This window comes from Staurois parvus, unplaced genomic scaffold (assembly GCF_062004578.1).
Source record: "Staurois parvus isolate SC_StPar_1 unplaced genomic scaffold, SC_StPar_1.0 ptg001146l, whole genome shotgun sequence".
NCBI classification, from domain to species: Eukaryota; Metazoa; Chordata; class Amphibia; order Anura; family Ranidae; genus Staurois; species Staurois parvus.
The window spans coordinates 2,562,454-2,623,401 of NW_028318942.1; the positions used below are offsets into that span (position 1 = coordinate 2,562,454).

At 43.3% G+C, this 60,948-nt stretch overlaps 1 protein-coding gene across 2 annotated transcripts; it reads right to left on the minus strand.

Moving 5' to 3' along the window:
• Nucleotides 1-22,557: 22,557 nt before the first annotated feature.
• Nucleotides 22,558-46,228, minus strand: LOC149439240 (embryonic protein UVS.2-like). Of its 2 annotated transcripts, XM_089659303.1 has the most exons (13): nucleotides 46,103-46,228; nucleotides 43,685-43,712; nucleotides 35,624-35,689; nucleotides 34,075-34,209; nucleotides 33,871-33,988; nucleotides 33,036-33,211; nucleotides 32,874-32,955; nucleotides 32,648-32,775; nucleotides 30,302-30,417; nucleotides 29,034-29,259; nucleotides 28,452-28,570; nucleotides 27,233-27,443; nucleotides 22,558-22,985 (listed from the first exon to the last, which is right to left on the minus strand). In XM_089659303.1, exons 1-13 carry the CDS (start codon nucleotides 46,181-46,183, stop codon nucleotides 22,978-22,980), a joined length of 1,494 nt encoding a protein of 497 aa, XP_089515429.1. In that variant the 5' UTR covers nucleotides 46,184-46,228; the 3' UTR covers nucleotides 22,558-22,977. The 2 variants fall into 2 exon arrangements, with proteins under 2 accessions (XP_089515429.1, XP_089515430.1); XM_089659304.1 differs by lacking the exon at nucleotides 22,558-22,985 and having other exon boundaries at nucleotides 27,225-27,443.
• Between the last annotated feature and the right edge of the window lie 14,720 nt (nucleotides 46,229-60,948).

The window sequence follows — 60,948 nt, forward strand, 5'->3', positions numbered from 1 at the left end:
TCCCATAGCTGCTGCCAGGCCCCTAATCTGCCATGGGCCCCTATATACCGCCTCCTCATGCTGCTGCCAGGTCCACAGTGTCTCATGCCATGTGCCACTTTCAGGTCTCCTCACACTGCTGGTGTGTAGAATTTTTTGACATAGGGTGCTGGCAGATTATGGGCCTCCTATAGCTGCTGCCAGGCCCCTAATCTGCCATGGGCCCCTATATACCGCCTCCTCATGCTGCTGCCAGGTCCAAAGTCTCTCATGGTTCCCTTTACGGCCTCCCATTGCTGCTGTCTCCATCGCCACACTCTGCCATGTGCCACTTTCAGGTCTCCTCACACACTGCTGGTGTGTAGAATTTTTTGACATAGGGTGCTGGCAGATTACGGGCCTCCCATTGCTGCTGCCAGGCCCCTAATCTGCCATGGGCCCCTATACCGCCTCCTCATGCTGCTCTCAAGTCCAGAGTCTCTCATGGGTCCCTGTACGGCCTCCCATTGCTGCTGTCTCCATCGCCACACTCTGCCATGTGCCACTTTCAGGTCTCCTCACACACTGCTGGTGTGTAGAATTTTTTGACATAGGGTGCTGGCAGATTACGGGCCTCCCATAGCTGCTGCCAGGCCCCTAATCTGCCATGGGCCCCTATATACCGCCTCCTCATGCTGCTGCCAGGTCCACAGTGTCTCATGCCATGTGCCACTTTCAGGTCTCCTCACACTGCTGGTGTGTTGAATTTTTTGACATAGGGTGCTGGCAGATTATGGGCCTCCTATAGCTGCTGCCAGGCCCCTAATCTGCCATAGGCCCCTATATACCACCTCCTCATGCTGCTGCCAGGTCCAGAGTCTCTCATGGTTCCCTGTACGGCCTCCCATTGCTGCTGTCTCCATCGCCACACTCTGCCATGTGCCACTTTCAGGTCTCCTCACACTGCTGGTGTGTAGAATTTTTTGGCATAGGGTGCTGGCAGATTACGGGCCTCCTATAGCTGCTGCCAGGCCCCTAATCTGCCATAGGCCCCTATATACCGCCTCCTCATGCTGCTGCCAGGTCCAGAGTCTCTCATGGGTCCCTGTACGGCCTCCCATTGCTGCTGTCTCCATCGCCACACTCTGCCATGTGCCACTTTCAGGTCTCCTCACACACTGCTGGTGTGTAGAATTTTTTGACATAGGGTGCTGGCAGATTACGGGCCTCCCATTGCTGCTGCCAGGCCCCTAATCTGCCATGGGCCCCTATACCGCCTCCTCATGCTGCTCTCAAGTCCAGAGTCTCTCATGGGTCCCTGTACGGCCTCCCATTGCTGCTGTCTCCATCGCCACACTCTGCCATGTGCCACTTTCAGGTCTCCTCACACACTGCTGGTGTGTAGAATTTTTTGACATAGGGTGCTGGCAGATTACGGGCCTCCCATAGCTGCTGCCAGGCCCCTAATCTGCCATGGGCCCCTATATACCGCCTCCTCATGCTGCTGCCAGGTCCACAGTGTCTCATGCCATGTGCCACTTTCAGGTCTCCTCACACTGCTGGTGTGTTGAATTTTTTGACATAGGGTGCTGGCAGATTATGGGCCTCCTATAGCTGCTGCCAGGCCCCTAATCTGCCATAGGCCCCTATATACCACCTCCTCATGCTGCTGCCAGGTCCAGAGTCTCTCATGGTTCCCTGTACGGCCTCCCATTGCTGCTGTCTCCATCGCCACACTCTGCCATGTGCCACTTTCAGGTCTCCTCACACTGCTGGTGTGTAGAATTTTTTGACATAGGGTGCTGGCAGATTACGGGCCTCCTATAGCTGCTGCCAGGCCCCTAATCTGCCATAGGCCCCTATATACCGCCTCCTCATGCTGCTGCCAGGTCCAGAGTCTCTCATGGGTCCCTGTACGGCCTCCCATTGCTGCTGTCTCCATCGCCACACTCTGCCATGTGCCACTTTCAGGTCTCCTCACACACTGCTGGTGTGTAGAATTTTTTGACATAGGGTGCTGGCAGATTACGGGCCTCCCATTGCTGCTGCCAGGCCCCTAATCTGCCATGGGCCCCTATACCGCCTCTTCATGCTGCTGCCAAGTCCAGAGTCTCTCATGGGTCCCTGTACGGCCTCCCATTGCTGCTGTCTCCATCGCCACACTCTGCCATGTGCCACTTTCAGGTCTCCTCACACTGCTGGTGTGTAGAATTTTTTGACATAGGGTGCTGGCAGATTACGGGCCTCCTATAGCTGCTGCCAGGCCCCTAATCTGCCATAGGCCCCTATATACCGCCTCCTCATGCTGCTGCCAGGTCCAGAGTCTCTCATGGGTCCCTGTACGGCCTCCCATTGCTGCTGTCTCCATCGCCACACTCTGCCATGTGCCACTTTCAGGTCTCCTCACACACTGCTGGTGTGTAGAATTTTTTGACATAGGGTGCTGGCAGATTACGGGCCTCCCATTGCTGCTGCCAGGCCCCTAATCTGCCATGGGCCCCTATACCACCTCCTCATGCTGCTGCCAAGTCCAGGGTCTCTCATGGGTCCCTGTACGGCCTCCCATTGCTACTGTCTCCATCGCCACACTCTGCCATGTGCCACTTTCAGGTCTCCTCACACACTGCTGGTGTGTAGAATTTTTTGACATAGGGTGCTGGCAGATTACGGGCCTCCCATAGCTGCTGCCAGGCCCCTAATCTGCCATGGGCCCCTATATACCGCCTCCTCATGCTGCTGCCAGATCCACAGTGTCTCATGCCATGTGCCACTTTCAGGTCTCCTCACACTGCTGGTGTGTAGAATTTTTTGACATAGGGTGCTGGCAGATTATGGGCCTCCTATAGCTGCTGCCAGGCCCCTAATCTGCCATAGGCCCCTATATACCGCCTCCTCATGTTGCTGCCAGGTCCAGAGTCTCTCATGGTTCCCTGTACGGCCTCCCATTGCTGCTGTCTCCATCGCCACACTCTGCCATGTGCCACTTTCAGGTCTCCTCACACACTGCTGGTGTGTAGAATTTTTTGACATAGGGTGCTGGCAGATTACGGGCCTCCCATTGCTGCTGCCAGGCCCCTAATCTGCCATGGGCCCCTATACCGCCTCCTCATGCTGCTGCCAAGTCCAGAGTCTCTCATGGGTCCCTGTACGGCCTCCCATTGCTGCTGTCTCCATCGCCACACTCTGCCATGTGCCACTTTCAGGTCTCCTCACACACTGCTGGTGTGTAGAATTTTTTGACATAGGGTGCTGGCAGATTACGGGCCTCCCATTGCTGCTGCCAGGCCCCTAATCTGCCATGGGCCCCTATATACCGCCTCCTCATGCTGCTGCCAGGTCCACAGTGTCTCATGCCATGTGCCACTTTCAGGTCTCCTCACACTGCTGGTGTGTTGAATTTTTTGACATAGGGTGCTGGCAGATTATGGGCCTCCTATAGCTGCTGCCAGGCCCCTAATCTGCCATAGGCCCCTATATACCGCCTCCTCATGCTGCTGCCAGGTCCAGAGTCTCTCATGGTTCCCTGTACGGCCTCCCATTGCTGCTGTCTCCATCGCCACACTCTGCCATGTGCCACTTTCAGGTCTCCTCACACTGCTGGTGTGTAGAATTTTTTGACATAGGGTGCTGGCAGATAACGGGCCTCCTATAGCTGCTGCCAGGCCCCTAATCTGCCATAGGCCCCTATATACCGCCTCCTCATGCTGCTGCCAGGTCCACAGTGTCTCATGCCATGTGCCACTTTCAGGTCTCCTCACACTGCTGGTGTGTAGAATTTTTTGACATAGGGTGCTGGCAGATTACGGGCCTCCTATAGCTGCTGCCAGGCCCCTAATCTGCCATAGGCCCCTATATACCGCCTCCTCATGCTGCTGCCAGGTCCACAGTGTCTCATGCCATGTGCCACTTTCAGGTCTCCTCACACTGCTGGTGTGTAGAATTTTTTGACATAGGGTGCTGGCAGATTACGGGCCTCCTATAGCTGCTGCCAGGCCCCTAATCTGCCATAGGCCCCTATATACCGCCTCCTCATGCTGCTGCCAGGTCCAGAGTCTCTCATGGGTCCCTGTACGGCCTCCCATTGCTGCTGTCTCCATTGCCACACTCTGCCATGTGCCACTTTCAGGTCTCCTCACACACTGCTGGTGTGTAGAATTTTTTGACATAGGGTGCTGGCAGATTACGGGCCTCCCATTGCTGCTGCCAGGCCCCTAATCTGCCATGGGCCCCTATACCGCCTCCTCATGCTGCTGCCAAGTCCAGAGTCTCTCATGGGTCCCTGTACGGCCTCCCATTGCTGCTGTCTCCATCGCCACACTCTGCCATGTGCCACTTTCAGGTCTCCTCACACACTGCTGGTGTGTAGAATTTTTTGACATAGGGTGCTGGCAGATTACGGGCCTCCCATTGCTGCTGCCAGGCCCCTAATCTGCCATGGGCCCCTATACCGCCTCCTCATGCTGCTGCCAAGTCCAGAGTCTCTCATGGGTCCCTGTACGGCCTCCCATTGCTGCTGTCTCCATCGCCACACTCTGCCATGTGCCACTTTCAGGTCTCCTCACACACTGCTGGTGTGTAGAATTTTTTGACATAGGGTGCTGGCAGTTTACGGGCCTCCCATTGCTGCTGCCAGGCCCCTAATCTGCCATGGGCCCCTATACCGCCTCCTCATGCTGCTGCCAAGTCCAGAGTCTCTCATGGGTCCCTGTACGGCCTCCCATTGCTGCTGTCTCCATCGCCACACTCTGCCATGTGCCACTTTCAGGTCTCCTCACACACTGCTGGTGTGTAGAATTTTTTGACATAGGGTGCTGGCAGATTACGGGCCTCCCATTGCTGCTGCCAGGCCCCTAATCTGCCATGGGCCCCTATACTGCCTCCTCATGCTGCTGCCAAGTCCAGAGTCTCTCATGGGTCCCTGTACGGCCTCCCATTGCTGCTGTCTCCATCGCCACACTCTGCCATGTGCCACTTTCAGGTCTCCTCACACACTGCTGGTGTGTAGAATTTTTTGACATAGGGTGCTGGCAGATTACGGGCCTCCCATAGCTGCTGCCAGGCCCCTAATCTGCCATGGGCCCCTATATACCGCCTCCTCATGCTGCTGCCAGGTCCACAGTGTCTCATGCCATGTGCCACTTTCAGGTCTCCTCACACTGCTGGTGTGTAGAATTTTTTGACATAGGGTGCTGGCAGATTATGGGCCTCCTATAGCTGCTGCCAGGCCCCTAATCTGCCATGGGCCCCTATATACCGCCTCCTCATGCTGCTGCCAGGTCCAAAGTCTCTCATGGTTCCCTTTACGGCCTCCCATTGCTGCTGTCTCCATCGCCACACTCTGCCATGTGCCACTTTCAGGTCTCCTCACACACTGCTGGTGTGTAGAATTTTTTGACATAGGGTGCTGGCAGATTACGGGCCTCCCATTGCTGCTGCCAGGCCCCTAATCTGCCATGGGCCCCTATACCGCCTCCTCATGCTGCTCTCAAGTCCAGAGTCTCTCATGGGTCCCTGTACGGCCTCCCATTGCTGCTGTCTCCATCGCCACACTCTGCCATGTGCCACTTTCAGGTCTCCTCACACACTGCTGGTGTGTAGAATTTTTTGACATAGGGTGCTGGCAGATTACGGGCCTCCCATAGCTGCTGCCAGGCCCCTAATCTGCCATGGGCCCCTATATACCGCCTCCTCATGCTGCTGCCAGGTCCACAGTGTCTCATGCCATGTGCCACTTTCAGGTCTCCTCACACTGCTGGTGTGTTGAATTTTTTGACATAGGGTGCTGGCAGATTATGGGCCTCCTATAGCTGCTGCCAGGCCCCTAATCTGCCATAGGCCCCTATATACCACCTCCTCATGCTGCTGCCAGGTCCAGAGTCTCTCATGGTTCCCTGTACGGCCTCCCATTGCTGCTGTCTCCATCGCCACACTCTGCCATGTGCCACTTTCAGGTCTCCTCACACTGCTGGTGTGTAGAATTTTTTGACATAGGGTGCTGGCAGATTACGGGCCTCCTATAGCTGCTGCCAGGCCCCTAATCTGCCATAGGCCCCTATATACCGCCTCCTCATGCTGCTGCCAGGTCCAGAGTCTCTCATGGGTCCCTGTACGGCCTCCCATTGCTGCTGTCTCCATCGCCACACTCTGCCATGTGCCACTTTCAGGTCTCCTCACACACTGCTGGTGTGTAGAATTTTTTGACATAGGGTGCTGGCAGATTACGGGCCTCCCATTGCTGCTGCCAGGCCCCTAATCTGCCATGGGCCCCTATACCGCCTCCTCATGCTGCTCTCAAGTCCAGAGTCTCTCATGGGTCCCTGTACGGCCTCCCATTGCTGCTGTCTCCATCGCCACACTCTGCCATGTGCCACTTTCAGGTCTCCTCACACACTGCTGGTGTGTAGAATTTTTTGACATAGGGTGCTGGCAGATTACGGGCCTCCCATAGCTGCTGCCAGGCCCCTAATCTGCCATGGGCCCCTATATACCGCCTCCTCATGCTGCTGCCAGGTCCACAGTGTCTCATGCCATGTGCCACTTTCAGGTCTCCTCACACTGCTGGTGTGTTGAATTTTTTGACATAGGGTGCTGGCAGATTATGGGCCTCCTATAGCTGCTGCCAGGCCCCTAATCTGCCATAGGCCCCTATATACCGCCTCCTCATGCTGCTGCCAGGTCCAGAGTCTCTCATGGTTCCCTGTACGGCCTCCCATTGCTGCTGTCTCCATCGCCACACTCTGCCATGTGCCACTTTCAGGTCTCCTCACACTGCTGGTGTGTAGAATTTTTTGACATAGGGTGCTGGCAGATTACGGGCCTCCTATAGCTGCTGCCAGGCCCCTAATCTGCCATAGGCCCCTATATACCGCCTCCTCATGCTGCTGCCAGGTCCAGAGTCTCTCATGGGTCCCTGTACGGCCTCCCATTGCTGCTGTCTCCATCGCCACACTCTGCCATGTGCCACTTTCAGGTCTCCTCACACACTGCTGGTGTGTAGAATTTTTTGACATAGGGTGCTGGCAGATTACGGGCCTCCCATTGCTGCTGCCAGGCCCCTAATCTGCCATGGGCCCCTATACCACCTCCTCATGCTGCTGCCAAGTCCAGGGTCTCTCATGGGTCCCTGTACGGCCTCCCATTGCTACTGTCTCCATCGCCACACTCTGCCATGTGCCACTTTCAGGTCTCCTCACACACTGCTGGTGTGTAGAATTTTTTGACATAGGGTGCTGGCAGATTACGGGCCTCCCATAGCTGCTGCCAGGCCCCTAATCTGCCATAGGCCCCTATATACCGCTTGCTCATGCTGCTGCCAGGTCCAGAGTCTCTCATGGGTCCCTGTACGGCCTCCCATTGCTGCTGTCTCCATCGCCACACTCTGCCATGTGCCACTTTCAGGTCTCCTCACACTGCTGGTGTGTAGAATTTTTTGACATAGGGTGCTGGCAGATTACGGGCCTCCCATTGCTGCTGCCAGGCACGTAATCTGCCATGGGCCCCCGTACCGACTTCTCATGCTGTGACGTTGCAACAAGGTGGAATTCAACCCTACATATGTTAGACCGCCTTTACGAACAGCGAAAGGCCATCACAGATTTCCTGATGTTAAAAGCGGATAAAGGTACTCCCTGTGTAACTTAGATGTCAGCCATTGGCAGCTCATGCGTGACACCTGCGCTTGCTCAGGCCCTTTGAGGAGGCCACGCTATTCGTGAGTCGGCAGGACTATGGGATGAACGACGTCATTCCTCTGTTGCACGTCCTGGAACAAATGCTGTTAACAATGGCTGGTCAGGGTGCGGTAGACGTGGCGCACAGATCTCAACGCCACATGACCCCTGTGGGGGCAGGACAGGAAGAAGAGGAGGAGGTAGAGGAGGACATTGGTGCTCAGGAATTATTGAGTGAAATGGGTGGTTTTTCCACTCAGCGGACAGGAGTGGAGGAGCAGGAGCATCTGGTAGAGGAGGAGGAGGAGACAGAGGACCCAGACGCACCGTGGCAGTATGCTGTGGAGATGGAGGCAGGGAGTCCCTCGCATTCCTTGGCACAAATGGCCCATAGCATGCTCGGTTGCTTGCGTAGCGACAGCCGAATAATAACCATCAGACAGAGGGATGACTTTTGGCTGTCCACCTTGTTGGACCCTCGCTACCGTTCAAAAATGGTGGCCTTTTTCACACCTGCTGAGAGGGAGGCCAAAATAACGTACTATAAAAACCACCTATGTAGTCAGCTGGTCTCTGCCTGTCTGCGCCAACGTCCATCCTCAGACACTGTGGGCCCTGTGCGCTCGCGTTCCGCTGCCATGGCAGCAGGGGAGGGGTGGGGTGGTAGGAGCAGTGGCAGCTCCACCAGCAGCGGCTGCCTCAGTCTGCAGTCGATGATGAGTAGCTTTCTTCACCAGCGCAGTGAGGAAACTACTAACCAGCCGCAGCAGCAGCAGCAGCAGCATCAGGTGGACCTGGAGCAGGACCTCAAACAACAGGCTTGGGCCTACTTGGACAGCACCCTGCCAACCGAGGTAGACAATCCCCTTGACTACTGGGCAACGAAACTTGACCTTTGGCCCCAACTAGCTGAATTTGCCCTTGAAAGGCTGTCATGCCCGGCCAGTAGCGTGGCATCGGAGCGCGTGTTTAGTGCGGCAGGAGGTATTGCAACTCCGCGGAGGACACGACTGTCCACCCAAAGTGTGGAGAGACTGACGTTTGTGAAAATGAATCAGGCGTGGATTAGTCTGGATTTCAAACCACCAGTTCCTGACACAACTGACTAAATCCGCAATGAATCATGCCCCAAACATGTGCCACTTTCAGGTCTCCTCACACTGCTGGTGTGTTACATTTTTTGTCATAGGGTGCTGGCAGATTACGGGCCTCCCATAGCTGCTGCCAGGCCCCTAATCTGCCATGGGCCCCTATACCGCCTCCTCATGCTGCTGCCAAGTCCAGAGTCTCTCATGGGTCCCTGTACGGCCTCCCATTGCTGCTGTCTCCATCGCCACACTCTGCCATGTGCCACTTTCAGGTCTCCTCACACTGCTGGTGTATTCCATTTTTTGTCATAGGGTGCTGGCAGATTACGGGCCTCCCATAGCTGCTGCCAGGCCCCTAATCTGCCATGGGCCCCTATACCGCCTCCTCATGCTGCTGCCAGGTCCAGAGTCTCTCATGGGTCCCTGTACGGCCTCCCATTGCTGCTGTCTCCATCGCCACACTCTGCCATGTGCCACTTTCAGGTCTCCTCACACTGCTGGTGGGTTCCATTTTTTGTCATAGGGTGCTGGCAGATTATGGGCCTCCCATAGCTGCTGCCAGGCCCCTAATCTGCCATGGGCCCCCGTACCGACTCCTCATGCTGCTGCCAGGCCCGTAATCTGTCATGGGCCCCTTTTGTCGCTTGTTGGCATATTCCGCTCGTTCAGATGCTCCTTCTCCTGCTACTCCTCTTCACGGATTCCATCAGCAGTCTTTCTTGGAATCCGTTTCCAAGAGACAACAGTTTGCGAGCACGCACCAGACGGTGCAGAAGCTGAACGTCCTCCTGTCCAAGTTGCTGCTGCCAGGCTCGTAATCTGTCATGCGCCCCTGTACCGCCTCCTCATGCTGCTGCCAGGTCCAGAGTGTGTCATGGGCCCCCGTACCGACTCCTCATGCTGCTGCCAGGCCCGTAATCTGCCATGGGCCCCTGTACCGCCTCCCCATGCTGCTGCCAGGTCCAGAGTGTGTCATGGGTCCCTGTACGGCCTCCCATTGCTGCTGTCTCTATCGCCACACTCTGCCATGTGCCACTTTCAGGTCTCCTCACACTGCTGGTGGTTTCCATTTTTGTCATAGGGTGCTGTATGGCCTCCCATTGCTGCTGCCTCCACCGCCACACTGTGGCTCCACACTCTGGTTTTGGCCCCGTGACTGCCCAAATGAGTGAAGTGTGCGGTGATTCTAAGATCGACGGCACTCATCTGCATGTCATACTGACTGACAGTATTATTTCTCTTCCCCAGCAGACTCCAAGGGCATTTAAATTAAAGGTACAGTGTTCAGCACTAATATTAAGTCTCTCTGAAGCCTAGAAACACCCTTTTTTAAGTTAAATTCACAGCGAATATATTCGACTCGAATCGAAATTTTTCCACGAATTCGCCGAATCAGTCGAATCGAATTTTTGAATACTTCGCTCATCTCTAATTATCTTATTATCATCTTGATATCCCACTGTCCAACTTTTAATTGATTGTCATGGTCTCCTGACAGATGTCTATAATGACACAGAAAGCATCTTGTGTAAATAATATCATCATCAACTGCTTTTCTAGCTCAAATCTAAATGAATTGGGACCAGAAATGTATTTTTCGGGTCATGGTTATACCCATTCTTTGAGATAATTCATCACTATAGTGCCAAGAGCAATAATGTTTTGCAAAATACAAGAATCCATAGTAAATTAACAGAGATAATCTTTCTTCTAATCTGGAGTTTGATCCTACTAACATAAAATATGATTGCTTAATTTGGGTAAACCTGGGTCTTCACCAGAGCTTCTGGTGGACCAGTGCTTCCATAGGCTACAGTTGAGTTTTTATTTACAATTTATTACTAGTATATTGCACCATCAATTTAGGGGTGATTTACATTATTACAGCAAATACCAGTGACTAATTACAACGAGTACTAGTGTCAGTCAGTACTAGTGCCTGATTACAGCCAGTACCAGGGCCAACCAGTTTCAGTGCCTGCTTACAGCCAGTACCTGTGTCCGGTTATAGCTAGTACCAGTATGGATTACAACTAGTACCATTGCAAGCCAGTACCAATGCCTGATTACAGCCAGTACCAGTGCCAACCCCTGCTGATGACAGATTACAACCAGTACCAGTGCCAACCCCTACCGATGACAGATTACAACCAGTACCAGTGCCAACCCCTACTGATGACAGATTACAACCAGTACCAGTGCCAAACCCTACCAAATGACAAATTACAACCAGTACCAGTGCCAACCCCTACTGATGACAGATTACAACCAGTACCAGTGCCAACCCCTACTGATGACAGATTACAACCAACACCAGTGCCAACCCCTACCGATGACAGATTACAACTAGTACCAGTGCCAACCCCTACTGATGACAGATTACAACCAGTACCAGTGTCAACCCCTACTGATGACAGATTACAACCAGTACCAGTGCAAGCCAATACCAATGCCTGATTACAGCCAGTACCAATGCCAACCCTTACCGATGACAGATTACAACCAGTACCAGTGAAAACCCCTACCGATGACAGATTAAAACTAGTACCAGTGCTCTATTATAGCCAGTTCTATTCCAAAAGACATGTGGAAAAAATTAGATCTTTAAAATAATCATCATGCCTTTTACCTATGTTGCATTCCCTATTACCTTTTAAATTTCTTTTTAATATTCAAACCGTCCCCTAAGTATGAATAGTGTCTGTCGACATTAGAAAACACTGGATTTAATGAGAAGACTTAAGAACAAGAAATCTAGAAACTCTGTAGAAACAATAAGAGATGGGAAGGGAGAAATAGCATATAATACATCTGATATTGCTAGGAGGTTTTAAAAATATTATAGCAAACTTTATGAAGTGAGGAGTGGCAATCAAAGGGAAAATGAAGAGGAGAGAAAAAAAATTAGACAGAAATATTTTAGTGAGGTAGAATTGCCATGATTAACACAAGAGGAAATTAACTTAGCCTTAAAAAATACGACCGTAGGTAAAAGTCCAGGACCAGATGGGTAGACAGTGGGGTACTATAAAAAGTTCAAGGATCTTTTGGTTCCCAAAATTTGTAGATACATGAACATGATAGGAGAGGGGTCAGAAATGAGGGAAGAGTCATTGCAGGCCCACATGACGCTTATTCTAAAGGAGGGGAAGGATAGCTCACAATGAGCAAGTTATAGTCCTATATCATTATTAAATACAGATACTAAACTATATGCGAAGGTCTTGGCGACAAGATTGAAAGATCTGATGCATGAATGGGTTCATTTGGATCAGGTAGGCTTTGTATCGGCAAGAGAAGAGAGGGATAATGGCCTGAGATCCTTGATTCTTGTACAAAGAGCTAAAAGAGAAAAAATACCGGCAATACTTCTGTCGATTGATGCTGAAAAGGCCTTCAATATGGTTAATTAGTGATTTATGTTTGATACCTTAGAAATATTAGGAATAGGGCCTAAAATGCTGAACTGGATAAAAGGATTATATAAATATCCATCAGCAGCGGTTAAGGTAAATGGATCTGTTTCACAGTTTTTTAGAATGTATAATGGTACCAGACAAGGATGCCCCCTTTCTCCTTTATTGTTTGTTTTGTTCCTGGAACCGCTCTTGAAGATGGTAAGGAAATGTATTGATATAATGGGGATAAAACTAGAAGAAATAGAGCATAAAGTAGCCGCTTATGCAGATGACATGTTATTTTATATTGCTAATCCCAGAATAACTTTGCTCAATTTAATGAAAGTATTAAAACAATATGGGGAGATATCAAACTTGAAAATAAACCCTGTAAAATCAGAAATGTTAAATATTAACCTCTCAATAGAAGAGAAGACTGGCCTACAAAAGGAATTTCCATTCACTTGGAAGAGAAATTAAATAGGTTATCTTGGAGTAAAACTAACCCCTTCTTTAAAAAGGAGGGGAAGGATAGCTCACAATGCGCAAGTTATAGTCCTATATCATTATTAAATACAGATACTAAACTATATGCAAAGGTCTTGGAGACAAGATTGAAAGATCTGATGCATGAATGGGTTCATTTGGATCAGGTAGGCTGATCCAAATGAAGAGAAGAGAGGGATAACGGCCTGAGATCCTTGATTCTTGTACAAAGAGCTAAAAGAGAAAAAATACCAGCAATACATCTGTCGATTGATGCTGAAAAGGCCTTCGATATGGTTAATTGGTGATTTATGTTTGATACCTTAGAAATATTAGGAATAGGGCCTAAAATGCTGAACTGGATAAAAGGATTATATAAATATCCATCAGCGGCGGTTAAGGTAAATGGACCATTTCACAGTTTTTTAAAATGTATAATGGTACCAGACAAGGATGCCCCCTTTCTCCTTTATTGTTTGTTTTGTTCCTGGAACCGCTCTTGAAGATGGTAAGGAATGTATTGATATAATGGGGATAAAACTAGAAGAAATAGAGCATAAAGTAGCCGCTTCTGCAGATGACATGTTATTTTATATTGCTAATCCCAGAATAACTTTGCTCAATTTAATTAAAGTATTAAAACAATATGGGGAGATATCAAACTTGAAAATAAACCCTGTGAAATCAGAAATGTTAAATATTAACCTCTCAATAGAAGAGAAGATTGGCCTACAAAAGGAATTCCCATTTACTTGGAAGAGAAATGAAATAGGTTATCTTGGAGTAAAACTAACCCCTTCTTTAAAAAGTTTATACCAGGCAAATTATATTCCGTTAACAAATGAAATTAAGGAAGAGTTGAGAAGACTATTAAAAGGAGGAGCCTCGTGGATCGGATAAATAAATCTGGTTAAGATGGTGATACTTCCAAAAATGTTGTATAAATTCCACATGCTTCCAATCTCCCTTCCAGGGTCCTTTTTTGGGATAATTAAAAAGATGATTACTAAATGTAGTTGGGCAAATAAGAAACCAAGAATTAACTATGAGGTTTTTAGCAGAAATGGAGGCTTGGGATTACTTAATGTGAGGATGTATTATATAGCAGTAATTTTATCATGAGTGGTGGATTGGACATTTAATGCACAGGGGAAGAGATGGGTAAATATGGAAGGGGTATTAAGTAAATCTCAGTTAGAGAAGAATATATGGATACCACATAGGTTTCGCACATTGGATGTAGATATTAGTTCACAGACTAGGATAATATTGGGCACATGGGACAGAAAAAAAAATGGAAGTTTAATTCACTTATGATCCCATTAGTGGGAACGGAGTACTTCCCCCCCGGGAAAGACAAAATTAGTGGGAATTGGATAAAGGATAAGAATGCACACTTGAAAGATATTATAAAGGGTGGGAAAGTGCACACTTTTCAAAATGTAAAAAAGAATAAAGATTTATTTGTTATGTTGGATGATTGGCAGTATTACCAGCTAAACCATTTTGTTTCAAGCCTTCCACAACCGCAGAGGACATTGGAAGATATGTATCCATTTGACAAACTATTAAATGGAGATATGACTCCAAAATATGTTATCTCAAGGATATATAGGATCCTTATGGACATGGAAGGAGTAGATCCCCCAGTGTTTCTGGGAAAATGGGAGAAGGAACTGGGAGTGGAAATTAACCCACAGCAAAGGAATATTGTTTTCAAATTAACACACAAGGTGATAAATATGCATACAGCGGAAATTAACTACAAATGTATAGCTAGATGGTATATAACACCAAAGGTAGCACATAAGCAGCAAGTATAAATTTCCCCCTTGTGCTGGAGAGGATGCGGAGAAGGAGGCACAATGGCACACATATGGTGGAGTTGCCTGAAAATACAAAACTATTGGAGGGAAATAACCCAATTTATTCAGGAAATATGCGAGATAACCTTTCAGAGAGACCCATGGAAGTGTCTCTTCTATTATTCTGAGCCCTCATTTGAGCTACATAAAAAGAAAGTATTATACCATTTAATCAGCGCGGCAAAGGGCTTAGAAGGGGACTGATGCACCAAAAATTGGAGAATGGATAGAGTGGAGGGTATCTTTAGAATGGAGGAATTGTACCATACGGAAGAGGATAAAATGGAAAAATTAAGGAAAATATGGTGCAGTTGGATAAAATTCAAAACCTCGGAAATATATACAGAATTAATTAGAGTAAAGAAGGAAGTCAAGAAACCTGAAGAGAGTTACTATGGTAAATTCATGTAAGAGTAGAATTTGATGGAGACAGATAGGTATGAGAGAAGAATTAGAAAGGGAGGAAGAATGTGGATGTGGGGACGGGTAGAAGGGCAGGGGGGGGAGGATAGGGGAAATGTTTGGGGTTATTGGAGAATATATGAAATATTTTTATAACTGATGTTTTTTCCATTTTGTATAATAATCAATTAAAAATGTAAATAATAAAAAAAAGAAGACACTGGATGACTATAAAGCCCTGGTACCCAACCTATACCTGTGGCCCTTACTGTGGAGCCCTCATGAGCTCTGCAGACAGAAGATGTTTTTGTGCTTGCTCAATAAATTGAAGGCAAAGTATTTTTAGACTGGTTTCTGATAGATAAATAGTAAGTTTCATTTGTTTCACACAATTTTGCTTTTTTTTCTCTGATGTCCATCCCTTTTCTCTTTTTTTATGCTTTTTGGTTTTTTTTTTTATCTTTTATAATGGATCTTGCTGAAGGAAATATCAAATGTGGCACAAGTACTGATAAGGGGCTGCAGAGAGTACAAATATGAAAGCACTGATTTGTAAAAGCAGCAGTGGTTAAATGGTTAGCACTTCCACCTAGTAACTCCAGTGTTGTTGGTTTGAATCCCAACCTTGGCATCACCTTCCTATATTCAGCATGTTCTGTCTGGGTTTTCTCCAGGTACTCTGGTTTCTTCCCACACTCCAAAGACATGCTGGTAGGTTAATTGGCTCCTGTCTAGATTGCCCTAGTATGTGTATGCATGAATGTGAGTTAGAGACCTCAGATTGTAAGCTCCCTGAGAGTTAGAGACTGATGTTAATGCACAACATATATGTAAAGCGCTGTGGAAATTGACAACACTATATAAGTACCTGTAATAAATAGAAGAATTATAATACCAGTAATCTCCCAGTCATGACATATAATGTATCTTCAGTCTACGACTGCCTGCTCTCTCCAACAACTCCAATCAGTGTCTAACAGTCTCCTGTGGCATGTTTGCAGTCTCTGACTATTGTCTTTAGGATTACATTCACTGAATATTGTGCAAACAGAAACAAGAAACTTGCCATGGAGCTTTATCATACATAAAATGTTTCAAAGAGGAATGAAACCAATAAGAACATTTTGGAACATATCCTGGAGCTGGAGCTGGTTGCTAAACACTGAATACAATCTATGACTATTGGCTGTGCTGCTGCCTTCTGGTAGGCTTGGGGAACCAGAAACTGCAAAAAAGGGAGAGAGAAGAGCCAAACAGCCTCACAGTGTAGTAATATTTTATTCAGTAAAGCAATCTTAAAACCTGTAAATATTACACTCACAAGTCAAGAAGGAGAATGGGCATACAGCCAAGCAGAGAAAGTCCCATACCAGAGAGTCGGCTCCAGCTGCCGGTAATGAACCAGCCACCACAGCTGCAGGGGAGATGCTGATGGTGCTAGGTGGAAAAAACGCCTTTGCATGGGATCACCAATTGATTTATGATGACATTTTTTTTTATTTGATTATGAGTTTTCTGTTCTAATTATTCTAGATGTCCTGATATTGGATCAATAATGATACTCTGTTTTTCATTTTATTTCAATCTATTTATAATAAATTAAATTCTATATCTATATAGCGATATTTTATTTCATTTATGTATTAGGTTTTTTCTTTTTATTATTATGCACTTATTATCATGCAGTTTATGGGTATGGGTTCATTTTTACTCTACTTTCTTCCCCGTGATAAATATGTTCTATCTGTGAACTGCCTATGGATCAGGCCAGCCCACCATGCGATTATTTAAGTACCTCATCTATTGCTTATACAAAAGGGTTTTTTTTATATTAATTTTTTATTTACATAATTATTTTATTTGCAAGTTACATATGAAATAGGCCAGCCCACCAGGTATTACTATATATATTCTCATATGCATTCCCCTATGTATTACATATTTTTACATACGTATACTTTTTTTTTCTTGTTCAAGTATTTTTATTGAATACAGAGTATGAAAACAACAAATTGTACAACCTTACAAACAGTCATGGGAAAAATAAAGGTAACAGTAGGACATTGTATACCAGTACATTCTATACATAGCAGAGTACTAGAATATTGTTCTGGTGAGGTAATGTCAAAGTGGCTTAGCCATTAACCATGGCTCCGCGAGGCATGCTGCCTTTGGTGAGAGTGGTGACCACTGGGTGAAACAACAGTCAGACAAATAGGGGTGGAAAGGGCCCCTGAAAACATAGGAGGTGGTCAACATATGTGGGGTTCACATGGGGGTATGAGGCATGGGGCATTATAGCACAAGTAAATGGTGTGTGGCACTGATAGGACATCTGATAAATAAATATATATTTATTTTTATGCATTTTTTTTATTTATAGTCAGATAAAAACCTTTATTTATTTGATTCTATAGAGAAAAAAAAGTTTTTTACATTTTTTTGACATAAAATCTATTTATAAACATTTGTTAAACATTTGTTATTCATGTATTTTCAGGCCCAGAGTTACTGTCTATTAATTTATTATCATTGCCTAGTAATAATTATATCAAATTATTGTGTGTACATATATAAGGTTGATCCATCACAATGCCATCAACTGGACTCGTCTCCCATAATTGTTTGCAGTTGATCACAAGCATCAAGAGACTTGCACAGTGATCCTGTATAGAGATGTCCTTTCCAGCCAGCACTATCAACGTCTCCCCGCGGTGGTGCTTTCCGGTTCATTAGCAACAGTGGACAAAATTGAAAAAGAAATAGATGAACTCAACTACGCAGAACCTTTCATCATAATAGCCATGTCACCACATGTAACTTGATTGCATACTGTACCTGTAATAGCTACTAGCTAAAGTAGACCTGTGAATTGTCCATTCACACCAAAGCAACAGGTGGATTTCATTGACCCACTCACTCTCACCATATGGTTCCCTTTTCAGGAGAAACACAGAGGTAGATAGCTGTAATGTAAATCATAAAGGAAATCCAATTACATCCATCAATGCATTTCCATAATTATCTCCTAACTAGTTCTAAAACTTCTAACTTAGAACAGTAGTGATAGTGATATAATAATATAATTTATAACCTTGGTAACATTCACACTGGTGGTTGGGTCAAAATTCCTCAGATGTAAGTCAAAGGGGCTACCTGGAGAGATTATGTTGATATAATCAATAGTCTGCAAAACATTCCATAAATCAGATATCTAGGACCAGTGGTTCAAAAATTATTCCAATTAATTATACTTAACATAATGCTGTTGCTGTATAATATCCCTATAAGAACTATAAAAGTGGAAGGTCTGTATGTACCTGCAAAATAATACTGTCAAAGAGTTTACATTTTTTACATGCATCTCCCCTTTAGGATCCTACATTCATTTCCTATCACTATCCTTTAGATATGAAGTGTAAATACACTATATTGCCAAAAGTATTGGGCCAGCCCTCCAAATCATTGGATTCAGGTGTTCCGATCACCTCCATGGCCACAGGTGTACACAATCAAGCACCTAGGAATGCAGACTGCTTCTACAAACATTGGTAAAATAATGGGTCGCTCTCAGGAGCTCAGTGACTCCAAGCGTGGTACCGTGATAGGTTGCCACCTGTGCAATAAGTCCATCCGTGACATTTCCTGGCTACTAAATATTCCACGCTCAACTCTTAGTGGGATTATAACAAAGTGGAAGCAACTGGGAACAACAGCAACTCAGCCACCAAGTGGTAGGCCAACTCAGCCACCAAGTGGTAGGCCACGTCACATGACAGAGCGGGGTCAGCGCATGTTGAAGTGCCCAACTGTCTTCAGAGTCAATAGCTAAAAAACTCCAAACTTGGTGTGGCCTTCAGATTAGCACAACAGTGCGTAGAGAGGTTCATGGAATGGGTTTCCATGGCCGAGCAGCTGTATCCAAACCTTACATCACCAAGTGCAATGCAAAGCGTCGGATGCTGTCGTGTAAAGCACGCCGCCACTGGACTCTAGAGCAGACGAGACGTGTTCTCTGGAGTGACAAATCATGCTTCTCTGTCTGACAATCCAATGGACGTGTCTGGGTTTAGCAGCTGCCAGGAGAACAGTACTTGCCTGACTGCATTGTGCCAAGTGTAAAGGGGGGATTATGGTGTGGTGTTGTTTTTCAGGGGTTGGGTTTGGCCCCTTAGTTCCAGTGAAAGGAACTCTTAAGGCGTCAGCATACCAAGACATTCTGGACAAATTCATGCTCCCTACATTGTGGGAACAGTTTCTTGTCCGACATCAGTGCCTGACCTCACAAATGCTCTTCTGGAAGATTGGTCAAACATTTCTTTAGACACCCTCCTAAACCTTGTGGACGGCCTTCCCAGAAGAGTTGAAGCTGTTATAGCTGCAAAGGGCGGGGCCAACTTAATATTGAACCCTACGGACTAAGACTGGGATGCCATTACAGTTCATGTGCGTGTAAAGTCATGCGTCCCAATACTTGTGGCAATATAGTGTGTATGTGTATATATATATATATATATATATATATATATATTATTATTATTATAATTATACAGGATTTATATGGCACCAACAGTTTGTGCAGCACTTTACAATATAAGGGAGACAGTACAATTACAATACATTTCAGTACAGAAGTAATAGGAGGGCCTGGCTCGTGAAGCTTACAATCTAAAGGAAGGGGGAAGTGATACAAAAGGTGATAGCTGCGGGAGATTATCTGGCGGAGGTGATTTAAGTACAGTTCTTAGGTGGAGGTGGAGGTGGTGTAGGCTTCCCTGAAGAAGTGAGTTTTCAAAGATCGCCTAAAGGCAGACAGGGTGGGGGGCTGACCGGACATGCTGTGGTAGGGAGTTCCAGAGGATGGGAGAGGCTGTGGAGAAGTCCTGGAGGTGAGCGTGGGAGGAGGTGATGAGGGAGCTAGAGAGGAGGATATGTTGGGAGGAGTGGAGTGGGCGATTTGGGCGATATCTGTGGATGAGGTTGGTGATGTAGCTAGGGGCAGTGTTGTGGATGTGTCAGGAATGGACTAAGCACTGGTTGTGGGACTCACCTGCCGTGTGGGCTGCAGTTCCAGGGCTGACCAGCGGGTGCTCTCAGCAGCCAGAAGCTCACTCCTGCAGTCAGCCAACACCTGGGGCTGATTGCAGGAGGTGTATTTAAGGAATGACCAGGCCTGTGATCAGGGCCTTGGTGTAGGTTTCCCATGAGCCCCTGTACCTTGTATCCTGTGTTCCTGTTCCTCTGCCTATCTGATTTGTTGCCGACTCTGCATTGTTCCTGACCCTGCTGACCGTCTCCTGTTTAACCCCTGGCTTGCCTAACCATCCTTCTGCCTGATCCTCTGTACCGTGCTGCCTGTGAGTTACTGAACCCGGCTTGTGACCCTGACTATTCTCTGCCTGATCCTCTGTACCACGCTGCCCGTGAGTTCCTGAACCCGGCTTGTGACCCTGACTATTCTCTGCCTGCTCCTTCGGCACCTCACTGCCCGCACGTTGCTGACCTGGCTTGCCTGACTACACCTTACGCTACCCAGACGATCCATCCAACCTGCACGGATCCAGCCATCCCTGCTCACACCTTCTGCCTCTTCACATCAGGCTTTCTACCTGCACATACCTCTGGCGGATCCCTCTACCACGAGCAGGTGTACTCAGGGTCCGCGACCTGGTTCCTGTCTGCTCCAAGTCCATCCCCACCATCGGGGCCCTGGTGAATAAGCAGACTGGGACTTAGACTCCGCGCCCTGGGGAATCCTGCCCTGAGGACCGCTAGAGGTACCACCAGACGGTCGTTACAGAACCCTACGGCCGGCCTGACCATTCCACCTCTCCAGCCCTGACTACGCGTGTGTTCCTGCACATACTAAGATTAGTGGAAGGTTGGTTTGTTCACTGTGCGTTATATATCTGGTTGGCTAATAATAGTTATATTGTTATTATATCATACCTGAAGTCTGCGTTTCCCTGTGTCAGTCCACACATTTCTGGTCATACCCAGATTCCTGACAGGATGGCTTTGTAAGCTGTGGTTAGTATTTAGAATTTTATACGTTGGGTTAGTGGAAGCCAGTGGAGAGATTGGCAGAGAGGGGCAGCAGTCGCTGATCGGTTGGTAAGGTGTATGAGTCTAGCAGCAGCATTCATAATAGACTGAAGGGGGGATAGCCTGTGTTACGGTAGACCAGTGAGAAGGGAGTTGCAGTAATCGAGGCGGGATATAACCAAGGCGTGGATAAGTTGTTTTGTGGTGTCACTGGTCAGGAAGGGGCGGATTTTGGAAATGTTCCAGAGGTTGAGGCGGCAGGATTTGGCCAGTGAGTGGATGTGGGGCCCAAAGGAGAGGTCAGAGTCTAGGATTACACCGAGCACCCTGGCATGAGGGGAAGGACCAATGGTTGTGCTGTTGATCTTAATGGTAAAGTCATGAGGGGGGGATCAGGGAGGAGAAAATATTACAAGCTCAGTTTTTGAAAGATTGAGTTTAAGGTAGTGATGTGACATCCATGCTGCTTCAAATATATATGAAAATGTATTTCCATTGTGATTTACATCACAGACACTTACCTCTGTCTTTCTTCTGATGCAGTGGACCATTGGTCCAGGAAACGCATACCGAAGTTCCTGCATCGACCACTCAGTTAGGAATATGAAATCAGCTGTAGTTGTAATATGTTATGTGCTGAGTATGTGTGATGGTTAGGAACATATATATATTTGCCACTATTTATGGACATTGTTTTGTCACTTGTTTAATATTAGATTGAATAATTTCTCGTTATCAGCACTTTACTATATTAGCACTTTATTTGCACCTTATTATTCGCACATTTCATCTTGAATGATATTAGGAGTTTTATGAGTGTTTAACGTGTATTTTATTGCTGGATTATTAGCGTTGCACCTATTATTATTATTATATAGTCAGCTCAGTGCTGCTTATACCTCCTTGCAAAACAGACGCCTCACTTCAACCAGATGCTGTTCCGGTAATCCAAACCTCATCAAGGTGACTCTTTATGAACTGGAACTATTCTGCTGTGCAAATAACATCGCTGAGTGTTTCTGTACCTGTGATGTCTGTGTCAGTAAGACACTGTTACAAACTTGCTTGAGAATATTCAGCAAATGCTTGGCCACTGTTCTCCACCTCTTGTTTTTTTACTTCCACTTAACCAAATAATAACTATGCCACTCTACTTGGTCTTGGTGTGCCTTTTCTCCATCTTGGGTACTAACCAATTATCCCCACCCACATGTGTAAATATAAAAGTTAGATTTAATGCTTTCCTCATCCCTGTGTTCCATTTTGCATGGTGTAATGTCCCTATACTTCTTGCAAGATTTCTGGGGAGTGATAAGCACCCCAACTCTTGCAAGAAGACCAATTTCAACTTACTCCATTCCAGTGCAGGAATATCTTCTTGCAAGATTTTGTCTGCTTTGCATTCTCCAGGATCTTGCTAGAAGGAATGTGATGTCACCCTCCCCTAGGTAAAATAAGTAATAATCTACCTTATTTTTCTACAGGTCCATGTTTGAACTACTAGCAGGAAGTGCATTTCACAAAGGAAAGGGTGCAAACTAATATACTAAATGGACTTTGCAATTTACTGCAATGTCCACTTTAAGTGACGATGCATCTCGAGGAAACAGGGACTATATAAATCATAAATAATAACACAGATGGATTAATGCTTTAATATATTTTATTTCTAACAAGGAAAATTCAGATAGGACTGTCATATAAAGCACAAAAGAAATGGCCAACTACTCCCTCAAAATAATAAATGCGAAAGGGAAACATAAAGAGATAGTTATAAGAGTTATCACTATAGGATGAATGTAAATCAGACTGAAACCATAAGATGCCAAAATTAGCTCCCATATTCTTGACCAATCAAAATACCAAACGGTAGATATCAATTGGAAAAAAAATTACAACTTGCTATTTTGTATTTTTAAAAGTGATTGCAAACACTAACATGATCCGATGTAGATTTAGTCGTTATGTACTGTATGTACACATGTGTGAATGTGTGCCATCCTGTAGTGACGTCAGCTTACTTCCAGAACCGGTAGATTTTCTCTTTGTGTCATCTGTTGCTCTTCTATACAACTGTAATCAAAGAAAGGTCAATGTCAGCAAATATTAAATCCATATTTAAATAATACCTAGGACTTTTTGTTATATGCTTTCTCATTGATCTATTAAAAAAAACAAATCCCCAGGCATTGGAAATCCTCGAAAATACCTACAATAAGGGAATGGGTGGAGGAAGTAAACCACATTATGCGTATGGCACAGTTAATAGCTATAACAAATGACAAATATGCCAAGTTTAGGGAAATATGGTCCTCCTGGGTCAAATTTTCCATATCTCCAAGACTACTGCTTTTCATGAGATAATAAGGTCTGGTATTTTCATATTTGAAGTCATGCTTAGCTAACCTAGTCTGTCGGAATTAAAGATACAGTAGACAATAGCCATGTCACCATAGAGGTGATGGTGGGTTGACATCACTTCTTGGACACCTTTTATTTTTTTGTTTGCTTGTTTTTTTTCTTTGTTGATTATGTTAATTTTTGAGAACCTGTTTGCTAACATCCCGTCATCGCACAGTTCTATAAATATGTGCCTACTAGGAGTTGTAGGACAGGTATATTTATTATTTGGCTTCTAATGCCTAGTGGATATCATGTAAATTTGGTAATGGATGTTGATATAGCGCCAATTCTCAATAAAAATGTATTATTTAAAAAGAAAAAAACAGAAATACATTCACATGGATTTCTATATCCAGTAGTAATGGTGCATACCAGGGGTGGACTGACAACTCATGGGGCCCCTGGGCAATAGGGGATCATGGGGCCCCTGTGTCCTTGCCCAAACTCAAAAAAGCCTATGAAAAAGGTACCAGGGGCATCTCATAGGGCCCCCTGCTGACCCGGGTCCTCGGGCAGTGCCCGAGTTTCCAAATGGTCAGTCCGCCCCTGGTGCATACGCAACAAGTATCTGTCCATACATTCTCTGTTATATTTATTCGCTAAGAATAGTAAACGGTATAAGTATGATTATTATCTTGCTTTTTGGTCTTTATTTTGATATGTATTACATTAACAGATTTCAATTTCACTAAAGAATTGTAATGTAAAAATCATCTCTGCTTAACCTCCCTAGCGGTCTGATTATGTCCATATTTCTGTGCTCAAAGCGGTACATTTTTTTGCATGGAAATATGTATTTTTTTTACTGTAGCCCTGTAATATTTAGGAATAACTCACTGAAATCTGTCCGAACAAGAGTCTAGTAAACATCCCGGGTATGTTAAAATTTGAAACACGAAATCATAAATTATAATTTATTAAATAATCATAAAAAATAATAATAATAATACATTTAATTCAATAATATAATCAAACTAAAAACACTGAAGTTTCAAATATAGCGCCAAGTTCACACATCACTGAGCAAAGTTGCAAAATCGTTTTCAGTGTCTGATGACGAATTTCCCCACGAATCATTATCACTCAATTCTGCAAGTGGTTCTGATTTACTATCGCTGTTCTCTAGCCGGTCTAAAACCGCTTTTGACCTAAAGGGACGCTTTTTGGACGCCATGGACGTTTCTCAGTTTCCAGGTAATAAGAACAGTAAAAATGCAGGCAGGGCACAGGACAAAGCACTCGGGACAAAATGTATGTGAAATGGTTTGATACAGGAATGTTTTACTATGTGATTTTAGTGTATTTAGTGAATGTCACTTTTTGTCATTTTCAAATTTTCCGCCGTTCCGTCCCCGTACGTCCCGACACTCGCAGGGGACGGAACCCAGATGACAGATGCCAGCATCGGCCGGAGGACATTACAGGGTACACTGCAGGAGGGACATCGCGGGAGCGCAGGACAAGGTAAGTGACCGAGGGATCGCAGAGCAGCACCGCATGGTAAGCCCGAGTGTAGCTCGGGGTTACTACTTGTGGTACTGAAACTTTACCCAGAGCTACACTCGGGAATACCGCCAGGGAGGTTAAAGGTCGACTAGAGCGGGTTTTGGTCAATTGTATGTCAGTTATTTTATGTTGTTAGTTGTTGTTGTTAATATATTAAAAAGTTTATTTTACAATTAAATATTTAATATACTGTGTGCTTTTTCTTATTTTCAGTGTGTGCAGTGTTTGCTGGGTCATCTAATAGAAAAGCCTAGCACCAGTTCTGCACTTGTTTATTGAAACTGAAGATCATTCAGCTGTGTGTGTAACCTGAGATATTGCTATTAAAATCTATTTATACCCTGGCAGTTTTTCATTTTTTATGCAATATGTTTTTTTCATTAATCTGGCTGAAAGAAATAAAAAAGTGTTTTTTTTTAAATTATTGTTTGCTCCTGAGCTTAATTAACCACTTGCCTACCAGGCACTTATACCCCCTTCCTTACCAGGCCAATTTTCAGCTTTCAGCGCTGCCGCACTTTGATTGACAATTGCGCGGTCATGCAACATTGTACCCATATGAAATTTTAATCATTTTTTTTCTCACAAATAGAGCTTTCTTTTGGTGGTATTTAACCACCACTGGGCGCTTTACTTTTTGCACTATAAATAAAAAAAGTGCAAAAAATTTGAAAAAAAAAAAAAGTTTATTTGTTTCTTTTATAAAATTTTTCAAACAGGTATTTTTTCTCCTTCACTGATGTGCGTTGATGAGGCAGCACTGATGGGCACTGATAGGCGGCACTGATGGGCACTGATAGGCAGCACTAAAGGGCACTGATAGGCAGTACTAATGAGGTGGCACGGATAGGCGGCACTGATAGACAGCACTAATTAGGGGTCACGGATAGGCGGCACTGATATGCAGCACTGATAGGCGGCACTGATAGGTGACACTGATGATGGGTACTGATAGACGGCACTGACTGGCATCACTGCTGGGCACTGACTGGCACAACCCCTGGGCACTGACTGCTGGCACTGACTGGCAGCACTGCTGGGCTGCACTGGTGGGTGGCACTGGTGGGCAGCACTGGTGGGTGGCACTGGTGGGCACAGGTGGGTGGCACTGGTGGGCACAGGTGGGTGGGCACAGGTGGGTGGCACTGTTGGGCACATGTAGGTGGCACTTCTGGGCACAGGTAGGTGGCACTGCAGAGTGGCACAGGTGGGTGCACTGCTGGGCACAGGTGGGGGCACTGCTGGGTGCACTGCTGGGCACGGGTGGGCGGAGCTAGTGGGCACACTGCTGGGCGGAACTTGCGGGTGTCACTGCTGGGCACCGATCATCAGGGCACTGATCATCAGTGCCCTGATGATCGGTGCTGATCCCCCCTGTGACAACTGCCGGTTCTCGGCAGTACTTTCCTCACGATCTGACAGCGTGAGGAAAGTGCAGCCGAGAACCGGCACTTGCATTTCCCTGTGATCAGCGTGTCATTGGACACCGCTGATCACGTGGTAAAAGGCCGCTGTGATTGGCCTTTTACCACATCACGTGATCAGCTGTGTCCGTAGGACACAGCGATCACGGAGATCGCCGGGGGCGCGCCCCCTGGGGCGCGCAGGAGAGCGCGTTCTGGGAGGACGTCATATGACGTCCACTCAGAACTGGCCGGCCGCAGTGCAGCCATCATTCGGCTATCTGCGGTCGGCAGGTAGTTAATAACTATTAGATTGGGCATCATGGTGGCTAAGTGGTTAGCACTTCCACCTAGCATCACTAGGGTTGTTGGTTTGAATCCCAACCATGACACTACCTGCATGGAGTTTGCATGTTCTCCCTGTGCCTGTGTGAATTTTGTCTGGTTTCCTCCCACATTCCAAAGACACGCTGGTAGATTAATTGGCCCAAGTCCATGAATGTAAGTTAGGGATCTTGGATTCTAAGCTACTTGGGGGTTAGGGACTGATGTGATTGTACAATATATGTGTAAAGTGCTATGTAAATTTACAGTTCTGTATAAGTACCTGTAATAAATAAGTACAGGTAACCTTATAAACAGTCAGTTGTGTTCATGTAGTCAGGTCTGACCATAGACCTGCAGCGTCAGAGAGGAGCAGTGAAGCACAATGACTGTGTAGCATAAGAAAGCTGGAAATACAACCTATATTTGTGATGAAAAAACATGGCTGCCCCTTATGTACACATAACATGAAACTATTAAAACATACAAGATTTCTGAAATTGCAGCACATACTAATGTAATTATTGGCAGTAAGCCTTCCTTTCATATGTAGGTATATGTGTGTAAAACCCTGAAGGCAATATAATTCAAGATAAATGTACTTTCTAACCAAATGAGACTTCTATTTTCCTGTAACTTCCATTGTTGATATTAGAAATAAGCAGATAGAAGGGAGCTACTCACAGAAGGTGTAAGAGGCCTGGAAGCCCTTCGCCTGGACAGATTCGTCACTGTGGAATACGAGAACCATAGAATTGCCTTTGGAGTACAACACAGGGACGCTGATATCACCACAATATGGACCCTTTTGTCGACCATCCATGAAGACTTTTAGATAGTCATATGTACAGGATATGACATACTCTAGATGGAAATCACTGATGGTCAGAGCAATCTGAAAAAGAAATGAAATTATGACTAATATGAAAGTGATGTGTTCATGCAATAAACAAGCACATCATTTGTTTTTGCATTAAAGTGAGTTTATTGTTGCTTACAATTCCTTGATATTAAAGTTTACTTAACATATTATTTGACATTAAGGATGATACTGTAAATATAATTTGGAATTAAGGAATCTTGTTGGAAAACGGAAGTTCTTTTTATACTCCACAGTGTAGTGGTCATCAATCTGCATCTGTCAAACTACTTTCTATATCATTCAACTGTCTACAATACTCAAGAAACTGATCAGCACCCTCCCTTCCTATCCCATGTGGTCCTGTTACTCTCAATCAGGATGGCAGGAATTAGCCCAGGGCTGCAAAGTCATGTAAAGCCTGATAAACATCTTACAAACATCACCCCACCAGTTGTCAGCCACTTTCACAAATTACCACCAACACTTCCTACCATCACTGGGAAACGATCCAAAAAGTCTTGATTGTAAATAGTCTAAGAGCAATCTACTTTAGATTTGCCAACAGCCATGTAGTGTAATGCTCTAAACAAGGGTTTCTCAACCAGGGTTCCTCCAGAGGTTGCTAGGGGTTCCTTGAGCAATGAGCAGATAAGTTCCTTCTGACACCACTGATCTTTTTATCTACCTGTAAGGGGGTAACTCTTTCCAATGACCACAAGTGTGAGGAGCATTCTTCCCATTGACCATCAAACTAATACGTTATGAGTTGTAGATATAGTCATTTTTAGTAGGGGTTCCCTGAGACTGGAAAGTTATTTCAAGGGTTTCTCTGTGTTGAAATGATTGAGAAATCCTGCTGTAAACAACACATTCTGTTTGCATTCATTCAGGTAGGCCCTGGTGAATGCTGGTGAATTTAAATGGGTTTGTACATTCAGACTGTGATGTGTCTGTCCAACATTAAAGTTTTGTTTGTGTGACACTTTTAGAAAATGATGATGCCCAGTAATTAGGGAGAATTATTAAGTTATCTTGTTTTACCTTATATCCAACAGGAGCTGTGATGGTGTAGTTACAGTTCATGTATGGACTGTAGTTCCCTGGGTAACCTGGAGATGTAAAGCTGCCTTGAGAGTTAAAGAAGGTTCCTCCACACTGAACTGTGAGAAAATAGATATAGTAAATACAGTAAGGAGATCTATAATAGTACTGTATATGGCCTCATTTTATGTTTATGTACAGTGCCTTGAAAAAGTATTCATACCCCTTGAAAGTTTCCACATTTTGTCATGTTACAACCAAAAACATAAATGTATTTTATTGGGATTTTATGTGATAGACCAACACAAAGTGGCACATACTTGTGAAGTGGAAGGAAAATGATAAATGGTTTAAAAAATGTTTTACAAATAAATGTCTTAAAAGTGTGGTGTGCATTTGTATTCAGCCCCCCGGAGGCTGAATACTTTGTAGAACCACCTTTTGCTTCAATCACAATGGTTGCAAACAGAAGTGAGAGGACATCAGACTGTTGTGTCAATAGTCCCTCCTCGGCTCTGCATCTATGATTCTTCAATATTTTTATCTGAACACTTTCTTTACCATTAAAATAAATCAGCATACCTGAGCTATATGTAGCTTGGAAGCCGACCCCGCCAACAGCCCCGTCACTGACAAACTCAACCAGCATATGGCTTGTGGACGCGATGAGTCGAGGGACGGTTTTACTGCCGCACATTTTATCCAGCAACACAGGGGAGTACTTAGAGGGACCATCATAGATCCTCATGTAGTCAGATTCGCAGTTAGGAGTGGACTGGATATTAAAGCTACTGAAATTTAGTGAAGCCTAAAAAGTGACACAAAGAAAATGTATTATCTACAGTAAACCATAGGCTTCACATATTTGTCAATACAAACTGGGTTATTATGTAGTTGCAATATAATGTAATCGTGGAAATGCTTGAACAGTCCTTCAGAAAAACAAAACAAAACAAAACAAAACATAAGAATATGTAGGATTCTAATTTCTGTTAAACAATCTCACAGGCTATAGATATTTCTAACTAAGATGTCTCTTGAAACGTGAATATTTTCCATTGATTTTCCAGGTCACAGAACTCTTCTGCTTCCAATTGATTCATTACTTGTAGTTTCTTCAATGAGACAAATAATCTTAAAAAAACTTTATTAAACTTTTAACAGAAGTCTTTAGTTTATTGCTATATTGAACAAAGTCAAAGAAACCTTTGATTTAACACTGTATCTTTGGATATTGCAATACCATTACTATTGGTAACATACTTGTAAAATCAAATTAATCCAAGACCCAATTTGTTCCTGGTAAAACCCCCATTCAAACAATCTCCTCACTACCATGTATGGGGTAAAAGAAATTTAGCACATCAGAGTTGCCAGCATAGGCTCCCAGCCATGAAGTGGTCATGATAGTCTGAAGACTATAAAGTGGGCAATAATGAAGGGAAGTATTATTCCAACATATGGAGAAGATGGTGGATGAAGCAGAGTATGAGATCAGAGGCATTTACATCTTACAGGGCCTACACCATACCTTTGTCTCAGCCATAACGTCAAACCACCACTATGGCTCCTCTTTTTCAATCCATCTCTAAAAGTCTTTCACCGTGGAAAAATATGACAAAACAAAGTGCTGTGGTCTGATATATATTTCAATGTAAAAAGAGTAATAGCAAGGTGGGGAGTATTTGGACCGAATCCTTGGCTCTACAGTAGTCAAGTTTCATTTGTTTTTATAAATGTAAAAATCTGGTTGTCTACAAAACAATCTTCAGATGGCAGTTAATTTTCACAGCTAGGTTGCTAGACATTTAAGGTCAACATTTTGCATGTCTTCATTCCTGTTTCCTTACCTGCCCTGATGTGGCCCTGATCAACCAAACGCAGTTAACATTATCAGGATAAGCAAGGGGATAGTTGGCAGATGTGAAAATTCCTGTGTTATTATTAAGCAAAGTAGCGCAGACACCTGAGAAATAAGAAATAGGCATATACATTGTATTTAGTTACTGGAGGAATAGACTAATAATCATATTAATAAGGGATTTGTGGGAAATGGGGGAGGGGTATTTACCTTCTATTAGATTAAAACGTTTGGAATATTGAATTTATAATCAAATGAACCTTGAGCTTAACCCCTTTATGGTGAAGATAAAAGCAATCCTTAATGCCCAAATACAGTTTTGCAATTTTAGCATGTGTTAGTAAAACTATTTTTGCAACTACTTTGTGTATCCAAGTGAATTATACCTTTTTTTTGTTCAGGCCAAATTGAGTCTTCATTTGGTGGTAAACCTTAGTGGGAACCTGTTTTTCAAAAAAACTGGCCACATTGTAAGCCATAATTATTTTAAAAATTTAGCTGTATCTTTCTTGTCACTACCATGACCCACCACCAATACATAATCCAAAATGAATTTGAAATGCATTGGGATACCACATATGTATACATTATTTACAGTTGCAAGAAAAAAGTATGAGAACCCCTTGGGATTCCATGGAGTTTTGCATGAATTGGGCATAAAATGTGCTCTGAAGTCACAACAATAGAAGAACGCAGTCTGCTGAACATAATACTACACAAACATTAGATGTTGCCATGGTTTAATTGCACATAACATGTAAACATTCACATTGCAGGGAGGAAAAAGTATATGAACCTTTGGACTTAATAACTGGTTGACCCTCCTTTGGCAGCAATAACCTCAACCAAATGTTTCCTGTAGTTGCAGATCAGACCTGCACAACGATCTGGAGTAATTTTGGACCACTCCTCTTCACAAAACTGTTTCAGTGTAGCAATATTCTTGGGATGTCCAGTTTGAATCACTCTCGCATTTCAATCGGGTTGAGGTCAGGACTCTGACTGGGCCACTCCAGAAGGCGTATTCTGTGCTGTTGCAGCCATTGTTTTGTTGAATTACTTGTATGCTTTGGGTCATTGTCCTGTTGCATCACCCATCCTCTGCGGAGCTTCAGTTGGAGGACAGATGGTCGTACGTTTTCCTGCAAAATGTCTTGATAAACTCTGGAATTCATTTTCCCATCAATGACAACAATCCGTCCAGGCCCTGAGGCAGCAAAGCAGCCCCACACCATGATGCTGCCTCCGCCATGTTTTACAGTGGGGATGAGGTTTTGATGTTAGTGTGCTGTGCCTTTTTTTCTCCACACATAGTGTTGTGTGTTCTTCCCAAACAACTCAATCTTGGTTTCATCTGTCCACAGTATATTTGGCCAGTAGTGCTGTGGAACATCCAGGTGCTCTTTTGCAAACTTCAAACGTGCTGCAATATTCTTTTTGGACAGCAATGGCTTCCTCCGTGATGTCCTCCCATGTACTCCATTCTTGTTTAATGTTTTCCTTATTGTAGATGTGTCAACAAAAATGTTAGCATGTGCCAGAGATTTCTGTAGGTCTTTAGCTGGCACTCTGGGATTCTTCTTTACCTCATGCAGCATTCTGCGCTGTGCTCTTGCAGTCATTTTTACAGGACGACCACGCCTAGGGAGAGTAGCAACAGTGCTAAACTTTCTCCATTTGTAGACTGTCTTACCGTGGACACATGAACATCAAGGCTTTTGGAGATACTTTTGTAACCCTTTCCAGCTTCATGCAAGTCAACAATTCTTGATCGTAGGTCTTCTGAGAGCTCTTTTCTGCGAGGCATGGTTCACATCAGACAGTGCTTCTTGAAATCAGTAAACCCAAAACAGGTGTGTGTTTTTTAAGGGCAGAACAGCTGTCAGCAACACATCCAATATCATCACACTGATTGGAGTCAAGGTTGGCTCACTCCTGGCTCCAATTAGCTCTGGGAGAAGTCATTAAGCTAGGGCCTCACATACTTTTTCCTCCCTGCACTGTGAATGTTTACATGTTATGTGCAATTAAACCATGGCAACATCTAATGTTTGTGTAGTATTATGTTCAGCAGACTGTGTTCTTCTATTGTTGTGACTTAGATGACGTTCAGAGCACATTTTATGCCCAATTCATGTAAAAATTCACGTAATCCCAAGGGGTTCACATACTTTTTCTTGCAACTGTATTGTGTGCATCCGTAGTTGGGCTCAGAAAAAAAAAATGCACATTTTGCTTTTGTTCAAATATGTAAAAATTCACTGAAAATTAAATTGTAAAAAAGCATCCTTTCTAATATTTAAAAGTCATAAAATTGGAATGTACAGTAACTTACTGCATTGATAAAGTAGGTTAATTTTAAGGACATCCAAGACGCTCAGTCCAATTGTCTGCCCAATAGGCACATTGGGGTCAGGCTTGGGGACAATTGTGGGTTTGTTTGAGGTGTTAGAAAATGCATAGCTGGAAAATGTTGAATGGAGATAAGATCGACATATTACCATTAAAATATGTTCTCATTTGTTGGTAATTTGCCAGCTAACACAAAAGTCATGACTTACGCATCATAATGCATCACTGAACCGTAGTCATATGGACTGCCCAGGTTATTAGTGTCCACTTTAGCAAAATCACCCTGGTATCCTGTAACAAGACAGAAGCAGTGGTAATGTCACTTTTTAGAAAACATGGCTAAATTCTCTTTGTGTAAATGTCCCCATTACCTTCAGAGATATACTGGAAATTGATGTCAATATAATTGTCACGATCACTTCTGGTGTGCTCATGGTAGAAGCCCAGGGCATGTTCTAGTTCATGTTGTATAATCCCCATATAGACGCAGCCACCACCCAATGATACTGTCTGCCTGCCACCAATTCTTCCAATATATGAGTAACAGCTAAAAATAGTAAATATACAGTTCAAAAGAGTTGCACTTTAATATCATTTAAGAGCCAAAGACAATTGGATTGTTAGAAACAATGATTAAATCTGAGCTACAGAAAGAAAGCAATCAGTATCAGTTTGTACTAAGCCTTTGAACTTTCTAATTCATAACTGAAGGTGTATCCCTATGCATGAGCCCAGCTCTAGTAAGGAGTATGGTGTTTGGGAGATAAGTAACATTTTGCTGGTCCCAAGCATTGGATCCACTGCTCACTTTTGGACAGATATATTTGGTTTTATTTTGATTGTAAATATGGATTTTTTTAAGTGGAACCCTTTGAGTCTGTTGACACTCAGCCCTACTACCCCTCAGTCACTACCATTATTCTATTAACCACTCAATGTATGCAGTGCTGGGATACAAATCCTATGCCCCTGTGCTGTTTCTGCAACAAAGAAAAAGGAGACCACCAAGAATACCTTGTTGGCCTATGTCTTTCCTATATATTTGCAAAGGTACAGAGGAGTTCTATAGTGTTTTTAGAGGAAATAAGAGCAGTCATGCACAGATAGGTGCGTTAAAGTCTAAGATGGTAAAAGATTAAATGATCCCGTATGTTTTATTTTGTGTAGACAAATATATTGGACAATAGTTAGACAAGACATGCTTACCCAACTTCAGGTGAAATGTTGAGATAATCGTTTTCTGTTGTATGAGGCACAAACCTCACACAAGTCAATGTCTCAAACTCTGTCATGGCGAGTGCAATACTATTCAGGGCACTGGGACCTGGAAACAGAGATAGAAGGTTGGGTTTCTACAAATAACAAATAGCAATGAATGTTTCAAAGCAAGAGAATGAGGAGGAAACTCACTGAATGTGGATGATGTGATGTAGGGAACAGGAACAGTGCCAGTATTACTTTTGGGCCAAAGGCAAGAAGTACAGTTTATGGCGCTGCGGTCAGTCTTTACCAGAATGTCACCTCCATACAGGGGTGTTTTACTATCTGAAAATACCGAAAATGGTTACAGTTAATACATTAAAATGTATTAAATTTAAGCTTTCCATACACTGTGAACTGACTGACGTTTGCTATGTGGGTGGCTCTGTCAGCCTTCTTCCACCTGACATCCTTTGATTGAAAAATCGAAGTATCCAGACAGAAAAGTTTAGAACCAACAACAGCTGCGCCCAATCAGATGCAGTGCAATACAATGTTGGGGTATGCAACAGAATATAATAGGCATAGAGAGAGATTTGTCCATCTGCTGGAATTGATTAGACCTTTATCACAAGAACAGCTTTTCTCAGTTCCGTGACATAGTACAGCCCTATTTGGCTGGTGAGAAGATCCGATTTTGCTCTGCTTCAGTTAAGTAACACTTATGAGTCTAATGAGCTCATCTCTCTGTCACTCTTCTCTCTCCTCTTATTACAAAGAAGCATACACTAAAGCACAGCTAACAGCTTGTGCAGTGGGATGGGTATCATGTATAGCGAGGAAAAGGTTCATTGCCTACCTCCCCCAGCAACTGGGACTGGACCTACGTGATGGAGACCCTAGGGACATAGTCGTATAGTATGGGAGAGGTAATTAGACGCATGCATGTTGTCCGCACAAATTCCCAATGGGACCAGCTTTGTCCATGGCAGTTGAGTGGCGGAGTCTAGCTGGACTGGTGGAACGGAACACAAGCTCATTGGTTTTCCCTTCAAAATGTTGCATCCTGAGCAGGTGTACTGTTTGTATCCTGGGACCAGGAGGCACCTGAACACAGCAAAGAGAGCTAAAGGCTCCATGTGCACCAGGCAAGTTGGCACTGCCCACACCTAGTCTTGGCTCTACTGTATAGGGACTGCAAGAAGCTGATTCTAAGTCCAATTTAAGTACTTACATCAATTGCATTTAACAAAGTACAATTAAGATGTAGTAAGGAATACAGAGCTGCATTCATTTATGATTTTTTTTTATCTGGAGTTCATCTTTAATTGTAGCTTCAGAACTAAAAATTGCAAAAGAAAGAATATACAGTTTTACTAGAGATATTGATGCTGATTTACTTTTAAATTCCCATGTAAAGTGCAATTTTCTTTGCAAAGTGAACAGTGTATTTGCCTTTAATCAATCGCCTTATTTTATCTCACAAGTGTCACTGCAATGATAGAAGTGAATAGGAATAAACCATCGGTCTTTGTGGAATACTGATTTTAAAGAATCATTCAGCAATGATAAAGAGTTTGTAGCGTAAGACCAAAGCACAGTATTTCTCCTCTCACACTTTTGGCTAGTCAATCAGTACATGATTTAAGGGATCCCTAACTTCATAACTGTATTCATTATAATTATCTATTATCCTTTGCCTTGCCTTGATTTAGCGCCTCATAATGCTGTAAAGAATCCTGTGATTTAGAATAATTACCTTTATTAGCGTGCAAAATCTTGCTGAAGATCCCTTGATGGACTTCTGAGCCTTCACTCTTTGAGGCTGCATATACAAAATACCCATTAGGCACATTTAGTCAAATAATTGCAACCAAATAATTAAAGTTATCTAATTTTGTGTGAATTTCAAGCCCATTTAAAAAAAAATAATTATATATTAATAAAAAAGGGTAGCTCTACAAAGCTATCTTTGATCTGTGAAACTACTGGTTGGGTATACTTTTCATCTTGTAATTATTGTCTGCCACCAGATCGTTCACTTTACCAAAAAACTTACCATAAGCGTTGTTACCATACCATATCTCTCAACCCCCCACCTCACCCCCTTGGTCTCCGCCCGAATCACACACCTACTGAGCGACATATCAGACTGTATGTTGCTCCACTTCCTTAAACTGAACCTCTCCAAAACCGAGTTTCTTGTCTTCCCCCCAGCCCGGACACCACCCCCCATTGACTTCTCCGTCACATCCAACAATGCCACCATCAAACCCGCCCCGCAGGCCAGAGTACTTGGTGTCATTCTGGACTCCAACCTATCCTTCCAGCCCCAAGTCCAATCTTTAACAAACTCGTGCAGACTCCACCTCCGCAACATCGCCAAAATACGCACGTTCCTAACCCCAGAAACCACTAAACAGCTCATCCACTCCCTCATCATATCACGACTCGACTACTGCAACTCCCTCCTCACTGGCCTGCCTCGCTGCTGGCTATCCCCGCTTCAGTCAATCCTGAATACAGCTGCCAGACTCATTCACCTTTCCAACCGCTCCATCTCCGCCACCCCCCTCTGCCAATCCTTCCACTGGCTTCTGATTGTGCAACAGATCAAATTCAAAATCCTAACACGGACGTACAAAGCCATCCACCATACTGCCCCGAACTACATCACTGACCTAATATCCAAGTACTGCCCAGCACGCGCACTCCGCTCCTCACAAGACCTCCTTCTCTCTAGTTCCCTGGTCTCCTCCTCCCATGCCCGCCTCCAGGACTTCTCCAGGGTGTCACACATCCTCTGGAACTTCCTGCCCCAACCCATCAGATTATCACCTACTCTCCTCTCCTTTAGGCGCACCCTGAAAACCCATCTTTTCAGGGAAGCCTACCCCACCCCCTGCTAACCTGCTGACCTCCTCCACTCTTCCTACCACTCCATCCCCCACAGCTATCTCCTCCTGTGCCACCATCCCCTCCCTCCTAGATTGTAAGCTCAAAAGAGCAGGGCCCTCGATCCCCTCATGTTTTGCATTGTATTGGTATTGTTCTGTCACATGTTCTGTCCCCCTTTGTAATGTACAGCGCTGAGCGAACTATTGGCGCTTTATAAATACTGTTTAATAATAATATATTTGTGTACTTTATCCCATTCCCTTAATACATTTAAAGTGTACAGTTGTGTCCAAAATTATTCAACCCCCACTGAAATTGAGTGTTTTGGCCAGTTTGACATTGCTTTTGATCATTCAGTCATCTTGCTTACATTTACATTAAAGAGGCACTTGTAGGTCAGACAAATATAACATAACAGTTATAATGAAATAACCACAAATGTCTTTTCTGTGCTCACAGCATTATCAGTTTTATTCAACCCCCAAGTGACATTCAATCTTAGTACTTAGTACAGCATCCTTTTACAGTTATAACAGCTTTTAAACGTGAAGCATAGCTTGACACAAGTGTCTTGCAGCGATCTACGGGTATCTTCGCCCATTCTTCATGGGCAAAGGCCTCCAGTTCAGTCACATTCTTAGGCTTGCGCACTGCAACTGCTTTCTTTAAGTCCCACCAGAGGTTCTCAATCGGATTTAAGTCTGGTGACTGCGATGGCCACTCCAAAATGTTCCAGCCTTTCCTCTGCAACCATGCTCTAGTGGACTTGGAGGTATGCTTGGGATCATTGTCCTGTTGAAAGGTCCAACGTCTCCCAAGCCTCAGGTGTGTGACGGACTGCATCACGTTTCCATCCAATATCTCCTGGTACTGAAGAGAATTCATGGTACCTTGCACACGCTGAAGCTTCCCTGTACCTGCAGAAGCAAAACAGCCCCAAAGCATGATTGACCCTCCACCATGCTTCACAGTAGGCAAGGTGTTCTTTTCATCATAGGCCTTGTTCTTCCTCCTCCAAACATAGCGTTGATCCATGGGCCCAAACAGTTCTAATTTTGTTTCATCAGTCCACAGAACACTATCCCACAACTTTTGTGGTTTGTCCACATGGCTTTTGGCATACTGCAGTCGACTCTTCTTATTCTTTGGAGACAGCAAGGGGGTACGCCTGGGAGTTCTGGCACGGAGGCCTTCATTACGCAGTGTGCGTCTTATTGTCTGGGCTGAAACTTCTGTACCCACATCTGACAAATCTTTTCTCAGTTCCTCAGCAGTCACACGGGGACTTCTCTCCACTCTACGCTTCAGGTAGCGCACAGCAGTCGAAGTCAGCATCTTCTTTCTGCCACGACCAGGTAGCGTTTCAACAGTGCCCTTTGCCTTGAATTTGCGAATGATGCTTCCTAAGGTGTCTCTTGGTATGTTTAACATCTTTGCAATCTTCTTATAGCCATTGCCCTTCCTGTGAAGAGAAATCACCTCTTCTCTTGTCTTCCTGGACCATTCTCTTGCCTTCACCATGTTTGTAACCACACCAGTAAATGTCTAGAAGGAGCTGAGTATCACAGTCATTTTAAAGCTGCCTAATTGGTGCTTATTATGCTTGATTGCTGCTCGGTGACATCCACAGGTGTTTTCAATACCTGATGGAAAGCACCTGTATGAACCTCTGTTCTTCAGAGTGGTAGTCTTTAAGGGGTTGAATAATTGTGGCAATGAAGAAACCACATAAGAATCATTTACTACTGTATTACATAAACAATTGATGTCATTTTAGTTGCATTTGGGTAGTTACAACGTCCTTGTAGGATTTGATTCTGAATACAATTCCAAATGTACACTATAGTCCCTAAACCCCTTTACAGCATTGGGGGTTGAATAATTTTGGACACAACTGTATATGCGTAAGTCCTCTTTTAATTCTCTATATTGTGCAGGTAACCAAATGATTCTATTCAAATTAGTTCCACTCAGTGCATTTTCAATTTTTACCCAACTTTTCCCCTCTAAATTAAACGTCCAGTCACAAATTCTCCCTAATATTACTGCTTTGTAATATCTCTTAATATCTGGAACTCCCAAACCACCCTTCTCTTTGTCTCTACTTAATATTTCATAAGACACTCTCGGTTTTTTATTCCTCCAAATTAATCTTGCTATCATTCTTTTTATTTCCTTGAAAAAAGCTTCTGGGAGTTTAATTGGGATCATTTGAAATCTATATAAGATTTTAGGTACAATTATCATTTTTACCAGGTTTATACGTCCTATCCATGATAGAATTCCTCTTTCTAACATTTTTAATTCCTCCTTGTCTTCTTTTAATAATGAAATATAGTTTAGATTATACAGATACTTATATGCAGCAGTTATTCTTACTCCTAAATATTTTATATCTCTTTCTTTCCAGATGAAGGGGAATTCCTTTTGTATTTTCTCTTTTTCACTTTTTGGGATATTTATATTTAGGATCTCAGTTTTTGTTGGATTAATTGTTAAATTTGATAATTCCCCATATTTCTTCAGTGCCTTCATTAGGTTTGGGAGTGTTATCCTGGGGTTCCCCACATAAAATAACAAATCATCTGCAAAGGCCACCACTTTGTGCTCTATAGCTTCTATCTGAATTCCCTTTATATCTCTATTCTTCCTTATTGTGGACAACATGGGCTCCAATGACATAACATACAACAAAGGGGACAGTGGGCAGCCCTGTCTTGTTCCATTTGACATCCCAATAGGCTCTGTTCTTTCCCCATTTACTACAATAACTGCGGAGGGCTCTCTATACAACTTTTAAATCCATTCCCTCATTCTAACACCAATTCCCAGGGCTTCTAAGGTGTCCATCATGAAGCCCCAGTCTACTCTATCAAAGGCCTTTTCAGCATTGATCGAAAGAACCACCGCCGGTACCTCCTCTTTTCTACTTTTCTGAATAAGCATCAGGGATCTCAACCCATAGTCCCTGCCCTCCCTCCCTGGGACAAAACCCACCTGGTCCCCATGTATGCATTCGGGCATAAGCTCTTTCAATCTGTATGCTAGGACCTTTGCATATAGCTTGGTGTCTGAGTTCAATAATGATATTGGCCTTTAGCTAGAACACTGTGAAGCATCTTTTCCTTCCTTATGTAACAACACCACATGAGCCTGTAGAGATTCTCTCCTCATGTCCATCTCTCCTCCCAGAGCATTCATATATTTCTCCAGCTTGGGAATTAGTAATTCGCTACATTTTTTATAATACCTCACAGTGTAGCCATCTGGTCCTGGACTTTTCCCCATCTCTGTGCTTTTTAACGCTACTTTTATTTAATTGTGCTTCTTTTAATTTCGGTAAACCTGCATTTTTTAAATACATCCTTTTTTTTCCCCCTGTTTTCATTTTCCGTATTGTTTACTGAGTCATAGGGATTGATGTTATACAACTTTCTATAATAGTCCATAAACACCTTTGCAATCTCCTTATTTGAGTGAACCAGTTCTCCCTTGGGGATTTTTATTTTTTCGATATAATTCCTATTTTTCTTTTTCCTTAAGGCTCTCATTAGATATTTTCCTGGCCTATCTCCCCATCTATAACTTTCACTTAGCACTTTATTATAGACTCTCCTTCTCTCCTCCTCCATTAAAGTCTCTAGCTCTTCTTTCTTTTTTATTATCTTCTGCTTGATTTCTTTTGTTATACTATTTTTATGTATCTGTTCCAGGTCAAATATATCCTCTAAGAGCCCACTAATTTTCTCTCTCCTTTCTCTTTTCTTTTTTGCCCCAATCGCAATCAGGATACCTCTTATATATGCCTTATGAGACTCCCACACTGTAGTTATCAACACATCCTCTGTCTCATTCTCTCTAAAAAAATCTCTCAATTTCTTTCCCAATCTTCTGGGCAGTATCCTTATCCAGGAGAAGTGCCTCATTCAACCTCCATCCTACACCACCTGTTTTATCCCTTCCCCATCCCATCTTCAATACAACAAGGGCATGATCCAAAATAGTCATTGCTCCTATTTCTACTTCAACCATTGACTCAATAAAACAATGTTCTATCAATATGTAGTCCAACCTCGAATACATCTCATGTGCATTTGAAAAGAATGTATAGTCTCTATCCTTCATATGCATAATTCTCCATGTGTCCACCAATTGGAACTCATGGATCTCCATCTTTAGTATTCTCAGAGACCTACTCCCATCTCGCTGCACAGAAGAGGTTGCATCTTTTTGTGGGTCCATGCATAAATTAAAATCCCCCACCAATATCAAACAGCCCTTTTTAAAGTCCATCAGTTTTTTAGCACACCTTTCAAATATATCTCCGGCTTCTTGTTTGGACAATATATATTAGCTACTGTACACTCCACCTCCTGCAGTTTACCCTTCAAAAACAAATATCTCCCCTCTGGGTCCACTTTTCTATCCTCCAACTGAAACCTTATATTTTTTGCAAATCTTATTGCCACCCCTTTTGCTCTCCTAATCGGGGAATCTGCATAATACCATGTTGGATGATATCTAGATTTTAACTTAACCTTAGATTCTATCTCAAAATGTGTCTCTTGCAAAAAAACCACTGAAGATGCTCTATGGTGAAGTTCTTTAAATAACCTAAATCTCTTCCCAGGACAATTCAACCCCTTTACATTATAAGTGATAACTTGTAGTTCTTCCATCCTTCTTATATCACTCCACTTCCCCTCCATCCTTCCTCCTCTTTTCCCTTGCTTTTGTACCTCCCTCAATCCTGCAGAATGTTAACCCTATTACCCCTCCCCCTTCCCATTTTTAGGCTACTAATAAACCTATTAATCATTTGTGGGCCAAGATCCCCACCTTTGATTTAATACTTGGGGTCAAACTCTGCCCATGGACAGCTCCTCCTCCCTCCCACCTCCCTAGTACCCTCTAACTTTTAATTAACTCTTTAAAATTTCACATGCCCCTTGAAACAGAACTCTACATAACATACTATAAGGAAGGAAAATGGGCAAAGAAGAGAGAGAGAAAGGAAGGAGGAAGGAGAGAGAAAAAAAAACACACACCCTCTCCCCTCTCTCCCCCCCCCCCACCCTATTTTCTCCCTCTAACAGACTGCCAGTCCTCTTGTCTTATCACTCCTATTTCTCTCTCCTCTTCCTCCCGTCCAGCAATCTCCATTCTTTGCAACTCAGGAATCTCTCAAGTCCTCCGGAAATCTCAAATCAGCTGTAACTCCATCTTTCCATCCAATTAGGCACGCTGGGGTCCCCCATCTATAAAACACGTTCTTTTTCCTCATCTGCTCTAAAAGGGGTTTCAGGGATTTCCTTCTCCACAAAGTCTCCGGTGTAAGATCTGCAAATATCTGAATATCAATTTCTCCATATCTAATTGATGCTTTTCCTTTTATCTTCCTCCAAATAGCTTCTTTATCCCCATGTTTGTTAAATTTAACAATTATGTCCCCTGGTTTTTCCTTCCCTATGCCTTGTTGACTCTTTCCTATTCTCACAATTTTTTCCAGATCGATCAACTCTAGGGCAGGTCTGTCCATTGTGGAGTTTAAGATTTTTCCTACTAATTCTTGCAGTGTTTCCCCTTTAGCATTCTCTGGGACTCCTCTTATCCTAAGGTTACTCCTCCTGTCCCAATTTTCTTGTATCTCTATCTTGTATATCAATTGTTTCTGAATTTTCCCCATATTCTTTATTTTCTTTTCTAATTCCGAAATGCTTGGGGCCTGATTTTTAACTTTCTCCTCCGTTTCTTCCATTCTCACCAACACCTGCCCCAAATCATTTCGGATAGTTGCAATTTCTTTCTTTATTGTCTTCTCTAGTTCTTTAAACATCTCTGCCATTTCTTTTTTATTCTGTACTTGTAGTTCACTTTCTCTCTCTCTCATCTTCATGGTTCCTATTGTTTGTTGACTACTAACATTTAGACCCAAGGATAGTCTAGGGCTGCTTTCCAGACTGATATACCCTTCACCCCTTCCGTTTATGCCTTGGGATCTTTCTGGAGTAACTTTTCCCTGGGATGTATATTGTTTAATCGTTCCCGTTTGGGACCCTTTAGGCCCACTTCCTTTACTACTTTTGTTCTCCATTGCTTCTATGGGCCTTATTCTCCTCTATGCTCTCTTGTAGAGACAGATGATTCACACAAATATAACAGTCCCAGTTTAGCCCAAATAGTGACCAATTTTATTCCTCTTTTAAGTTGCTTAATCTTCTTCTCTTCCTTTTCCACCTCTTCTTCTATTTCAAAGCCCCTAGGACTCCCCCTCCTCTCCCCCTCACCCCCTGCTCTCCTTAACAGCACATTGGGACATTTAGGGTGTAAAAGTTCCAGTCAGTCTCACTCACCCACGTCTCTCGTCCCTAGCTGCAAGGCAGGTGGGGGCTTCAGGTGTCCAGCTCCTCTGTACAGTTCTTTCCCTGGGGGGACTCCACAGGGCTACTTCTTCTGCTTCCATAGGGGTCTTTCAAAAAAAAAAGCCAGTGTCCTCGTCCTTACCACTATACACTGCCAGCCAGGGAGCAGACTAGGGAGCAGAAAGCCGGGAGCAGAAAGCCGCCTTCCTCTCTTCTCAGCACGCCGGCCGGCTTTCTTCGCTCCCAGTGCTCCTTTGTCTCCCTTACTCTTGATCAACTATGAGTTTGGGGTATGAGGATACAGATTTTTTTGTGGATAAACAATATATTGATTAAAGATGTAATATTTTTAACTGTTTAAATAAGCACAAAAAAATCTATAGATTCTTTAATCAGGCTAATTAGGGTCAATGGAGCAGTTTATTATTACAATTATTAATTTAGAAAATAATTAAAAAGACTAATTAACTTGAAAAAAAAAAACAAAATGAAAATAACAGCTGATAGAGAAGGAAGGAAAGCAAAAATTATTCTTTAAATAAGAACTATAAAAAGCTTACCAGCATTGTTCACTTTGGGTAGATGGTACTGAAAATTAAATACTTTGTATCAATATCTTTAAATTAAAATGTCAAATTTAAATTTAAAATACATTAAATATTAGTAGACAACAAGTGTTGGCCCCAACCCATCCCTGTCTATCAGAGTCCTCCTCAGCCCCCCTCAAGGGATGTAGATCTTTGGTCCTATTGGTGAGATTGCACTGGTTACACGATAAATCCACTTGCTCTGTTTGAATATATTCTTTATAGTACACATGGAGAAGGATCTGGGAGTTCTGGTAGATCACAAGCTTAACAATGGCATGCACTGCCAAGCTGCAAGTTCTAAAGCAAGCAAAATCCTCTCTTGTATTAATAGAAGTATAGACTCCAGAGAGAGAGATATCATATTACCCCGGTACAAATCATTAGTAAGACCTCATCTGGAATATGCAGTTCAGTTTTGAGCACCAATTCACAAAAAGAACATTGGGGAACTGGAGAAAGTACAGAGAAGGGCAGCAAAACTAATAAGAGGTATGGAGGAGCTCAGCTATGAGGAAAGATTAGAGGAACTGATTTTATTCTCTCTTGAGAAGAGGAGATAAAGGGGGATATGATCAACATGTATTATACATAAGGGGGGATATGATCTCCATGTATAATACATAAGGGGGGATATGATCAACATGTATAATACATAAGGGGGATATGATCACCATGTATAATACATAGGGGGGATATAATCTCCATGTATAATACATAAAGGGGGATATGATCTCCATGTATAATACATAAGGGGGGATATGATCACCATGTATAATACATAAGGGGGGATATGATCTCCATGTATTATACATAAGGGGGGATATGATCTCCATGTATAATACATAAGGGGGGATATGATCTCCATGTATAATACATAAGGGGGGATATGATCTCCATGTATAATACATAAGGGGGATATGATCTCCATGTATAATACATAAGGGGCGATATGATCTCCATGTATAATACATAAGGGGGGATATGATCTCCATGTATAATACATAAGGGGGGATATGATCTCCATGTATAATACATAAGGGGGGATATGATCTCCATGTATAATACATAAGGGGGGATATGATCACCATGTATAATACATAAAGGGGGATATGATCTCCATGTATAATACATAAGGGGGGATATGATCTCCATGTATAATACATAAGGGGGGATATGATCTCCATGTATAATACATAAGGGGGGATATGATCTCCATGTATAATACATAAGGGGGGATATGATCTCCATGTATAATACATAAGGGGGGATATGATCACCATGTATAATACATAAGGGGGGATATGATCTCCATGTATAATACATAAGGGGGGATATGATCTCCATGTATAATACATAAGGGGGGATATGATCTCCATGTATAATACATAAGGGGGGATATGATCTCCATGTATAATACATAAGGGGGGATATGATCTCCATGTATAATACATAAGGGGGATATGATCTCCATGTATAATACATAAGGGGGGATATGATCTCCATGTATAATACATAAGGGGGATATGATCTCCATGTATAATACATGAGGGGGGATATGATCACCATGTATAATACATAAGGGGGGATATGATCTCCATGTATAATACATAAGGGGGGATATGATCTCCATGTATAATACATAAGGGGGATATGATCTCCATGTATAATACATAAGGGGGGATATGATCTCCATGTATAATACATAAGGGGGGATATGATCACCATGTATAATACATAGGGGGGGATATGATCTCTATGTACAATACATAAGGGGGGATATGATCTCCATGTATAATACATAAGGGGGGATATGATCTCCATGTATAATACATAATAGCTGGTCGTGATTTTTCTATGTTTTTCAAAAGTTTTATTTAAACTCTGTGGTAACCCTTTACAGTAATTTCTAACATAAATTGATGGGCTAAAATTTTTCTTGCTGTCTTTATCTTATTTTAAAGATTCCCCTGAATTCCCGTACTAGGGATACCACAAAAATAAATGGAAGTTTCTCAATAGTGATGAAAATTTTTTTCTTAGACAGCTGTCATCAAAATGGTCAACATTGGATGATTTTACCATAGTCTCTATACTGTTCACAACTATAACATTTTGGATTCTCTTCACTTTCTGTCCTTGTGGCAATGGCCAGGACAATGATCTAATCTCCCTACAGGGGACCCAAAAAGTAATAAGAAATTGACTGTTTTAAATCTGCCAGGATTCCTGAACCCTCTCCATTTTATGCAAAACTAAAGGGGGAACAATTTTGGTTAGGGTTATACTTCACTACTAGCTAATATTGTCAGTAACTGATAGGATGTTATTTTTTCCTAAATCTAGTTTTCCCCTGTCCCCTGTACAGTTCATGCCAGATCATCATCTCACCTGTATTGGTGCCGATAGAGGTAGACTGGTCACCAGCCCCGTAACACAGCCCAGAAGCAGGAGGAAGACCTTTACATTCATCTTGTTCAAAATTCTCCTTCCCTGTAATATGAAATATCTTCTCTCTCTGAAGCTTGGTGTGCCGGTCATCTTCTGGATCACCTTTTATACAGGTAGCAGAGAAGATCTGACCAATCATGGGACAGGAAAACAAATTTCAAGTATGACCTCAGTGGACACGTATGGGAATTAGAAATTTAAAATTATTTTGTTTATGACACTATGGTTATCATTATCTTATTATTATCTTGATGTCCCGCTTGCAATTGATTGTCATGGTCTCCTGATAATTGTCTATTTTGACATAGAAAAGTGTATATGTGAATGATATCATTATCACCTGTTTTTTTCGGCTTAAATGTACATGAATTGGGACCAGCAATGTATTTTTAGGATCATGGTTATACCCGTTCTACAAAAATAATTCAACACTACAGTGCAATGAACAATGATGTTTTGCAAAATGCTTAACCCGGTAACCAGATTTAATCCATTTGTTAATCAGAAATTTAATCCTATTAAACTCAAATCTTATAGCTTACATTGGGTAAACCTGGTCTTCACCAAAGCTCCTGGTGGACCAGTGCTTTCACAGGCTACGGCTGAATGTTTACTTATAATTTATTACAGGTATAATGCACCTACTGTCAGACACCGCCCGGCGGGACCTCTAGTGACCCACAGAACGGGATTCCCCAGGGCACGGAGTCTAAGCCCCAGTCTGCCTTTTCACCAGAGCCCCTGATGGTGGGGATGGACTTGGCGCAGGACTGAGACCAGGTCGCGGCCCCTGAGTGCACCCAACTATGGTAGAGGGTCCGCCGAGGGTAAGTACCGGGGGAGAGCTTGATGTGAAGGGGCTGGCAGGTCCAGGCAGTAGTGACTGGATCCGTGCAGGATGGATGACAGTATGGAGTATTGCGTAGTCAGACAAGCCGGGTCGGTAACGGTGGAGGCAGATCGGTACAGAGCAGCAGGCAAACAGTAAACGGGTCACGAGCCAAGGTTCAGCAACAGGAGGTCAAACAGCATAGGAGTAGGCAGAAGAATAGTCAAGGACGAGCCGGGAGTCGGAGCAGGAGATGGTCAACAGGAATCAGGATCAGGCAGGGTCGGCAACAAGGTAACTTCTCTCAGGAACAGATGCACAGGGAACTAGACCTTACGGCAACCTGATCATTGCATGCCTGGTTTAAATAGCGCGCCCTGCACTGTCATTGGTGCCAGGCGCGCACCCGCGTGCGCGAGTGCGCATGTCCTGCCGCAATTGCCGCCGCAGACGCCCTGGTCCTAGTGCCTGCACATTGGTGCGCCTAGGCAATCTGCGCATGCGCAGACCCGTGCGCCGTGGCGAGCCCTGGAATCCCTGACACCTTCAGTTTAGGCAGTGGTTTACATACTATATATTCATATCAATCCAAGCCCTGAAGGAACTTACAATTTAAGGTCCCTAACTCACATATATATGCATACTGAGGCCACAGTGCCTGATTACAACAGGTATCAGTGATTACAACCAGTGCTAGTGACTAATTACAGCCACGTTCAGGGCCAGCCAGCACCAATGCTTGCTAACAGCCAGTACCAGTGTAAGCCAGTACCAATGCCTGATTGCAGCCAGTACCACTGACACCCACATGGAAGAAAAATATATTTGAAATATATTTGAAAAAATACTACAATTTTGGCTGTATTCAATATATTTCAAAATATATTTCAATAAATATATGTATATATATATATATATATATATATATATATATATACTGTATGTTGACAAGTGTTTTTATTAAAAAATATAATAAACATTTTTGTAAAACTACATTTAATCTGAATTTTTGGAATGCATTTACAATTATATATAAAAATATATGTTAAAATTACTTTTTTATATGTTTAAAAAAAATCTGAAGAATATATTTGAAAAAAATATATTTAAAAAAATATATTTCATATATTTTGTAATATAAAAAAACGCATTTCAACATGCAGTATATATATATATATATATATATATATATGTGTGTGTGTGTGTGTGTGTATGTGTATATATATATATATATTATTATTGTTATACAGTATTTATATAGCGCCAAAGGGCATGCTCAGCGCTGTACAGTAGCAAGGGGGACAGAACATGAGACAAGACAATAACAATACAATACACGAGGGGTTTGAGGGCCCTGCTCTTTCGAGCTCACAATCTAGGAGGGAGGGGAAGGTGGTACAGGAGGAGATGGCTGTGGGGGATGGAGTGGTGGGAGAAGTGGAGGAGGTTAGTTGTTAGTTGAGGTCGGGTGTTAGGTGAAGTTGGGGTAGGCTTCCCTGAAGAGGAGGGTTTTCAGGGTGCGCCTGAAGGTGAGGAGGGTAGGTGACAGTCTGATGGATTGGGGTAGGGAGTTCCAGAGGATGGGGGAAGTCCTGGAGAAGTCCTGCAATCGGGCGTGGGGGGGGGGGAGACCAGGGAGCTAGAGAGTAGGAGGTCCTGTGAGGAGCGGAGGGCACGGGTAGGGTAGTATTTGGATATCAGGTCAGTTATGTAGTTTGGGGCGGCATTGTGAATGGCTTTGTAGGTCAGAGTTAGCAGTTTGAATTTGATGCGTTGGGCAATCGGGAGCCAATGAAGGGATTGGCAGAGGGGGGAGGCAGATGTGGAGCGGTTGGTGAGGTGGATGAGTCTAGCCGCTGAGTTTAGGATCGACTGGAGTGGGGATAGCGTTTGTTTGGGTAGGCCAGTGAGAATGGAATTGCAATAGTGGAGCCTGCAAGATCTAGATAGCAGTTGGATGTGGGGTAGAAAGGAGAGGTGGGAGTCCAGGGTGACACCCAGGACTTTGGCGTGTGGGGTGGGAGAGATGGTGGCGTTGTTAGTAGTGATGGAGAGGATGGGGGGGGCACGGGGTGGGGGGAAGACCAGGAGCTCGGTTTTGGATAGGTTAAGTTTGAGGAAATGGAGCGACATCCAGTCTGATATGTCGTTTAGGAGGTGGGCGATGCGGGCAGAGAGTGAGGGGGTGAGGTGGGGGGTGGAGAGGTAAATTTGGGTGTTGTCGGCATAGAGGTGGTAATTTAAGCCTTGGGAGTGAATAAGTTTGCCAAGGGAGGAGGTATAGATGGAGAAGAGGAGGGGCCCAAGGACAGAGCCTTGGGGGACCCCGACAGAGAGGGGGAGGGGGGGGGAGGTGGCAGTGTTGTAGGTGACGCTGAAGGAGCGTTGGGAAAGGTAGGAGGAGAACCAGGAGAGAGCAGCGTCCTTGATGCCAAGGGAGTGCAGTTTGGCAAGGAGGAGAGGGTGGTCAACAGTGTCGAAGGCCGCGGAGGGGTCGAGGAGCAGGAGGATGGAATAGTGGCCATTGGCTTTGGTGGTTAGCAGGTCGTTGGTGATTATAAGTAGGGCAGTTTTCGGTGGAGTGCAGGGGACGAAAGCCAGACTGTAGGGGGTCAAGGAGGTTGTTATTAGTGAGGTGGGCGCTTAGGCGATTGCAGGCCAGGCGCTCAAGGAGCTTGGAAGTGAAGGGCAACAAGGAGATGGGTCTAAGGTTGTTAAGGTTAGTGGGGTCAAGGGAGGGTTTTTTGAGTATGGGGGTGATGTGTGCGTGTTTTAGAGGGGAGGGGAAGGTGCTGGTGGAGAGGGAGAGATTGAAGATGTGGGTGAGGGAGCGAATGATGGAGGGGGGGGTGACTGGAGGAGCTGTGAGGGGATAGGGTCCAGGGGGCAGGTGGTGAGGCGGGCTTCAGTGAAGACCTTAGAGACCTCCTCGGGGGTAGTTGGGCTGAAGGAGCAGAGTGTTGGGGAGGTGATGATGTGTGGGGCATTAGGTATAGTGGGGGGTAGTGCGGCTATGAGGTCAGGGGAGGGGACGGTTGAGGGGTTAAAGGAGGGTGGGAGGCTGGGTGGAGAGGTGGATTGTGAGTTGGCAATGTCCTTACGGATTGCGTCAATCTTGTTTTGGAAGTGATTGGCAATCTCGTGGGCGGTGAGTGAGGTGCTGGGTGGGGGTTGGGGGGGAGAGAGCAGGGATTTGAAAGTGGAGAAGAGCCGACGAGGACAGGTGGAGAGGGTATATTGATTATGGCCAAAATTGTAGTATTTCAAATATATGTCAATATATTTGGAAAGAATATTTTTAAAATATATTTCAGATATATTTCTCTTCCATGTGGGCAACCCCTACAAATGCCAGACTACAACCAGTATCAGTGCCTTATTACAGTTTTATGAAAAAAAAAAAAATGTGATGAAAAATAAGATCTTCAAAATACTCACTATTATACTCTTATTAAGTACCTGTCTCTATTAGTTTCCAAATTTCTTTTTAATGTCCAAATTAGCACCTAAGTACTGATAGCATCTGCGGACACTAGAAGACACTGCATGATTATATAAAACTCTGTACCCAACCTGTGACTTGAGAGCCACATGCAGCCTTTTGGCACTTACTAGGCAGCCCTATAGGCCCTGGAGACAGAAATGTTTTCGTGCATACTCAATAAATTGAAGAAAAACTTTTTTTTTAACTGGCTTTTAATAGTTACATGGTTTGGTTCTTTTGTTTCAAGCAATCTTACTTTTTCTCTGTGCTATCCATCCCTTTTCTCTTTTTATGCTTTTTCTTTTGATCTTTTGTAATGGATCTTGCTGAAGGAAATATCAAATAGGGAACAAGTAATGTTAAGCAGGCGCACATTTGTGGGGAGCACAAATATGAAAACACTGATTTGTAGAAGGACAATAATAGCTGTGATCTCTTGCATTTACATGTCCTTTTGTTTCAATCCATGACTGCCTGCACAAGCATGTCTATAGTCTCCAACAACTCCAATGGCATGTTTGCAGTATCTAGCCATCTCCTGTTGCATGTTTGAAGTGAAAGTTATGCCACTTGGGTATGTCAGGAGCAGCACTTTGGGCCCCCTATGTCAAGTTGACAGCCAATAATAAAATAGGATTTTTCTTTATAGAACATTTTATTGTCACCATGACAGTACTATGGACTGTCACAGAGATTAAAAATGGATGTTGTACTTACCTGTAGAATTAATTTCTTGGAGTACATCACGGGATACAGAGCAGCCATATTAACCCTTACTCATAGAGGTTATGCACCACCTTCAGGTGGTTCAACACTGGCAAAAAAAGACAAGAAGTCCTCTGCTATATAACATGTCCCATACAGGAAGTATCTTAATTTTGTAGAAAGCCATACACATAGAGAGGAGAGACCTCTGTGTCTACTGTTGTACTCCAAGAAATGGATTTTACAGGTGAATATAAAACTCAAATTTTCTTTACTTACACAGGATACAGAGCAGCTATATTAATTTTTACTCAATAGGAATGCCCTACAACAATGCTCATGAAAGGAGGGGAACACAGCCACCACTGACAGACCAGCAAAAAATCTATACAGCAGCCTGCAATACATTCACCAAAAGCAGTGTCCTCACCAGTTTTTACATCCAAATGGTAAAACCTCATAAAGGTGTGAGCTGAAGACCAGGTTCCAGACCTGAGGTGCTGATGCCTGATAAGGGAAAGCACAAGAGGCACCAACACCTCTGGTAGAATGAGCCATCGCTGGGAGCAATGGAGCTTTTCCTTTCAAACCATTACCTTGAGAGGTAAGCTGATGAATCCAATGGGAAATGGTCAACTTGCGAGTCGCTTGATCTTTCCTTGATCCTTCACGGACAAAATAGAAATCTGACTGCCTGACCACATTAGTCAATTTCAAATACATCTTGACAGCCTGAACCACATTTAACATGTGGAGGGCCCTGTCTAATGCCGACTGAGGCCTGGAGAAAAAAAAGAATGGAAAACAATGCCCTGGTTGAAATGGAAAGCAGAAAGCACCTTGTCATGATGGAGTACTAGAAGCACTTCTTGCTAGGAAGAGTAGCCAATTTTGACACAATCCTTGCCGAAGTAATAGTAACCAAGAGCACAACCTTCTAAGTCAAAAGAACCAACAAGCTCATAAGGTGGCTTCTGTAAAATTGACAAAACCATATTAGGATACCATAGGGAAAAAGGTGACCTAACTGGAGGAGCCATGTGTGTGGGCACATACCTAAGAATGAGCAGCAATTAGTCTTTAAAAATAAACTGCCAAAGCTGAAATCTGTACCTCGAATGTACTCAAGGCAAATTTCATTTCAACTCCAGACTAGAGGAAAGCCAATATCTGGCCTACAACATACTTGCCGCAAGAGAACTTCCCAGCCTTACACCAGGCCACATAACATTTCCTAGTCTTATGGTAAATATTCCTAGATGTAGTCTTCCTGGGTTTTAATAGCATGGCAATGACTGCATCAGACACCCCTCAGTCCTTCAAAACTCTAGATTTAACAGCCAACCCATTAATGTATGGAAAATAAGCACTTGTGCAAGGTCTGGCCAAGCTGGAAGACGCCAAGGATCATCCACCATCATGTCAACAATGTCAGCATACTGTATTTTCCTGTTCCAAGCCTGTGCAATCAGAATTACCAGTTTTCCCTCTGCACTAACCCTGCATAACAGATTGGAAAAAAACAGTCCCAGATCAGCTGAGAAGACACTTTTGCTAAAAGCAACAATGTACTGGTTAACAGAGGAGACTCAGCTGCCAGTATCCTTTCCCACTTGGTTTGCTCACATAACCCTACAAATGAGAGAAACCAAAACTGCTGAAGGCTACAAAAAGAAAAAGCAGGAGGCACAAATGCCTATTGCATTACCAACGATTTATTGTTCACAAAACATACATGCCAAATGTATACTCACAGAAGTGAAAAGTTAGCATAGCTCTGAGAAAGGAGATATGCCTCTGAAACTCGTCAGATTGCCAGTCCAGCTGGGTTGCATAGTCACATACAATTCCCCTTGCTGTGACATCTTGTTGTTTTTATGAGATTTTACTTTCCATCTATGTTTTGTGATCAATAAATTGTTGATAATGCACTAAGCGTTTGCACCCTACTGTTTGTTCTTTTTGGTAGTTTTCACAAGACTTCCCTGGTTGAGGAGGGCAGCATCTACTATACATTTCTGGTGAAGTTCGTGATCCATTGTTTATCATACATCATTTGTGGTAATTTTCCTCTTCAGTAGACCTCTGAGCGCTGAAATTTACAGACTTTTTCATGTGTGTACAAAACCGCTGAAGAGACTGATCTTTGTCTCTATGATTTGTCTCTATGACAGTGTTCTGTTTATCAGCTTTAGCTATTCTCCTGCAATCTCTCTGCTTCCATTCTACCCCACAAATACCAGCCTCCATGCTGGAAAGAACTTGCTCTCCAGGATCCTTCTGTTTTACCTCACTTCTAACCTTAGGCTGGTTGGCACATTTACATCTGCCACTCCGTGTGTGTCTATGCATATTTACATAGTTACATAGTTAGTCTGGCTGAAAAAAGACTAACTAACCACCCAGTTCAACCATTTAAAAAAATAAAAAGTTACAATCCTATACCCACAGCAAAGCACGATCCAATTTGCTGCTGCAGGGAAAAAAGTTCCTTCCTGATCCCCCGAGAAGCAAATGGAGATTCACTGGATCAACTTTATCTATAAATGTTAGTATCCAGTTATATTCTGTGTATCTAAGAAAGAATCCAGGACTTTTTTTAAAGCAATCCACTGAGCTGGCCAAAACCAACTCTTGAGGGAGTCTATTTATAACGTATCTGGTGTTAGAGGCCAATGGAGAGAGGGCTTCCCTTGCGGCTAAGTTCCAGGCTCCCCTGAGAGTGGGACAGCGGGAGTCAGGCCCAAAGTGGCACAGGTCGCCTGTAGGAGTGCTCATAGGTGGTCCACCCAGGAGCACAGCTGATGCACTGAGATGGGATCTGCAGACAGGTGGTGCCTGTGCGAGGTATGCAAGCCTTCCGGGAAACTGAGGATCACAGGATAGCTAGTTCAAAGCCGAGGTCAGGTACCAGGTGGAAATCAGAGCAGACGTAGTCAGATGGGATAGCCAAGTCATACACAGAGGAGCAAGAGGGAATATACGTTAGCCAAGCCGAAGTCAGATCAGGGGTTAAGCAGAGAAGACAGGTCCAAGAGCAAGCCAAGTCGGTATCAGGAAATCACAGATCACAATAGCACAGGAACAGGAACAAGGTACTGGGAAGCCAGAGGGCAACCAGCACCTGAGAGTAGTGCAGGGCTTCCTTATAAAGGCCATTTGAAGCCAAATTTGAGCCGATGTTTACTTCTGCAGCCATGCAAGGTACTGGCAGGGGTGCCATGTCTCCTAACACCTCTGCCGAGGACAGAACCCTGACACTATTCCACATTTTCACAGCTCTCACTGTGAAGAAACCTTTCCGTGTTTGGAGATTAAATTTCTTTTCCTCCAGACGTAAGGAGTTCCCCCTTGTCCTCTGTGATGACCTCAGGGTGAATAGCTCTACACCGAGTTCACTATATGAACCACTGATGTATTTATACATGTTGATCATATCCCCCTTAATCTCCTCTTCTCTTTGCCATAGGTGATTCTCTTCCTTTCATTTTTGCCATTGTCCAATCACCTGTGGGTGGCACATAAACCCTATGAGTATGATAAAGAAAAGGTATCTCCAGCCTCACCTCAGGACATATTTTGGACGGCTGCAAATATTATCCATGACAGTTCCCTGTTATCATACTGGGCGATTCACATAGCATGAGTAGGATCAAATAAGGTGGGCTGACTTTAAGTATGTAAGGGACTTGGTCTGGACAGCATTTCCCATCAAGCTGTCCCAGGTCTCGTCCTCCTTCTTCCTCAGATAGGTCAACCACATACTTGTATTTATAGCTGACTCCACCACCTTGTGTTACACTTCTCCTGCCCAGAGGCCTGCACACATACATTACTGGCTTGAGGCCTGCTACCTGAAATAAAGGCTAGTCTACTCCACTTGCATTTTAACACTTTCCTGCATCCATTAGGCTCATCTTGTATACGTCCTCATTATAGAATAAGATCACATTCAACTTCCTGACAGTCTTGCAGTGCAGAACACCAGCATCATGAAACAACATTCCGATAGTAGTCCTTAGAAAGTGCAGAATACTATTCCTCTGGTTTCAGCTATCTTCCCACTCATTCCTAATAAGTCCCAAAGAGTTGGCACAGCTCACCATAGTACTCCTTTGTTCCTAGCCCTGTGAGCTTTCCACACCAGGCCACAGACCTGCAATTTGAAGGTCAGGGGTGGCAAGATCTCTCCATCTCCTCTTCTCCTACCCACTCATGCACTCTCACTCTCTCCTCCAGGATGCTGCTCTATATGTTGCTGTTCAGGGGTGACTTGTTCCCATACCTCACTCCACTCTGACCCCATCCACCATTGGCATTTATAGGGGGACTATCTCCACCCACATCACTACATGAGAGGCAGAACTAAAAATGACACTAATACTTGCCAACAAGTAGGCCACACGTTAAAAAGTTTAGTTCTAAGGATCACTCCGGAAAACTACATTTAAAAAAAACTCATAGCCCATATTATAATTAAATCAGATCATAGCATGTGCTGCAATACTCACCTTCCATCCAAAGCTGTCCCACGCAGCAATTCTTTTTTGCTGCAAGATGTCTATAGTAATCTGGGCTAAATAACAACTATCATCTGTTGAATTGGTGTTTCTCTACAGTATACTCCTATGGAGGATCCACTATATCCTGCTCAACATGGTGAACACGTAGAACTCAAACATGTGCCATTGGCTACTTGGCTGGAAACTGAGTTCAAGAAATGTGTTTGACAAAAGTAATGAGGCAGCATTGGATCAAAACTTGACCAACTCTACTCATGTCTGAGAATTCTGTAGGGGATGCCCTACCGTTGGCTGTTATGTGGCACAACTGCAGGATGTGTAATACTGCAGCAAAACGGACATTTTGTTAACCACTTGCCTACCAGGCACTTATACCTCCTTCCTTACCAGGCCAATTTTCAGCTTTCAGCGCTGTCGCACTTTGATTGACAATTGCGCGGTCATGCAAGATTGTACCCATATGAAATGTTTATCATTTTTTTCTCACAAATAGAGCTTTCTTTTGGTGGGATTTATTCACCGCTGGGCACTTTACTTTTTGCGCTATAAACAAAAAAATTGCAAAAAATTTGAAAAAAAAAGGTTTCTTTGTTTCTATTATAAAATTTTTCAAACAGGTAATTTTTCTCCTTCACCGATCTGACAGCGTGAGGAAAGTGCAGCCAAGAACCGGCAATTGCATTTCCCGGTGATCAGCGTGTCATTGGACACGGCTGATCACGTGGTAAAAGGCCGCTGTGAATGGCCTTTTACCACATCACGTGATCAGCTGTGTCCATAGGACACAGCGATCACGGAGATCGCCGGGAGAGCGCGTTCTGGGAGGACGTCATATGACGCCCTCCCAGAACTGGCCGGCCGCAGTGTAGTCTTCATTCGGCGATCTGCGGTCGGCAAGTAGTTAAAGAAAAAATGTTTGTGGTAAATTCTGTTGCTGGCTATTTTTTTTTTTATAAACAAATACAGCATGGGGACCCCAACATCTAAACCAAACCTCATCAGGGACCCTCACCTTCATCCATTTGTCATAATGTCAGTGTATTTATTTAATCTTAACTATTCCATGCCCATTTTTGTTTAGTGGTGTCAGCCAATATCCCTATCCCATTTGTCTACATTCAGCTGCTGATTGAGAATCTCTCAGCCAGCAGATGAATGGGTACAAGGATACAGCATTGCTAAAATGTATAAATAAGTGAGCGCTTACAATAATAATGTATTGTTAAAATGACAGCAGCTGTACACCAAAGGCACCATATAAGACCTCCAAATGAACAATATAAAGAAGGGTGCAGCGCTAATAAAATCAGTAAATCAAATCGCATATGTATAAAAATCACATGTATATAAACTCACATATATATAAATGAATAAAGTGACACTGTGCAATAATATATATATGCCACTAAATCTGTGGCTAATATCGTGAGAGAAAAGCACTATGTCAAACGGAGATAAGTCCAAGGTGAAAGTGTGAATGAGATCTCAGATGATCTTCTGACGTCCAGTGACACAATTTGTGGATAAGGTGAGAGAATTTAGGATATAGATTGCGCACTCACCAGATACGCAACCTTTATGCGCATTTGTGTAATATAGCAGGGACATCAGAAATCCTCACACAAGTCTGGTCAGATCTGGTCACGCATCCCTCACTGCCTCACGATTTGCACTCAGCGTTCCCATTGGTGAACATAACATAAAAGAAATTACTGACCAGATAGCTAGATACCCTATGACTACGAGCGTTCGCTCGAAACGCGTCAGGGTCGAGCTACAGCTGTGTGACGCCTATACCGCCGGCACCTCGAGGGGTCCCGGCGGCAACTTTGAATCTGGTCAGTAATTTCTTTTATGTTATGTTCACTTGCCTATTTTGAATAAACATTCATGACATATTGCACTACTGGCCTCCTCTGTTTTGTTGAGCTCCTGAGGGAGCTGACTACATCCACAGAGTGGTCATCTTTAAATGGGAACGCTGAGTGCAAATCGTGAGGCAGTGAGGGATGCGTGACCAGATCTGACCAGACTTGTGTGAGGATTTCTGATGTCCCTGCTATATTACACAAATGCACATAAAAGTTGCGTATCTGGTGAGTGCGCAATCTATATCCTAAATTCTCTCACCTTATCCACAAATTGTGTCACTGGACGTCAGAAGATCATCTGAGATCTCAGTCAAACTTTCACCTTGGACTTATCTCCGTTTGACATAGTGCTTTTCTCTCACGATATTAGCCACAGATTTATTGGCATATATATATTATTGCACAGTGTCACTTTATTCATTTATATATATGTGAGTTTATATACATGTGATTTTTATATATATGCAATTTTATTTACTGATTTTATTAGCGCTGCACCCTTCTTTATATTAAGGATGCAGCATTGGTTGCAAGGATGCTCCCTGTTGCTTTTTCCTGGCAATCAGGAGCCTTGAGCAGGAAGCTGTCACATTTAGCAGTGGTAGAAGTACACTGGTAAATGTATGATTACCCTCTACTGCCAGAGGTTCACATTGTGGGCGAATAAACACCCCTTTTCATTTACCCGTTCACCAAATGCAGGATAAAGTTTGTATGATCTCAGACCTTATTCCTTCTAATCACCCAAACATTCAACCATGTTGACTTCTAGGAGTTTTCTGACTGGCCAAGACAATTCTTAATCTTGCAAACAATACAATGGTTTATTATTTAAATATTTTACATATAGTAGTTCTATTTTTTTTTATCTCCCATGCCTACAGAAAATGCCTTTTATTTTTCTGCCCTAAAGCGTGGAGATGTTATCCATAGCCTTCATGAAAAACAAGTCATTATATGTCAACCGGTGAAAAATGAGTTTAAGTTTGTACAAAACACACCTAGATTTTAACTTAGCAGCATGACATAATAAAATTAAAAAGTCACAAGTCATTATAAAAATGTAAACAAAACGTAAATAAACTCATGTATGCAGAACCTTTCATCATAATGGCCATATCACCACATGTAACATGATTACATACCTCTAAGAGCTACTAGCTAAGGTAAACCTGTACATTGTCTATTCACATCAAAACAACAGGTTGATTTAATTGGCCCATCCACCCTTAGCATACAGTTCTCTTCTTCAGGAAAAAACTCAGAGGTCTTTGTGATGTCAATCACAACTGAAATACAATTTCTTACGTTAATGCATTTCAATACACAGGTAAAGTTAGGTTCATATATATTTGGACGCAGGCACAATTTTAGGTTTTTTACATATTGACCAAAATATATTCAAGCTCTAGTTATATAATGGATATGGGCTGAAAGTGCACACTCTCAGTTTAATTTGAGGGTACGTACATCCAAATTGGAGGAAGGGTTTAGGAATTGCAGCTCTTAAGAGTAGCCATTCCCTCTTTTTTTCCAGGGGACCAAAAGTAATTGAACAGTTGAATCAAAAGCTGTTTCCTGGCCAGGTGTGGGCTACTCCTTCACTATTTCTTCATCAATTAAGCAGGTAAAAGGTCTGGAGTTGATTAGAAGTGTGGTATTTGCATTTGGAATCTATTGCTGTGAACCTACATCATGCTTTCAAAGGAGCTGTCCATACAAGTGAAACAGGCCATTGCAAGGCTTCAAAAACACAACAAATCTGTTAGAGAGATAGCAGCAACATTAGGATTGTCCAAATCAACAGTTTGGTACATTTTGAGAAAAGAAGAATGCACTGGTGAGCTCAGCAACATAAAACGGCATGGACATCGACAGAAGACAACAGTGGTGGATGATCACAGGATCCTCTCTATGGTAAATAAAATCCCATTCACAACATCCAGACAAGTGAAGGACACTCTCCAGGAGGTGGGTGTATCATTGTCAAAGTCTACAATCAAAAGAAGACTTCACGAGAGCAAATACAGAGTGTTCACCACAAGGTGCAAACCATTCATAAGCCTGAAAAATAGAAAAGCCACATTAGACTTTGCCAAAAAAATCTAAAAAAGCCGGACCAGTTCTGGAAAAGCATTCTTTGGACGGATGAAACAAAGATTAATCTGTACCAGAATGACAGGAAGAAAAAAGTATGGAGAAGGCTTGGAACAGCTCATGATCCAAAGCACACAACGTCATCTGTAAAACATGGTGGAGGCAATGTGATGGCATGGGCATGCATGGCTTCCAGTGGCACTGGGTCATTGGTGTTTATTGATGATGTGACAAAAGACAGAAGCAGCCAGATGAATTCTGCAGTGTTTACAGATATACTGTCAGCCCAGATTCAGCCAAATGCAGCAAAGTTGATTGGACGGTGCTGCACAGTACAGATGGACAATGATCCAAAACACACTGCAAAAGCAACCCAGGAGCTTTTGAAAGAAAAGACGTAGAATATTCTGTAATGGCCGAGTCAATCACCTGATTTCAAGCCAATTGAGCATGCATTTCACTTGCTGAAGTTAGAGCCTGGCAAAGCATCAGTGAGGAGGAAATCCAGTCTTTGGTCATGTCCATGGGTTCCAGACTTCAGGCAGTCATTGACAGTAAAGTATTCTCAACAAAATATTAAAAATTAACATTTTATTTATGATTATATTCAATTGTCCAATTACTTTTGGTCCCTTAAAAAAGGGGAGACGGCTACTCTTAAGAGCTGTAATTCCTAAACCCTTCCTCCAATTTAAATGTACATACCCTCAAATTAAACCTGAGAGTGTGCACTTTCAGCCCATATCCATTATATAACTATAGCTTGAATATGTTTTGGTAAATACTTGGAAAAAAATAAATAGTGCCTGTGTCCAAATATATATGGACCTAACTGTATATATCTCTAAATTAGGTCTTATACCATGTGCAAAAGATCTCATAAATCAGATATCTAAGACCAGTGTTTCAAAAAAATATGCCAATCAATTCTACTCAGAATAATGTACATAGTTACATAGTTAGTCTGGCTGAAAAAAGACAAAAGTTTATCCAGTTCAACCATTAAAAGAAAAAAAATTATAATCTTATACCCACAGTTGATCCAGAGGAAGACAAAAAACCCAGCAAAGCATGATCCAATTTGTTCCTGCAGGGAAAAAAATTCCTTCCTGATCCCCCGAGAGGCAATCGGATAATCCCTGGATCAACTTTATCATATCCCCCTTATGTATTATACATGGAGATCATATCCCCCTTATGTATTATACATGGAGATCATATCCCCCCTTATGTATTATACATGGTGATTATATCCCCCCTTATGTATTATACATGGT

Excerpts from the sequence above, each read along its gene's own strand:
- LOC149439240 (XM_089659303.1), bottom strand. The coding sequence starts at position 46,183 with ATGAATGTAAAGGTCTTCCTCCTGCTTCTGGGCTGTGTTACGGGGCTG. Across the intron at positions 32,776-32,873 it reads TCAGTGATGCATTATGATGC|CTATGCATTTTCTAACACCT; the intron begins GTAAGTCATGAC and ends AACATTTTCCAG. Across the intron at positions 29,260-30,301 it reads TCAGGGCCACATCAGGGCAG|GCTTCACTAAATTTCAGTAG; the intron begins GTAAGGAAACAG and ends GTCACTTTTTAG.